We start from the raw sequence: 72,089 nt of genomic DNA, 5'->3' as shown, positions 1-72,089 counted from the left end.
CGTTTCCCAATTTCATTTATCAAATATAAAATTCAAATTCAAATGGCCGAAAAATACACGGACCCTGACACTACTGATTCCACTGAACATACTCCATGCCATTCTTTGCTATGAGTTTGAGTTAATTTGTAGTAAATAAATACATTATTTATACACTTTTAAACCAGCCATGTGTCTGGACTGAGCTCTGCTGACTGAGGTGTTCTGCTGCCCTCCAATGGCCAGCTGACACCGTGCAGTACAGTCCTAAAAAAAATTTATGTGTAAAGATCACTAAAAAAGTTACATATTACGAATACAATGAATAAAATATAAAAATAAAAGTAACATTTCTTATGTTCAGTTATACCTCTTCTCAGGGCTTGACAGCTCCATCACTCCAGTTTGTGTAAGAGAGTTCTCATTCTGTTTGGCCCATAGGTTTATGTGACTGTCTGTTAGCATAGCTCTGACTCAGCACTGCATATTACATAATGTGAAATCTGCAATGTTACTGCATTTGTTGAAACTCAATGTGTGTAGAGTCATTTTTAAGTAAAAAAAAAGAAAAAGAAAAAACCTGAAACAAAATAAATATCATACCATAACATTTACATTTCTCAACATGACAGTTTTTTGTTTGTTTTGTCTTCATGTGTCTACTATAACATTAATAGCAGTGGATGTTGTTGTCCACACACTGCATTGAGCAGATGGAAGGTAAACCCCAACTGTCTTCAGTGGGTGGTATGTGGGTGGTGGGTACTTCTGTTTGTTAGTCAAAAGCTGTTTTTTTAAATGATTAATGACAATGACAAAATGATGAAAATATGTCTTATTCTTATTTGTATTATCGTTTATTGATTGACTGTTGATTATGTTCACACAAGCCTGCGCGCGCGCACACACACACACACACACACACACACACACACACACACACACACACACACACACACACACACACACACACACATGCAATGCCGTTCCGCCCTATACGAGAACGAGAGTTGCTAGGGGCCCTCGCAGACTGCCGTCCAAACTTATAGATGTGTTTGTTTCTGCTGAATTGAACTGATTGGGCGGCGACGAGCGAGCGTCATCATCGTCACGTTTGTTTTGGGAGCCAGGCAGGAATGTTGATTATGCATGCACTTCATGGTATCACAACACCTCCAAGGCCTTAAAAACAAGGCTCTAAACATCCCAAAACAAACTAGTAAGGCTACTTCTTGGCCTCAATCACAAAACCCATCTAACCCCTGCTCATTTTGCTAGGATTGGATGGCTTAGGGTTGAGGACAGAGTACAGCAACTTGCTATGGGCCTGGTCTTCAAGATACACCACAACATACAACATTGGGATCCCCCTGTATTTGTCAAAATACTTCCAAAATGTTAATGAAGTCCATGATCATAACACCAGAGGCAGCTCCACAAATCATGTTCAACCCAGATTTGGCTCAACAAAGGGAATGAACTCGTTCTCATGCTATTCATCAAAAATGTGGAATGCCCTACCAAAAGGAGTAAAGGAGTGTAAAACCCTACTCACTTTCAAAACTGCCCTAAAGATACACCTTCAGGAGGCTGCAATTCGAAAATGGCCCCTGTCCAAGTCTTAACCTACCCCAAGTCCTAACCTACCCCCCTACCCCCCCCCCCCCCCTTTTTCTTTTTCTTCTCTTGTACATATTTTTCACTCTTCACACCAGTAACCTGTAAGCTGATTGTATGACATTCTGTATAGTAGTGTGTATATCTGTCTGTCTCTTATATGTCATCATGATTTGTGTGCATGGGAATCTCATCTTAAACAAGCTCAGTGCTTAATGAGTCTTCCAGTTTAGTAGACCTTGTATTGTGAATATGTACTTCCATGTACTGATGTTCTCATGTCTTACTAAATAAAGTACATCAATCAATCAGTCACTTGTTGTAGGTGTCAGGGAACATTAATTAGCATCATTAAAGCAGCGATCATCGTCCTATCTATGATGACGATCTCAACGGAGGTACAGTAGGCTACTGTGGTGTCTGAACCAACTCACCAGTGACAGTGGTGTGGTGTGGTGTAAATTAACTTAATGAAGGACTTGCCTTCCCCGATGAAAATGGTGATGTGCTCCATTGTTTGCTCCTCTCCACAAGCACACAGTGGGCTGTAGGGCTGCTGCCCCATTTGTGAAGGCTGGCCAAGCAGGGACCATATCCAGAACTGAATCTCCTTGGGAGGTTGGTGGACCTGTCACCTGTGGACCTTGACCTTGGAGGACTATGGATCAGCGTTAACGTGGCGTCCTCCGTCAGTACCGACCCGCCCGGGGAAGCTAATGATCCTTCTAGCAGACTTACCTTCTAAGAGATGATGCCTGAGAGCCAAGTTTGACGTTTTTATTGTATTGTATTGATAATATGTTTTAAAAATATAATATATGATTAAAAAGTGTATAATTGTTTACACAGTATATATTTTTTAAATGTAAAAAAGAAAATAAAGTATTTTTTTCTTTAGGTTTTAACAATAGTATGTAGCCGGGGTGAGAAACTTAGGGGTTAAGAAAACTTTTAATTTGATGAGGACATCAAATCCTTTAGAAGGGGGAGAGTGTAGCCCAGGAGATAAAAAGTCACTAACTTCTTTAAGGGTTAAAATAAATCCAGGATTTAGAAATGAGTCCAGGAAACTGAAAGTAATTTAGTTCCAAAAATAAGTGGTTAACCTGGGGCCTGTTCCTCAAAAGGTTAATTAGAGCTAAAGCCTGGCTTTACCACCTATACTGGCTTAATTTAGCCAGGATTAGAGCTGACTCGGTCAAAAGGTGAATTATCTTGAAGATTAGTTTAGCCAGTTCACCCTGGCTAAGTTTAGCCTTATCCGATTCCTCAAAAGAGAATTGAAGCAAGCCTAGCTTAGTTACCATGGCAATTTAGCTGTGAAGTTAGCCTGGTCAGGAGCAGGCTAACAGCCAAGCTTACTTAAGCCAGTGCCTTGTTCTTCAAGTTTTTCCACAGTTAATTCAAAACATGTGTTTGTATATGGACTCATTTTAATGACCCTGCATTCAAATAAAATGAAATCAATACAATAAGATATAATCAAATTAATTATATGACTGAAATAGTTCATCTTGTTGTTAGATGTTTGATAATATATTACTGAAGTTCTTGAGATTAAAAAAAAATGGCTGACAACTTTGCAAGGGTGTTTTCAATGAAGTTAGAGTATATAAAAGCCTGTGGGAATCATTATTCTCGAGCTACATGATGGCATGCCCCTTTGTGTTTGCAGTGGAGGACGTAGAGGCGCAGATCTTGCGTAGGGCACTGAGAAGTGAAAAGGTGTTTAGAGACAGGTCTGACCCCTTTGCCTTCAATGATGCTTGGTTATATGAGCGATACAGATTTTCGGGGGCAGGTATACGCTACATCTGTAGACTGCTTGGCCCCCGAATTTCTACCCAGACCGAAAGGAGCCACGCCTTGACGGTCCCACAAATGGTCTGTATCGCAATGAGATACTTTGCGTGTGGCACGTTCCTGTACACAGTTGGCGATGCTGAGAATCTCAGCAAAGCCGCTGTGTGCAGGACGATTCGCAAAGTAAGCCTTGCCCTAAAGTCATTAGCACCAGTTTTCATTTCTTTCCCTGGGCACAGAGGACTGAACTATATCAAGGAGGATTTCTATCAAATTGCCGGTAACATGAATTTAAGTTATATTATATTATTAGATATAATAATAATTATGTGTAACTTTTGAACAGTAAATTAGACTATTAATTTCAATTATGTTTGCAGGCTTCCCTAATGTCCTAGGTTGTGTGGACTGCTCCCACATTAAAATAAAAAGACCCTCGGGTGACCATGAAGCCGACTTCCTCAATAGGAAGTGGTTCCACGGCATTAACGTGCAAGTAAGAATGACTAATCTTTAATGTAAAATATAGGTATTAACTCTTTGACTGCGGACGACGCGATAACGCGTCAAGTGCTACTTTGTCCAGTTGGCCGTCGACGCGTTCGACGCGCTTGACGCGCGTTCATTGTTAAATCTCTGATTGCGCTATGCTGCTTAATATTCTATGTTATTCTCGAGTTCCACTTACTTCACGGACATCTGCATCCGGTTTCATGGCCTGGATTCCGTTTCCGGTTTTTGATTTTTTTCCCCAGTCCTTTTCGTCCAAAATAGGTAAATAAACGGGTTTTCACACGGTATAACGGACAAACGGACAGGTTCTCTTCTATAATCTATGGTCTGGGTGACGATCAGTCATCGCCGTCGTGTATCACATCGTAATTTTCGCCGATCAAAACAATCTGGGACGACGTCACATCCGTTTTCATGTTTTTCCTTGTCTAATCTATCAAGAAGGGTGAGAGAGACCCAACGACATGATCAAGCTGTCATGTGCTGCTCTCTAGTGGCGGATTTGTGCTGGGTCTTTAAATTATGTGTCCTTAAATTATTTTCATGAGAAAAATTCAAAATATAAAAATAAAAAAACACGAAAATTGCTGGCACTGGGGGAGTACTTTATGAAAATACTCTGGCAGTCAAAGAGTTAATTCACCTACATAGACTACATTAAATTAACACATCTTATTTTACTGTTTTAGATGATCTGTGATGCGGACCTCTACTTGTCCAACGTCGTGGCATTATGGCCAGGATCAGCGCATGACGCAAGGATCTTTAGATCCTGCGGTATTGCACAGAGACTGGAACAAGGTATAGTCTCTCACCAATTTGTTCATCATTATTTGTATAACATTATCTTAATGTTGTTTTATGCTTTTGCTTTATTGTTAAATTGGTTGTAATTGTATTCTTGCTCTGTAAAGCACTTTCAGCTGCATTTCATGTCATGAAAGGTGCTATCCAAAGAAAGTTTATTATTATTATCATGATAGTTTCCAACGTTTTACCCTGCTATTTATGCAGCCCTAACTATTGCGTTTTTGTTGTCAGGTGAATTCCCAGGCCTGATCCTGGGAGACAAGGGGTACCCCTGTGAGCCCTACCTCCTCACCCCATACCCAGACCCACAGACCCCAACAGAGCGTCATTATAATTACGCGCATGCCCGGACAAGGGCCAGGATTGAAATGGCGTTTGGCCATTTAAAGGCCCGGTTCCATTGCCTCCAGCGCATGAGAGTGACCCCGGACAGGGCATGCGACATAATAGTCGCATGCTCTGTCCTCCACAATATTGCAGTGATAAGGAAAGAGAGGGCTCCCACAGTGGTGGTGGACAGGGAGTGGGACGACATCCCACAACTATATACCGATAACCCTGAAGGCACGGCCGTAAGGGAGCGCTATGCCACAAATTATTTTGTTAAATTGTAATTGTAATTGTTTTTTCCCCGTTAAAAAAACCTGCCTGGTGTGCAGTAAAGCATGCAGTAAAGCATCATTTATGTTACTCTTTGTGTGTGTGTCGATTTTATTTGCCATTGAAGCACACCATTTAGGTTTCATTTTTGTATAATCCTTCACAACTAACGAAATTAACGCTGACCACTAACTAAATTAAAATTCACTCAAACTCTAATAAACTACTCTAATAACTATAATAAGCTCTAAATTACAACACAAATACACCTGCCAAATACATTGTAGAAAAGGACAAATACATTCAAATAAATAGCTTTAAGAAGAAACCACATTCAGAAGTAGGCTAATATTAAACTGACCTGAAAATGAAGAACCAAATAAAACCACGGGAAAAATGTACAACTATAATTGGTCGCATTACGATTTCAGTGGAAGAATAACTATGTAGCCTACTGTACATTAATGAGAGAGGCATGTGTTTTTTTTTGAACATTCAATTATTTATTGACAGGCCAGGGTTCCTAAATCATAATTCTCAGCTCATGGAAAGTATTTGTAGGCCTATAAAAAATAAATGAAACACGGCCGCAATAAATAGATCCAGGGAGGTCATTAGGAAGAAAATCAATGAACAAAAACTATATATTAAATAATTCCCAGGACCCTTGATAACTCAAAAAATCTCCAAATGTAAAAACAACAAAAAAACACCAGCTATTTCTTCACCGTCAGGAGTGGGACGGGCCGGCTATTTATCAGCTGGAAGCTTGGGAGAGAGAGGGGAAAATATGATTACTACATTGTGCTATAAGTCATGCTTACATTGTGCATTAAAATGATGACCATACTTGTTCTTTCAGTATGCGGACTTCTAATCCCAGCTTCACCATCTTCATTCTTTTAATCTCTAAATCAAATGGCAGGGTTTTTTTCTCCCTCTCCAAAATAATCCTCTCCTTCTCCAGCAGGATTTTTTCCTTTTCTAGGACGATCTTCTCTTTTGCAATCTGAATTGTCTTTAATTCTAAATCCACCTCTGCCAACTCAATTTGGCGCCGCAAATGAGTGGCATAGAGGTTTTTCACCACCTCTGCAGTCTGTTAAACACATATCAATTAGCACAGCAGCAGGAATTGTGCATTGGGGTGAATGTCCTTAAGTTAATACTCACTGCATTGCCAGGCTGGCTCGCAGACTCCTGGCTCTGTCCAGCAGTTTCTGCATCTGTTTGGTCCTGTTAGGAAATTATATTTTCTTTGACACACATCACTGACTTCATAGCCAATATGGACTAAATAAGTATAGGCCTATTTTTGTTTGACACGCGATTGACATGATACCTCCTCCTCCTCCTCCGCCATATCTGCCTCTGCCTCCTCTTCGTAAAAGCTCTGCATCTGCACATTCAATAGATCAGTGGAATTTAGAGTGTATTGACCTAGTGCTGACAGGTGTCATTAAATTATAATACTCACTGGATCCTCATCCTCCACAAGAAGAATGGTGCCACCTGACACTGCAAGACAATGTCAGACCTTTAATAATTAATCAGACAGTCCAATAACACCATGAATGGTTGATTGTGTTCTATGTGCAGTATAGGCTATTGAACAAATTAAATTAATGTAGACCGACCCGTAATGAAGGGGGCAGACATTTGGCTGGACACCGACTCCGTCGATGTCCCCCCCGGGATCCCCTCCACAACAGGCCTTCCCTTGTTCAATGCCAGGGCTAAATCTTCGGCTGGTGTGTAGTCCTCAGTGGGAGGACCACCACCAGTGCCACAGACATAGTTCTTTTTTTTAATAGCTAAAACCAGCAAGCAAATAAAACATGTCAGCAGGCACATACGTAATTTATCCACCTTCATTTGTATATTGTATTCAATGTATTAACGCACTTACCACTCTGCAAGAGGTTCTTATATTTTATTTTAATTTGGCCCCATGTCCTCACTGTGCCAGTCCTGTTTGAGCTTCATGGACATTAATAAGTTAAGATAATTAATTATACAATTATACAATGCATTGGGGGCCTGTAGATCTGCAATTTTTTGGCCGAAGTTCTCCTCAGAATGGGGATGCTATGGGTTCAAGTGGTTAAGGTAAAAAAAAAAAACATATCACACACAGATTTGGCGGCCCCGCTGTAGTAACTCTTAGGACCCCTTAGGGGTCCCGGAGCCCCTGTTGAAGACCCCTGAACTAGAATAGGCCTACCTTACAACCATATTAAGCTGAACAGTACAGTATATAGATAGATAGATAGATGGATTCCTAGATAGATGGATTCCATGTAATGTCAACAATGCATGGCAACTGAATTATATATTTAGGGACTTGAAATTGTATTTTATTTTGACGACTTACGCATTTAATTTGTCGGCAATACTTTGCCATGCTTTCTCCCTGCTTTTGTTAACGGCGGCCGTGTTTCCTTTTCTGTTGATAATATGTCTCACTTCCTCATAGGCTTGCATGAGCTGCTGTTGTTCGGCCACAGAGAAAAACGCTGCACGAGTTGTTTTGTTCCCCGCTGCCATGATTGGTCAAGTTCAAGGAATCTGCGCTCGAGTTCATGGTCTTTTATAGAAATACGTCGTCGGCGAATCGCCGCCCATTTAGCCTGGCTTCATTATCCTGGCTGGACACAGCCTGGCTTGACAAGGTCTAGCTCGACAAAGTTGCTCCTTTTCAGCCTGGCTTGGCGTCTGAGGAACGGAACAAACGAGGCTTTTCGGACCCGACTTTGTCAAGCCTTGATTTGGCTTAAGGCCAGGCTTTGTTAATTCACCTTTTGAGGAACAGGCCCCTGGTTGACTCCTTATCAAGCTTTAAATATGAATAGATAATGCTTAATTCACGTTTTACATTCAATATGAAAACCAAATACTACCTTAACTGATAAAAGACGTCGGCTGGGACTGTTCCGGACCGGGAGTCCAGCTCTGTTTCCGTTTGAAACGCCTTCATTCCAAGTACTGTATCCACGAACTGTTTCTACAGAGTCTACAAAGAACTGTGAGTAGTAGAGTAGGCTACAGTTCTTTGTATCTGTTTGGAGTCACTGAGGACCGGAATCACCGCATCGCGGGAGCGACGCACAGGCTTGCAACCAGGGGTGAGCTGAAGGGGGTGCTAGGGGGGGTCGGCGACCCCTTAGTTCTTCTGACACTATGGGGGCTGGGGGCTCGCGCGAGCTCCACATGCACGCGCGAGCACACACCGTCAGCCGCCCGCGAGCCGTCAATCATTAACCCAGCAATGGCCTCAACCTGGCTGCTTTGCATAACATTGCGTTCTCACTTACGTCCTCAGTTACACTGTATTAACAGCCACACATAGATACCATCGTTTAGCAAAGGACGCAAGAACGAGAGCTGTACCAGAAACTCACATGGTTATCCCTGACCGTTGTTGGAAGTTCTTGTGACTGTTCATATGATTGTTAAAACCACTGTTGAAAGCAATGTAAGTGACGTTGTCATCTTGTGTCTTTAAAAAAAGATAAAGTCATTGAAGTAAAGATGAAGTAAAGTTGTCTGATTATTTTAAGTACTTATGTGTGGGGGAGTCTATGTAAAGGTCCTAAGGAAAATAAAATAATTGATTAATTGAAACAAAAATAAAAACAACAAATTAAAAATGCAACAAAATAATAAGAAATATAAAGACATTAATAATAATATAATGTTGAATACAGTATTTCAACTAGCACTGAGCTGAGTGGCTATGTGCACATGCCCGCGCGCGTGCACGTGCGGGCGCGCGCATGCACGTGCGCGCGTGCACGTGCACGTGACGTCATAAAATATAGCCCCCATAGTTTAAAAATCCACAGCTCACCACTGCTTGCAACGTAGTGAGTGTGTGTGTGTGTGTGTGTGTGTGTGTGTGTGTGTGTGTGTGTGTGTGCCCACAGTGTTTATGGTTGACGTTATTGTCAAGTTCATGGTTATGGATTAAGGTCATGGTTGAATTAATAATTAGGGAGAGAGATGGGGAACCAGTTGTTTTTTTTTAACTACTGAGGGAAATGTATCTTTTGTTTCAATTTAAATTTAATACTATTCAACAGGTATAATTCATTGATTTGCTCCAGTGTTTTTATTTTGGGTAAAAGACAATTGGTTTGTTGTCATTTTTGAGTATTGTGCTCACAGCTAATTTATTTATTCTTAAACAGTTTTTTAAGCCTTGTGGTTATTTTTTAGTAGGTCCAATATTTGTTAGTGTGTCATTTATTCATTTGTTAATTTCATTTATCGTTTATTATTTCATTTCAAGTTAAAAAGGGATTTCTTCTGTATATATATAATTAAAAAAAACAGAAAACATGAACCTTCAGTAAAATTGATTCCCTGAAATTTAAAAAACGTTGTCTGGGTCAATTATTTAAAATCTTAAAGTATTCACCTAGATTATTCAAACTCAAACACCCCACATAGACTGTTGGGGTGCTACAAGTATAACCTGCTGTCATTCAATAGAAAGGCCTGTTATTGTCAACCTATATGCAACAGTCCACAGACCCTCATTTGATACCAGTGGCGTACCCACCACGACGTCGCCTATATCTGGGTGCGTTCGGAAATATAGCACTGAGCGCACTGGCCAATACAAACTAATAGGCGAGTGCGCTGGTGATGCGCATTTCCGAACGCACCCAGTGTTTGTTGCAAATGTATACCTTTATTTTCATGGGGTGCCAGGGGTGCCAGGTGTGGGGGTCTGGGCCATCACCTGTACTCACCTGGCATAAAAGGGAGTCTGAGAGCAGCTTGAGCCATTAAACTACAACATGAAGAGACAATCGCTGAATAATTGATTGATTATACTTGCATATTGTTTTTATTAACCTTTTTTCAGTTTTTTAGTCAGTGTAGTGTTGTTGTTAACTTGTTTCTCCCGCGATTTCCCCCCCCTAAATGTAATTTCTGGGAACGCCACTGTTTGATACTTTTGTTTTTAATCTCTGGGACGCTGAGCGACACTTTAAAATCTTCTGTACAGTATTTACAGTATTTAACTCTCTTACGGGTCCATTTGGTTCCATTTGTACACTATCAGAGTTACAGACCCCTAAGCATCCATTTGGACCCCTGGGGTCCCCGGACCCCACGTAGAGAACCAGTGGTCTTGGCTACAGTAGGTGGTTTTCTTTTCCCCTCCTGATAGTTTTACTTAGACAATACTAGGATTTCTTACACATACACACACTGTGGGATTAATAAAGAAATGAAATAAATGTACAGTCAATGTTCCACCATATTGAGGAACAGAGGTACTGTTAACAACACACAGCAGTAGTTTCTCAGCGTCTCTGAGACATATGGGAGTGAGTGTTTTTAGGTCGTGGTTATAACACCTCTAACTCATAACCGTCACACCCATGACTGTTGTCCTGCTAGTTCCTTTTTATCACTTTAAACAGTCAACATTCTTAGGTCACTGCTGTGTGTGTGTGTGTGTGTGTGTGTGTGTGTGTGTGTGTGTGTGTGTGTGTGTGTGTGTGTGTGTGTGTGTGTGTGTGTGTGTGTGTGTGTGTGTGTGTGTGTGTAGGTGGGTGTGTGGGTGGGTGGGGGTGGATGTAATGCAAGCACTTTGGATAAAGGTGCTGTATAAATCCACCACTTATTTGACCATTTTGAATATGGGAGCCTAACCCTGGGCCATATAAAGTCTATGCATTACAAAGACCATATATATGTGTATACAATAAACACACACACATGTATGTTAGAGCCTATAAGAGACAAGTATATTGTAAGTGTCCACAGGAAACTCTGCTGGAACTGGTAAACCAACAAGCAAAGAAGGGCACACATCAATATAGCTGAGGTGCTGCACAGTGCAGAAGACTTTCAAAAAGAAAGACGCCACACTGCTCGTTTCAGGAAGAAGACCTGGCTGCAGTCAGTAAGGGCCTTACAGCCGTTTTCAGTGAGTCTGGAAAGACGCCTGATAGTAGAGAGCTGTTTACAATTTTTAGGATATCTCCAATCACACTGTGTAAAACCTCTTTGAGAAAAGGGGTGTGTATAGCGTCCAGTGAGCAGGAGGATGATGTCATTTGTGATATGGTTTTGCGGAGTTCCTCTTCATTAATTGCACAGAATGATATTAGGCTTCCCCTGGAGTGATCTAGACTTTTACACCAGGCACCATTTGCCGCATTTGCAGTGCTAGCAGCAGTATTCATAATACCAGCTTGAATGTTAAAAATGTTATCAAAAAAGGATGCAAACTCATCACACTTAGCTTTAGAAGCAGGGAGCGACTCCTTGTAGGCCTGGGGGGGGGGGTTAAAAGACGTTCAATGGTAGAGAATAAGACTCTGGCACTTAGTTACTTTCCACCACTGCACCACATGATTACAAGCTTAGGCATTGGCATTGGGTGAAAAAATGGGTTACAAAATCGTGGGATAAAAATAAGGATTTTGTGAGTAAACAATGTTGCACATTAAGCAAATCATTTGGGGACCCCCCCTGGGGATCGACCCCACACTTCGAGAACCACTTGTATATTGTACTGCGTTAGTTCCATTGATCTCTAAACAGTTACACAAATCAATTGATTGGTCATTAAGATAAACATGCTCTGAAAATGCTCGTGGCCCACCCATCTGACCTCTTAACACGTCAGCCGAAAAGGCTGCCCTGTTAAGTGGTCAGATGTGTGGACCGTAAAGACAACCTTTTTCATTTGAAGTACCCCCAGTTTGATAAACAATTAGACATAGACCATAGACCCCCATTTGATACTTTTATTTTATTTATATATTTTTTAAATCTCTGGGACGCTACACTTTAAAATCCTCTGTTAACTCTGAGAGTGTACAAATGGTTCCATTTGCACACTCTCAAGAGTTACCAACCCGTAAAGAGTCCATTTACGGGTCCAACAAGTAAAATGTCATAATCATGACAGCCCGTGAGTGGGTGAATGTAACACACATTGTAAAGCACTTTGGATAAAGGTGCTATAGAACCACTCATTTTGAATATGGCAAAAAAAAATACGGTAAGGCGTACAGAGACATTAAAGTCTATTCTAAACTGACCGTTTCCACAGGAAATGCAGAATGACATGATGAGGAACTGGCAAAACAACAAGCTAAAAAGGGTGCACATCAATATAGCTGAGGTAATGATCACAGTGCAGATGACGTTTAGGAAAGAAGGAGGCCAAACTGCTTGCTTCAGGAAGAAGACCTGTATCCGGTCCAAACGTTGGTTTTGCACCATTAAAAACTAATGCTGCTTTCCATTCAGCCTCACTGACACACACTGAGACAGACAGACAGACAGACAGACAGACAGACAGACAGACAGACAGACAGACAGACAGACAGACAGACAGACAGACAGACAGACAGACAGACAGACAGACAGGAATGTCTGGGATCAAATGGATTCAGTTGTTCTTCATTCTGCTGCTTGGAGTCGACAAAACTCACCTACTAGACCCTGTTGACCTCTACAGAAGATCTGGAGATACTGTCAATCTGAGATGTGACAACATGTTACCTGATGATCCTGGCTGTAAATCAACTACGTGGCTTCATGAAGATAACAAATATTCACTGTCTGCTGTTGTTTTGGTTAAGAATGGTTTGAATCAAATGGGTAAACTAAACTCATCAATGAAATTGGAGTCTAACTGCTCCCTGACTGTTAAAGACATCACAGCTGAAGATGCTGGTCGTTATACCTGTCGACGATCTGGGAAGGAAGAACATCAGATTTATCTGTCTGTACTGAGCATCACCAGAGGAAACATTGGGACAGAACAGACATTAACATGCTCTCTGTTTGAACATCATATAAGCTGTGCTACGCTGAGCTGGCTGAAGGAGGATAGTAGGCCAGTTAAACCCAACAGTTTTACCCTGTTAAAAGACGTTGTTCGGTCTATATTTTGCCATACCACTCTGACCGTCAACATGCACAACCTGATGAAGGTCAGATGTCAGGTGACTGTCAAAGGCGAAGTGCAGACATTCATTGACTTCCCAGGAGACTTGAAGACGACACAAACAACCAACCCTCCCACTGGAACACCACCTCGTTCTACCACTGCCTCGTCCATCCAACCACCTGTTGATTCACTGTCCACTGTCTCTACCACCCAACAACCACCACTGTCCACTGTCTCTACCACCCAACAACCACCTGTTGATTCACTGTCCACTGTCTCTACCACCCAACAACCACCTGTTGATTCACTGTCCACTGTCTCTACCATCCAACAACCACCTGTTGATTCACTGTCCACTGTCTCTACCATCCAACAACCACCTGTTGATTCACCGTCCACTGTCTCTACCACCCAACAACCACCTGTTGATTCACCGTCCACTGTCTCTACCACCCAACAACCACCTGTTGATTCACCGTCCACTGTCTCTACCATCCAACAACCACCTGTTGATTCACCGTCCACTGTCTCTACCACCCAACAACCACCTGTTGATTCACCGTCCACTGTCTCTACCATCCAACAACCACCTGTTGATTCACCGTCCACTGTCTCTACCACCCAACAACCACCACTGTCCACTGTCTCTACCACCCAACAACCACCTGTTGATTCACTGTCCACTGTCTCTACCATCCAACAGCCACCAGGTAGGAGAAGAGTTGTGTGTTGGACACTAAAACTGACCCATATTACATTACAACTGACCCTGCATTATAACTGACTCAACATGCAACTGACACACATTACAGTTGTGTGGTGTTAGCTGTAATGTAATATGGGGTCAGTTTTAGCCAATGTTGATTTTGTCGAAAAATGTCTGTCGACTACCCTTTTTCACTCTCGAAAACGAAATAAAACTAAGCTATGATGACTAAAACTATGACTAAATATATTGACAATTTCATCAACAAATAAAAAGTAGGCTAAAATGTTTGGGAGGGACTAGTGGAGAAGAGATCCAGTAGAACTAAAAGACAAGTCATCATGGGTGCGAGTGGGTGTCACAGACCAAAAATAGCAGATCTACAAGCTCACAACGTGTCTCGCTGTGGCGCGTTGTGAGCTTGTAGATCTGCTATAGTGAAAATCAGCAATTTTTTTAAATTTTATTTTAGTCGACTAAATCAACTGTAGATTTAGTCGACTAAAACCTTATGATATTTAGTCAACTAAAACTAGACTAAAAGGAAAACATTTCGGGTGACTAAAATATGACTAAAACTAAACTGATTTTTATTCAAAAGACTATGACTAAAACAAAATAAAAAATGTCTTGTTAAAAAAATTATCATATATGGGCATAATGGTTGGATCTGTGGTTGCGGACAACCAGATCTCCATATATGCCTATATATGGGCATATCGGGTTTGTTTATGGTTATGTTTGTGTCAGAGTGACGTGGCCGTGGTCCGCCGGCCGGCCCGCCACCCAGCTGGCCCTCGCAGTAGCCAATATATATGTATTAACATCAGTTTAGTGTCAAAGTGTAAAAGTGACCCTCCTCTCCTCTCCACAGCACCAGACCAGAACACCGTGGTGATTGTTCTGACGGTTCTGGTGGTTGTGGTTGTAGTCATGGCAACAACAGCACTGGTGATCTACTTCGTTGTCAAGAGGAAGAACACGCCCACCGATGAAATTCCCCTGACCACAGCCAATCAGAGCACAGCGACAGCGAGCCGCCCGGTCCGTCAACCAATCAGATCAACACCGATGACAGTCTGACCTACGCGTCTGTCGTCCACACCAATCAGACAAAAGCTGCTGTGGGACGAGCCAAGACACATATGATGATGATGGTGATGGTGATGAAGATAAGGTGACATACGCTACCGTTGAATCTCGTTCTTCAAGCGACCTCTACGCCAAGGTCAACAAAACCACCAATAAATGACATGTTTGTCATTTAATCTCCAATGATTGATGATGACGAATCGATTCTATTCTGGTCTGTATAGATCTAGTGTCTGTAGAACCCATGTGTATAATGCATTATAAACTCAGGTCTACTTAATGCATTATAATCTGCTCATAACACAGTGTAATTATAGTTATGAAGCACTTGTAAATATTCATAATGCTTTAGCAATAATCATAACACAGAATAAAGCATTTTAATGACCTATATCAGGGTTTATAAAGTGGGGTGCATCATGCACCCTTTGCGGTGCTCGAGCTGTTTCTATGGAGTGTGTGAGAGAAATATAATAATGTCATGGTTGTGATAATTACGTCATTACACTGTAATGCTTTCAAGTGAGATATTTAAAATGTAAATTTACATTTCTTATTTAGAAAAAAGTGAAAAGTTATTTTGCTACTGAACTTGAGAAGAGCAACAAAAAAAGGTCCCACACATTAACCGAAACGTTGTATATGCATTTAACATTTTTTTGCACTTTTTTTTGCACTTTATTTAAAATAAGAAAATAAATTGCTCTTCAGCTGTAATTTAAATAATTGTAATAAAAAAAAATTGCAAAAATTACGACATAATTTCCCTCATCTTCTCTAATGATGGGTCTCTGCCAATAAGCCTGTGTGTGTCACAACAGGACTAACTTTTTTTCTGTATTTATACCTTTTGATCTTGGTATTGTTGATGATTTATTGTATTGTATGTGTGGTACTATCTTGATGATGAATTGAATACATAGGACCACAACGGAAACAAGCCATCAAGGAATGTTGTGTTATCCTTTTAGCATTGCTTGTGTCATTGTACTTGCTGTACTGTTTGCAACTTTTAATAAAGTGATCAATCAATCAATCAATCAATCAATCAATCCATCCTTGCCTTCACCCATCCTCTTTGCTCTTTAAAAGTGACAGTTTGTGCATACGGTAACTTTGTTGCAGTTCATTGAAACATTGTTGCAGTGTAGTTTCAGTTTCATTTAAATGTGAAGTACATTGTCCTGCTCTATGGAATATCGAATATTATTATGCATGATTCATCTTGATGACTTTAATGTGGATATAGGCTATTTGTTTTTTCTTAAGGAGTGGGTGCATCAACCAAGTCAGTGTGTAAAAGGGGGGTCACTGCCTAAAACATTGTTTCCCGAAGTAAACAGTGGCTCGGGACCCATTTGTGGGTTGCAGACCTATTTTTAATGGTCGTGAGTAAATATGCCTTTTTTCCCATGCCTTTTTTTCCCAAACTAATGATCCTTCTAGCACACTTTATTGTCAGAGACGCCGGAGAGCCAAGTCAAAGAATCCTAGTCAGTCTCCAGGCCGAAAGCAAATATTTTATTGATGATATATTTAGAAAACATAATAAATATATTTACAACTTGCTGTCTTTAAGGCTAGGCCAATTATTGTCAACCATTCTCATTTGAAGGACCCTATAGTTTGATAAGCAACAGGCCACAGACCCTCATTTGATACATTTTTTCTTTTTATCTCTGGGATGCTGAGCTACACTTTAAAATCCTCTGTATTTATTTAACTCCCTTACGCGTCCATTTAGTTCCATAGTAGTAGTAAATCTTTATTTCGGTCCATTAAAAAAAAGAGCAAATATACATACATGCATTTGAGTCCACTAATGCTAGTGGCACTGAAAAGGTGTATGCTGAAGCCAAGGCTTATTTTGCCTACCCTTTTTGAAACAACTTAGGTTTTGAAAAAAATAAATTGTAGTAACACATTTTCAAACATTGGTTTAACTAAGCTAAATACATCGGACAAATTGGTAGAATTAAAAAATAAATCTAAGCAAACATTGGTTTAACAAAACAAAGACAAATCTAAGCAACAGACTTAGCTTACATACACTATTCGAAGGTAACAAAATTGTAGCAAAAGTTTCAAAACAAAAATGAAATATCAGTTTCAAACACTGATGCATTGGATAATTCAAAAGGATCCAAGCGAGAGACTGTCCAAGAACAGAGACAGTAAACAAGTCAGGTTTCACTTGATAGAATTTGTTTCTATGGTTCACCACTATGTGGCTTTTTGACCACAGAATACGAGTCCATATCTACACACAGATGCACCCTCGATGCTTCACCATACCATACTCTGTGGCTAATTGGTCACAGAATATGGTTTTAGCCCCACACACAGATTTTCATACACATACATAGACATACACACCAAAGCACATACACTCATATCATGGCTACACACTTATACACATACATACAGTACATACACTCACACGAGCACGTAGCTATGTCAAAAGAGAAGCACATAATACATACACATTACTTATATTCAGTACATATACATACAATTCATATGTCCAAAGCTGGTGCCAAGTTCAGGTTATACAAATGAATGCACCCATTATATGCATTAATCCCTGTATTAAGTCAACTTTGTCTACTGTACATTGATATTTTTCATTTTTACTAACTGTTGGAATACTATCATAATCATTTTTTATATTTGTTTAATAACTTGTTTGAACATATTTTTTAATGTAGTGACTGTTTTGCACATTTTTAGTTCTTTGTCTATTTGTTATTCCTTAAGTTAACCCCTTTTACAGATGTATACCTGCCTTTTGTGTGGTCCTTGCACTTCTTGTTTTTAATATACACGCCCCCCTGAGTGCATACTGGGACTCCCTAGCTTTGAACAGCTCCTGCATGCAGGGTGGAAGTATATTATTATGTGCCTTGTGCATGATTACAGCTGTATTTAGATCCACTAGATCTTCTAATTTTAGAGTTTTTGTACTGATGAAGAGTGGGTTGGTGGGTGCAAGGTTGTCACTTTGAGTTACAATTCTTATTGCTTTCTTTTGTAGCATGTAGATTGGTTTGGTGATTGTTTTGCATGTGTTCCCCCATACCTCCACACAGTAGGTTAGGTACCTTTTCTAATGATACTATTTAATATTTTTAATATAATATTTAATATTTACTCTTTGCTGTTGAAGTTTTTTTGTGATAATAATCCTTTTTTGTTCTGTGTTTTTCTAAGAGGACAGTTTTTATCATATAATTCAAGCAGTTTTGAAAGGAATGCGTCATAAGATTTGTTTGGGTCATCAGTATCATAGACCTCCTTCCAGGTCTGTCTAAGGTCCACCTTGAGGGCAGTAACGGCTTCAGGTGTTCTGTGTCGGATTAACATGTAGTCGTTGTTTCTACTTTTATGTTCCATCTTAAGGTGATGGTGGAAAATGGTAAAGACTGGGAGATGGTCACTGGTGTCATTAACAGTCCAGCTGTTTCTTGGCTTTCCAATGTATTTATAAAAATATTATCAATTAACGTGGCTGTGTCTGTTGTTATTCTTTTTTTTTTCTATTACATTTTTTATCCCGCGATTTTTGTAACCCATATTTTTCACCCGGTGCCAATTTCCTAAGTGATCCTGGGCGCTACACCAGCCCTACACCAGTCCCCCACAGTAGGGAGGCCAGGGCCGAGCTCATGCTTCCTTCAGGCATGAGAGCCAACTGACCTTCTTGTCACCTGACAGGGGGGAGTTTCCCTGGTTGGACGTAGCGCGTTGAAGGAACACGTTATTCCAACCAGTTCCCTTCCCCTCCATCAGGCGCCCCGGCTGTCATGGGGGAGGCGGTATAGCGACCAGGATTACTACATGTTTTTGTGAGGGTATTAACTACCCGCAGGGCTTGAGTCTACAGAGGTGCAAGTGACTGGAGACAGTCTCCAGCCATGTCTCCAGTCGGTCTCCAGGCGTCGGGGGGGGCCCCCTTGTCTCCAGTCGCCCCCCTCATAGACCTCCATTCACTCTCCAGTCTCCAGAGGCCCCCACCTTCCTGAAAATATCTCTCGTTTGCCTGTCCCCGCCCCCTTCACTGCTCTCTGAGTTTCTCAACGGCAGCCATCTTTGTTTGCATTTAGATGGACAGGAACACTCTATGCTTTTTAATTCATTATAGACCCCCACAACCAAACAATGATGGTCTCTTGGTGCTGGTTGGGACCCAATAACATTTCGATTTTATGTTTTATATGTTTTTGATGAAGTTAAGGCCTGGATTTGGACTTCTCTCTCCCAGCCTGCAGCAGCAGAGTTGCCAGACTCTGCGAGAGAATCGAGCAACCTGGTCTATGAAAACAAAGCCCAAAAGAAGCGACTGTATGGGCCACAGGAGCCCCCACGGATGGTCTCTTTGTGCTGGTTGGAACCCAATGACGTTTATATTTGATGTTTTATATGCTTTTGATGACATCCAGGCGTGGATTTTTACATCTATGTCACAGACTCCTGTCACAGCCAGCGTTGCCAGGTTCTGTGAGAGAAACAAGTGACTGGGTGTGAGCCCTTTTAAACCTACTGTATACATAGTCAATTTGAAAATAGCAGATCTACAAGCTCACAACGTGTCACATCGTGACGGATTGTGAGCCAAGATAAATCTTGGGGGACATAATAAAGCAGACCTGGCTGCAAACATTGGTGAGAGCATATGTCAGACAGCAGCAGCATCAGAAGACAGGTAAGGTGCCTTGTAAACAGATGTTTAATGGCTCTAATTGTGCTAATGGAACATAATCATTGATCATTATACCCCTTAGTCCCTAAGGAAGACCCGATTTTATATTGAATATGATTTTAAATGTGGGCTGAGAGCTGCTTAAAGCTAACAAGCATGCTAGACACATATCATTATTCATAGAACATCACTGATCAACATTAAAGCCTCGATTTTATATTTCATATTATTTAAAATATTTTTAGCTTTGTTTATTATATAGCAGTTTGAGGGAAAGAGCTCTAGCTCCGTTTTTGTACTGTTATTTAACATGACAGTTTAATGTTTTGTGGTCATGGGTCAAGGTGTGTTGGTCAAGACATGTTTACCTCCATCTGGGGTGTGTGGGTTTTGTAAACTGCTCAGTGTAACATGCATGATATTATACAACCCACATGCTAAATGAGGAGAAATCAAATTAGTGATTGACTGTTTCAGACAATGTAATGTATTGTAGATGTTGATTCTAATCACTGTATCTGATCTGTTTATTTATGTCAATTTTTTTCTGGGGACCCCAGTACAGTTCATCAGTAGGCCTACAGTTATTTTAATAATATGATAGGGCAGTGGTTTTCATAGAGAGGGTGTACAAATGGAACCAAATGGACCCATGAGGGTCCATATGGTTCCATTTATACACTCTTAAGAGTTAGGATTGTATAGTATAGATTGCGGTCCCAGAGGTAGATAGGGGTCTCTGTGATAGCGCATACTATGCGTTCATATTATTTGAGATATTTAATTATGTGTAGGCCTTTATGTATAGTCTACATGATTGTGGATGTTGTGTGTTCATTATGCTCCCAACTAGTGTAATAGAGTTGAGGCTTTGGACAGAGAGACTCAAAGCTGTTTATGTGAATAAAATGTTCATCCAATATGTGTGTGCTATTACAGTAGTTCTCAAACGTTTTCATGTGAAGGACCCCCAAATGAATATGCATTTGACTATAGGGTTTATTGATGATTTTGATGTTATATTAACACATTTTCCTGGAGACCCCCTGGAACCCCCTTAACTCATTCACTGCCAGAACTTTTTTTTTTTTGCGTTTGCCCACTGCCAGAGATTTTTAGTACTCAGGAGCCGAGATAGTACTCAGGAGCCGAGATACAAAATGTTTAAGTTTTAAGTTAACAAGGAAGTGGATGGGAGTCTAGATCTTCAAAAAATCATATCTCCTTGGTCTTTGGGTTAAAAAAAAAATATATATATATATATTTATTTATTTTTGGAATTAAAAGTCGTTTTAGTCTTGGCAGACAGGGCTTAAAGGACAACTTTGTTTTTTTACAACCACGGTTTATATTTTAGCTTGTAATTAAAGTAAAAAAAAGATGAGTGTTTTTTTCTTTTCATTTACTGCTTTCTATAGTTTTAGCAATTTTCGCGATATTTTTTACAGTGGGCGGGGGCATTCTGTCCGGTGGCTAAATATGCCTTTTTTACACAATAAAAAAGGTCCTGTGGTCTTGGATGGCCAGATGTGAGTTATTGGGGGCTAGAAGAGCTACTGTAAATAATAATAAAGAAAACACCGGGTTATTGTGTAAAAAAATACATATTTAGCCACCGGACAGAATGCCCCCGCCCACTTTAAAAAAGATCCCGAAAATTGCTAAAACTATAGAAAGCAGTAAAAAAATAAGTTTAACACTCATCTTTTATTTACTTTAATTACAAGCTAAAACATAAACCTTGGTTGTAAAAAAACAAAGTTGTCCTTTAAAGGACAGAAGTCGTTTTAGTCGTTCTAGGCAGGGAATGAGTTAAGGACCCCTGGGGGTCCCCTGACCACAGGTCTTTTTAATATTTTCTGTATCACATGCAAGTAGGGACATGGTGGTGTCACAAAGCAAACAAGCACTGGTAGTTAGTACTTCTAGCTTATGTTGGTTTCAGGGTGCAAGTCCCTGCAGTGCTGTACCCTGCTGACTGTCTCACCTTTGTCCTGTATGTTTACATGAAATGTTATCACTCAATTAGTTGTCACGCTGTCCAGTTAACACATTTGGTTCCATTTGTACACTCTCAGAGTTAGGATTTTATAGTATAGATTGTGGTCCCAGAGATAAAAATCAAATGGGGGTCCGTGGTCTAATGCATATCAAACTGGGGGTCCTTGAAATTAAAAGGCTTGAGAACCACTGTGACAGGGGATACTGTGTGTTCATATTTGAGACAGTTATTTATGCAAATATTCCACATTCACTTTTCACTTCATGAATGTTTTTAAATAGCCGATCTACAAGCTTGTAGATTGGCTATTTTCAAATAGCTGATGTATATAGGGTATATAGTAGCTTGCTGATTTGATGCTATAGATATTAACACATTTTTCTGGGGACCCCAGTACAGTTCATCAGTACAGTTATTTAACCTGACAGTGTGGTGCTAAAGCTGCAGTCGAAATCCAGCTCTTAGAGAACATGTGATATCCCCTGGTGTGTGTTCATATTATTTTAGATATGAAATGATGTGCAGGCCTATTGGCTTTGGACTGACAGAGACAGGCAGAAAGCTGTTCAATACATGTTCATCCTGTGTGCTGTTGCAGTAGTTCTCAAACCTTTTCATGTCAAGGACTCAAAATGAATATATTTTTGGCCATTTTAAGATTTTTTGAAAATAGCCAATCTACAAGCTTGTAGATCGGCTATTTTCAACCAGGTGATGAAAGGTTTAAAGTGGCTAAAATGTGTAACATGGATTATAGGCCAAATGCTACAGAAGAGGAAATGGTGAGAAATCAAATGAGTGATTGACTGTTTTAGACAATATGCATTGCAGATATGTTGATTCTAACCAAATTACTGTATCTGAGATATTTATTTATGTCTAGGCTCCTATGCTCTTGTTTAGTGTACATGATAGGGCAGTGGTTCTCAAACAGAGGGTGTACAAATGGAACCAAATGGACCCTCACAGGTCCATTTGGTTCCATTTATTAGAGTAAATGTATACAATTTAAAATTATTTTAAAGTATAGATTGCTGTCCCAGAGGTAGAAAATGCTCAAATAGGGGTCCTTGAAATGAAAAGGTTTGAGAACCACTGTGATAGGGGATACTATGCGTTCATATTGTTGTCTCTGCCAGGCCGAAAGGCATGGCGAGAGAGTATGTTTTGCACCCTGTCTGACCAGCTAATCTCCAGGACCGTTGGCATGATCGCAGCGAAACTATGTGTAGCAGTATGGGCGTGGGTTCCCACGCTGCCATCCTCCGCCCACTCATCAGTGGGCTGATTGACAACAGTATTAAGGCAACGCACCCTCAAACTCAGTTAGCTGTCTGTCTGTCTCCACACCGGTCCACTACATGTTCAGGCTGGCCTGTTGGGCTCTCCTGTCGGTTACTGCATCGCGCACCAGCGCAGGTATGTCTCTCCGTCTTGCTGTTTATGCAACTGTCTTGTACTGTGTGGCGCATGGTCGTGAACTTGACCATGACCGTTTGTGTCATTTGTAGCCTCGGTGTGTTTATCCACCTCATCGGCGTTTTACGCCCAGTCCGGTGTTGGCTTCACGCTGCACAACGGGTACGTTGGTGGTCCTTCCTCTCCACATTATAACCAATTAATTCTATGTCTTAGCGGCACTATAATAATCATGGCCTTTATATTACTACAGTTATTCCTACCGGTGTCCGCCGCTGCAAGCGGGCCATCAGGGCTTCCGCCTTTGCTGCATAGCGGTACGTCCCTGTGTGTCTCTCTGCTCCTGTCTTAGTGAACATTAGTATTATAAATTGGTAGAGTGACACGGCCACTTATCGTTTCAGGCACTGTGATACCACCTGCTGCTCTGCTGCTTTTTGATTCATCCACGCCTGTATTACAACCCCTCCTATTGACGCTCCTCGCTGAGGTTCTCCTCTCCCCGTTTCTAAACGGCGTGGACCAACTGGCTCAGCTGAGCGTACACCCTCATACGGGTTTAGACTAGAGTATTACTTCCCGACGCAAATGTCCCCACTCAGGCTCTCAGCCAGCCTTATTGTTTATTTGTTTATTATTTAGCGTTATTGCCTTTTCTGTTTATTTGCTTATTCTGCGTATTTGTTTATTATTACTTATTTGGTTATCTGCTTTTGTTTATTTGCTTATTATTACTTAGTTTGTTATTTGTTTATTACTTTTGTTTATTTGTTTATTTTGTTTATTTAGTGCTTTATGATTATTGTTTCTTTTGGGTGAGACTAGGCCTACAGACGGCATTCCATTATAATATAATAATATACATAGGATATAGTAAATATATATATATATATATATATATATATATATATATATTATACATAGCTCCCCTAATCCAAGTCCAATGTTAAACTATAATTGTCCGACACCACTAAAACCTACTCTCCGTCTTGCAGGCCTTTTGCTGGGGACCTCTTGGTGTGTGGAAGCAGGTGGCGGCCGCCCAGTCGGGTTGTGGTAACCCCCCCCCCCCCTTTGCTGTGCTTTGAGTGTGAAACCGTGTGCTGTGCCGGGGTGCCCTTCCTCTGGGTCGGTCGGCCTGCTCCTCCTCCCCCTTCCCCCCCCAGCATCGCCCTACCGGCACCTAGGTTTTATTATTGATTGCATTGTTACTTTGTTTTAGCTATTAATTGTTTTGCCCTTTTTATTATTGATGCATTTACACTGTTCTTAATTATAATAAAGCTTTTTGTATATTTGCCTATAGCACTGTTTCTGCCTTTTAATTATTTGATCTTAAAACGAACTTGTGTGAGGAGCAATCTTTGTTCAGGCGATTGGTTTACACTGTAATCATTTCCTGGGGTGCAATTCCCCAGGTGGCGTAGTTGGCTATAATACATATTTACCCATACCGCCCTGCTACATATGCACACACACTCCCTTGATGCCAATTCAGAACCTCTGCCCCAAATCTTTCACATGGGCCTGTTATAGCGCCACCAGGAGACCGCTTTTTGCAAAACCCATTTTTGACAGTACTCCTACAGATTCTGTCCAAACGTCACGTAAATCGGTACACAATGGCCCTCATTTATCAACGGAGCGTATAAACCGGCTTATATTTTTCCATATATTCGGCCGTACACCAACGTCGAAGTCACATTTATCAACGAATCCTACACAGCCAATCCTAGCGTACATTGGGTCGGAGCCTTGATAAATGTCACGGCTGAAACCGAGCACCATTTAAATAAGACGCCCTTAAATATTCTCGAAACGCCCTGATTTTACGACATGGAGAACCAGAATACGACCAAATAAAGAATGGGAAGCCAAAAGAGTTTCGCCGGCTCGCCTCGCTGCCTGTCAAGTCACACACGCACATGCACACGCACACGCCTCTCTCTGTCTCACACACACATACACACACACGCCCAACTGTGTCTTTCATGTAATCCGTAACGGTAGTATCTTTGTCACGTAGGCTTGTAGCCTACATGAATTACATAATGATACCAATCACATCGCCTTGAATGGGGTTTGTATATTAATTTATTTAACCCATACCGAGCAGTGCACAAGCAGTCATGTAGGATATTCCCCGTGAGAATCGGACGGGCGGCAGTGATCCCGTGCTGCCACGTTAATAAGAGATTCGATCGTCGGGTTGATATCCATAACCCAACCAGGTTGTGTAGCCTACATAACTCTCTATGACATAACTCCATAACATAGGACAAGCTACAGTAAGTTTGTAGACCTCACTGTCCATGAAAAGATGGTCGGGGCTCCCGAAAATGTTCTTGCAGAAGCGCTCGTATATTTTGAAAATAGCAGATCTACAAGCTCACAACGCATCGGGATGGGACCTGTTGTGAGCTTGTAGATCTGCTATTTTCAAATAGCCAATGCAGCCAGATCTGCAAGCTTAACCGAATGACTGTTAAAGCAGTTTGTTTAAATTACTTTATAAAATGTTATATTTTCACAGGGATTATTTGTTAGTGTAGATATACATTTAGGAGTGGATTATGTGTCCAGATGCCTGTCAGACAGTCAGACAATGCTTCTCCGCAGGTCTAGAATGGAATAAACGGGCGCAGCCAACGGCAACAACTGCTATCGACCAGACGTGAGATCTCAGCGTACGGTAGGATGAAGCCATCGTCAGGTTATATTGATAAATGCCGAAAGTTGCGGTGATCTCGCCGTACGCCCATTATTTGGTCTGCGCCACGTTGATAAACGAGGGCCAGTATCTCTATAGTCATTAAACAAAACGGGTCTTTCAGATTTAACTTTTTCTCTATCATCAGTGTTTCCTTAATTCATGTTTTTTTGTTTACACATGATTTTTTTCTATTGATATATTGCATTCATGTTCATGGGTATTTTCAGACATTTAACCACCTGTGAGGGGTTGTGAGCTTGTAGATCGGCTATTTTCAAATAGATGATGTATATAGGGTTTATAGTGGCTAGCTGATTTTTATACTATATCAGATCTGAGAATCACTGTGCTATTGTATAGTGTGATTACAGGACAATCAGTAAACACTTAAGGAAAGCTGTGTTGGTAAAGCCAGGTTAATCATATCTTTTCATACATTTTCATGCAAGTAAGGGCATGGTGTGAGCATGGCAAAAAAGCACTGGTAGTAGGTACTCCTGGTTTCTGCTGGGAACAGGGTTCGAGTCCCTGCAGCGCTGTGCTTACTGTTTCACCTTTGTCCTGTTGTATGTTTACATACAAAGTTAGCACTCAATTCATAGATTCATAATACCTGAATGCACTTTTAATTATAGTACATCAAGCAGATAGCCCTGTGATTACATCTTTATAGCACATGGTTGCATTACAGTGCAACCACAATGTGATTAAGTTCTTATTCACTATGCAGTTTTTGTACTCCTATGTTATGGTGTATTAGTCAGCACAGTGGATTAATATTTCTATCGATCTGGGATGTTAAGGTTGTGCAAAACTGTGGTCAATGAATTGCCTCTTCAGCTAGATTAAACGGCAGTCACTTATAACTGTTGAGACTCCTAGAACATTAAGACGTGTTGACATGGATAGCTTTGTGTCTAATAACATCTCTGTGTTAATGAATGGGGTATGAGCATTATGTCATACAGTGTAGATTGTAGATCGGACCATGTCGTACAGTACATGGTCTACATACCATGTACTGTAGACCATGTCGGTCTACAGTACAACAAACTATTAAGATGTTTGTAATTACAACATGTACTGCTTGGTGTAATGTTTAAAGCAAAGTAGGCCTTGCACAAGCCCGGGATCGAACCCAGGACCTTTTGACCATGTCATGTGTAAATGACATGCAAATGGTCCAAACAGGGACACACCCTAATGCTAATCTGATCCCTCCCACATTGACTGGAGAAACCTCAGCCAATCGCTGGCCTCACAGAATGCACTACGGTACGGCTCATCCCCCAGGGCAGGGGCAGAGACCCAGATCGTGCAAAATAATAATCATACTGTAGGGTTAGGTCCTGGATATCATGTAGGCAGCAACAATTTCTAGGAGATTTCCTGTGGAATCTAGAGTCACTCTGGCTAGACTGATTATACATGGAGAGCTTCCTATCTTTTTAAAGGATGTCTGTATACTCTGGTCAGGGACGTACACAATGTTTTTACTTGAACACTTATGTCCAATGTGTGCCTTTATACATGTTGGACTCTAGAGAAAGGGATCATTTACTCACACTGGGGCCACCCAGTGGAACTGCCTAGACACAGCAGTCATCAAACTGACTTAAACTTAAGAGCTTTTTAACTTCTAACAAGTGGTGGTTATTGGAAAAGCTTCCTGTTTGATGTAGGTAATTTTGTTTTTAATTGTAATCATTTTAGTAAGGGTTGTTTTGTTTTGCTTTAATGTATTTGGTTTGTGTTGTGTTGTGTTGTGTTGTGTACTGTTATGATGTTGTGTACTGTTATGAACATGTTTAATGTTGAGGACCACAATGGAAATAAATCATAGACCTTATTGTGTATTATCCTCAAAAAATGTATTAACCAGTAGGCTATGCTTTGCCGTTAACCACTTAAACCCCAATGGTGCGTTCACACGGGCAGATGAAAAGATACAAAGATACAAAAATACACTGCATAATAGTCACTGGATTCTTATATTATCAGAAAGCTCCCACATGGTTTAACTCATAGAGAGTAACATCACAACATGTGGTGTACAAGTTTTTTCTTTCCTTTTTCTTTTGGATTTTTTAAATGTATTTATGAAATTCTTTGGAAAACATTTTGAATTCTTTGTGAAATTTCATATTTATTTATTTTTGAAAATGTTTTGAAATAAACAAATTGTAGGAAAGGGAAAATTTTACTTTATTTACTCGCAACCATAAAAAAAAAGGTCTGTGACCCATTGTTTACTTTGGGAAACAGTGTTTTAGGCAGTGCACCTCCTTCTACACACCGACTTGGTTGATGCACCCCCAATCCTTAAAACAAAAATAAAATAGCCTTTTTATATCGACATTCAAGGCATCAAGATGAATCATGCATAATGATAGTCAATATTCAATATTCCAGAGAGCAGCACAATGTGCTTCACATTTTGATGAAACTACACTGAAACACATTCTCAATGAACTGAAACAAAGTTTAAAGAGCGAAGAGGATGGGTGAAGGCATGGACTGATTGATTGATTGATTGATCTTTTGATTGAATACTTTATTAACAGTTTTTAAACAGTACAGCAAGAGCAAGTACAATCACGCAAGCAATGCTAAAAGGATGCCACAAAAAAAGCCCTTAATGGCTTTTTTCCATTGTGGTCCAATGTATTCAATTCATCATCAAAACAAACATACCAGACATACAATACAATAAATCATCATCAATACCAGGATCAATAAAAGGTATAAAGAAATGATGTCATCATTTTAGCCACATTAGATATTTTTATTTTACGTTTATTACAATTATTTATATCCCAGCTGAACAGCGATTGTTTTATTTATTTTAAATAAAAAATGGAAATACAACAATATATTATCCCACTTGAAAACATCACAGTGTAATGACGTAATTATTACAGCCATTAAACCACCAAGCCTTTATTTCTCACACAATCACTCTAGAAACAGCTCGAGCACCCCAAAGAGTGCATGCACCCCACTTTGGGAATCCCTGAATAATAGGTGATTAAAAATGCTTTATATTCTGTGTTATCATTATTGTTAAAGCATTATGAATATTTACAAGTGCTTATAACTATAACTACACTGTGTTTTGAACCCATGTTATACGGACAGTAGATCTACAAACAGACCATAATAGAAGCGTTTTGTAAATCATTGGAGATTAAAGGAGATTAAAGATTAACTTTTTGTACAAATATGTCATTTATTGGTGGTTTTGTTGACCTTGGCGTAGAGGTCGTTTGAAGAACGAGATTTAACGGTAGAGTAGGTCACCTTATCTTCATCATCCCCATCACCATCATCATCATGTGTCTTGGCTCCTCCCACTGCAGCCCTCGTCTGATTGGTGTGGACGACAGACGCGTAGGTCAGACTGTCATCGGGGTCCATCTGGTTGGTTGACAGACCGGGGCGGCTCGCTGTTGTTGTGCTCTGATTGGTTGAGGTCAGGGGAACGTCATGGGTGGGCGTGTTCTTCCTCTTGACAACGAAGCAGATCACCAGTGCTGTTGCCATGACTACAACCACAACCACAACAATCACCACCAGGGTGACATAACTCTTCGGTGCTGTGGAGAGGAGATGATGGTCAGTTCTTACACTTTGATCTGGTGATGTTTTTATACATTAAATTAACCCGACTTTTATTTGTAGAATCATCGTGTTAAAACTGACCCTGTATTACATTACAACTGACACCAAACAACTGTAATTTGGTCAGTTATTATACTTTTGTTTACCACCGTTTCTCCCCAATTTAGTTGTTATGCCAATTAATTCCTCCCCACACACATTTGTGTGTGTTGTCACTGATGTTGTATCCTATTGGCTCACCTGCCAGTGAGGAGCCCCCGTAGAGCCTCCGTCCTATACTCCTCCTGTCCCAAGCCCGTAGGTCGGAGTAAACATATTGACAAATATCACTCTCCCTGCCCGGCTCCCCTTCCCCAAAAATTGGCATATTGTGTTCCTATAGACGCTCGACAAAGCCGGACGCACCACTGTGGATTCGAACCCCAGGTGGTGAGCAGCTACTTTACCACTGCGTCACATGAGCACCTTATGTGTAGTCAGTTATAATGCAGGATCAGTTGTAATGGAATGTAACTGGAACAGTTGTGCTGCCTACCTGGTGTTTGTTGGATGGTAGAGACAGTGGACAGTGAATCAACAGGTGGTTGGATGGACGAGGCGGTCGTAGAACGAGGTGGTGTTCCAGTGGGAGGGTTGGTTGTTTGTGTCGTCTTCAAGTCTCCTGGGAAGTCAATGAATGTCTTCACTTCGTTTCTATAAGTCACCTGACATCTGACCTTCATCAGGTTGTTGTTAATGGTCAGAGTGGTAGAACATCCAGACTTAACGTTGTCTTCTATCAGGATACCATCCTCCTTCAGCCAGCTCAGCTTATTATAGCTTACATCATGTTCAAACAGAGAGCATATTAATGTCTGTTTTGTCCCATTTTTTCCTGTGGTGATGCTCAGTACAGACAGATACAATCGTTGATCGTGTCTTCTATGATTCACAAATCGTCGACAGGTATAACGTCCAGCATCTTCAGCTGTGATGTATTTTACAGTAAGAGAGCAGTTAGACTCCAAACTCATTCTGTTTGCTTTAGATGGGGATAGTTTACTCATTTGAATGAAACCATGCTCAGCCACAACACCAGGAGAGGCTGAATCCTTTTCTTCATAAAGCCACGTAGTTGATTTACAGCCAGGATCATCGGGTAACATGTAGTCAAATGATCTCAGATTGACAATATCACCAGATCTTCTGTACAGGTCAACAGAGTCCAGCAGGTGAGTTTTGTCGACTCCAAGCAGCAAAATGAAAAACAACTGAATCCATTTGATCCCTGGCATTCTGATCTGAACCTTTTCTCTGTCTGTCTGTCTGTCTGTCTGTCTGGACCCGATACAGATCTTCTTCCTGAAAAGAGCAGTGTTGTGTCTTTTTTTCTTAAACGTCTTCTGCACCGTGGTCAGCACCTCAGCTATATTGGTGCGCGCCCTTTTTGCTTAGTGGTTTGTCATTTCCTCATGTCACTATGCAGAGAGTTTCCTGTGGAAACGTTCTGTTTACGTATACAATACCTTTTCATGCTTAGGACCCCCAATTAGATATACTAGATGTGAGGGCCGCTTCGCGGCCCTCACATCTAGGCCCGATCCGAGGTTGGTCCAGACAGCACTGGCGTAGTCACTCGGCACACACGTCATGCGAAGTCTGGCCCCTCTGGCCTCTCCTCTCCTCTCCTCTCCTCTCCTCTCCTCTCCCCCCCCCCATCTGAATATGTTTTGTGACTGGGACCCCCAGAGGTGAAGATTTGTATTAAAAATAATCTAAATTATTAGTAAATGTCCAAACAGTGTGTGTCAATAAGTGGTGGATTTATACAGCACCTTTATCCAAAGTGCTTTACAACGTGCATTACATTCACCCATTCATTCACACACACGCACGCACGCACGCACGCACCCACGCACGCACACACGCACAGCAGAGGACACACACACACATAGCAAAGGACACACACACACACACACACACACACACACACACACACACACACACACAGCAGAGGACACCATGCAAGGCACCAGTGACCTAAGAATGTTGACTGTTTAATATGATAAAAAGGAACTAGCAGGATAACAGTCATGGCTGTGACGGTTATGAGTTAGAGGTGTTATAACCACGACCTAAAAACACTTTAAACCTCTCACTCCCATATGTCTCAGAGACGCTGAGAAACTACTGCTGTGTGTTGTTAACAATACCTCTGTTCCTCAATATGGTGGAACACTGACTGTACATTTATTTCATTTCTTTGTAGACCTTATTAATCCCACAGTGTGTGTATGTGTAAGAAATCCTGTTAGTATAGATCAATTATTTGTTTACCAACGTTGAGACTGGATGCACAGGTGATTGTTTCATGCAATCAATTCTCAGCCTGTTGTTTCGGGGTGCGCTAGTTTCAGCGCACCCCAACCCCCTCTTGTGTGTTGGCTAGTGCTGCGCGCCCTAGCGAGACCTGGCAGAATGGGTTTGACGCTTGCGCAGTATGACGCTTGCAACCAGCGTGACGTCGTCTGTTAAGGGGTCTATTGTCTAAGTAAAACTTACAGTATCAGGAGGGGAAAACAAAACCACCTACTGTAGCCAAGACCACTGGTTCTCAACATGTGGTCCGGGGACCCCAGGGGTCCAAATGGATGCTTAGGGGTCTGTAACTCTGATAGTGTACAAATGGAACCAAATGGACCCATAAGAGAGTTAAATACTGTAAATACTGTACAGAAGATTTTAAAGTGTCGCTCAGCGTCCCAGAGATTTAAAAAAAAAGGTATCAAATGAGGGTCTGTGGATTATTTAAGATTTTAAATAATTGACCCAGACAACGTTTTTTAAATTTAAGGGAATCAACTTTACTGAAGGTTTATGTTTTTTGTCTTTTTAGTTTTTTTATACAGAAGAAATCCCTTTTTAACTTGAAATGAAATAATAAACAATAAATGAAATTAACAAATTAATAAATGACACACTAACAAATATTGGACCTACTAAAAAATAAACACAAGCCTTAAAAAACCTGTTTAAGAATAAATGAATTAGCTGTGAGCACAATACTCAAAATGACAACAAACCAATTGTCTTTTACCCAAAATAAAAACACTGGAGCAAATCAATGAATTATACCTAGTATTGAAATTGAAACAAAGATACATTTCCCTCAGTAGTTTTCAAAAAACCCTGGTTCCCTATCTCTCTCCCTAATTATTAATTCAACCCTTATTTAAATATAGCTTCAAACTTAAGTTAAACCATGACCTTAATCCATAACCATGAACTTGACAATAACGTCAACCATAAACACACACACACACACACACACACACACACACACACACACACACACACACACACACACACACACACACACACACACACACACACACACACACACACACACACACACACACACACACACACACACACACACACACACATTTAAATTCTTTATTTATGTCCACATAAATACAAGGTCTAAAGGACACAAATACTAGTAGTGCAATTTCACACTGTGGGTTACTACGGCATACGTGCCGACAAAGGCAATCACAGTTACAGTTATACACATACATAGGACCAAACAGGCAGTATACAGCTTAAGGGTACAGATACCAGCGCCGTCTCCAAATAGCGCAACTGCCAATAGCTGACACTGAGCAATATTTTGCTAGCTGTTTGGCTCTTCTCTTTGAGAGACCAGCCATCTGAAGGCCTCTAACAACGAGCTTATGAACATGGCCCAGGCTGCCAAATATGAAAACTAGAAGTTTACAGTTGTAGCCCAGTTGCGACATGGTCTGCTCTAGCAGTTGATATTTCACCACCTTAGTTATAAAGGCTTCTTCTAGGCTGTGGTCAAACGTACAGCCAACCTCTAAAATGAGAACCTCTCTGCTATTTTCATCAACAACAACAATATCGGGGGTGTTTGCTGCTATATCAGAGAACATTGAGACATCACTACACAGATTGAACATACTCGGCTTCACAGTGGAGTGCTTATACAGCATTGATGCAGGTGACCTGAATGTGGAAATGATACTGTCTGCAATCACAATCAGATCCACGATTCTATCATGTCTACAAATGTAAAGCCCTCTGTACGCATGACAACCATTGAGGATGTGGGCCATGGTTTCAGTAATCTGTGCGTGGTCGTGATGTATACAGTGTGGGCTATGGCTGTCAGGGAGCCAGATGGAAAGATGAAGCTTAGATGGTAAAACCTGGAGCCTAGCTTTTAAGGTGAAGGTGATGATGGCCTCATCAAGAGCTACACCTTTAAACACTGTATGAGACACAGAGTGGTCAGCGGCCAGGAGACAGGCAAGCTTTCCTTGCAGTCTAAGTTCAGTCCAGTGCTTCCGTTGACATTGTTGCTGCGCTGACATGAGGTGACCACGGGCGTTGGTGAGTGACAGTTCATACCCTGATCCACAGATGTTGATAGTGGCCTTTACAGATATGTGAGGGTCAGAGATTACCTCCTCGGATGCGTTGACAGCCTCGGAGTCCGGCCCCACCCACTCCAGGGTCACATCTGACCAGCTGCAGAGGTCATTCAAGTCCAGCCAATCTGACCACACCCCAAATCCGGCGGCGCAGCTGTCTAGCTTGCCACTCGGTTTCTTCCGGTAGCCCAGGAAGCTTGGTTCCGACCCGCGTGCCAGCGGGACCTTGCGCCTCTGCAGGTCCAGAAACAGAGAGGCTCTGGCCTGCTCTCTGACGTGCTGGTCATCACTGTTCAGCATGTTGAGGAGATGGCTGAGTCTCGTGGCAATGTAAGTCCATTCAAAGTTGGGAACGCCCAGTCCGCCCTCCTGCTTGGTATGGAAGATGATGTCTCACACACACACACACACACACACACACACACACACACACACACACACACACACACACACACACACACACACACACACACACACACACACACACACACACACACACACACACACAGCAGAGGAAACCATGCAAGGCACCAAGGGGGGGTTCAGTGACCTAGGAATGTTGACTGTTTAACTTGATGAAAAGGAACTAGCAGGTTGACAGACGTGGGTGTGACGTGCATGAGTTAGAGGTGTTATAACCACGACCTAAAAACACTCCAAACCTGTCTCAGAGACGTTGAGAACTACTACTGTGTGTTGTTATCAATACCTCTGATCCTCAATATGGTGGATTACTAACTGTACATTTATTTCAATAATTTGCAGATCTTATTAATCCCACTGTGTGTGTAGACGTGTAAACAGTCCTGTTAGTATCGTCTAAGTCTATTTTGTCTGTTCATTTGAGTTCAACACGTCTAGTTAAAAGCAGACTTACAGTATCAGGAGGGGAAAACAAAACCACCTACTGTAACCAAGACCACTGGTTCTCTATGTGGGGTCCGGGGACCACCAGGGGTCCAAATGGATGCTTAGGGGTCTATATTTCTGATAGTGTACAAATGGAACCAAATGGACCCGTAAGGGAGTTAAATACTGAAAATACTGTACAGAGGATTTTAAAGTGTAGCTCAACGTCCAAGAGATTTAAAAAAGGTATCAAATGAGGGTCCATGTTGCATATCAAACTATAGGGTCCTTCAAATGAGAGAGGTTGACACTAACAGGCCTTTCTATTGAATGCAGGTTCTACTACTGCTAAAACCTAAAGAAAAAAATACTATCTTTTTACATTTAGAAAATATATACTGTGTAAACAATTATACACCTTTTAAATATATATTATATTTTCAAAACATGTCAATACAATAAAATAAAAACTTGGCTCTCAGGCATCATCTCTTTGAAGGAAAGTCTGCTAGAAGGATCGTTAGTTTGCCCGGGCGGGTCGGGTACTGACAGAGGATGTGACGTCAACGCTGATCCATAGTCCTCCAAGGTCAAGGTCCAACAGCTGTTGACTAACAAATAGAAGTACCCACCACCCACATACCACCCACTGAAGACAGTTGGGTTGACCTTCCATCTGCTCAATGCAGTGTGTGGACAACATCCACTGCTATTAATGTTATAGTAGACACATGAAGACAAAACAAACAAAAAACTGTCATGTTGAGAAATGTTATGTTATGTTATGGTATGATATTTATTTAGTTTCAGGATTTGTTTGTTTGTTAGTTTTTTTTTTTACTTCAAATGACTCACATTGAGTTGCAACAAATGCAGTAACATTGCAGATTTCACATTATGTAATATGCAGTGCTGAGTCAGAGCTATGCTATTCTGAGTTCCCAGAAGTTTTCGCCTAGCCTGGTAAACCCTCCCTCCGGAAATCTCAATTCCATTTCATTTCAGGAGTGAGTCTGGCATGATCCGCCTTTCTGCAATATTGGCTCTGTATGCCAAACGGCCGGGCCTATCAGCGTCGTCGCTCATTGTTCTGTGATTGACAGCTTACGTTGGCCAATCAGGTGGCGAGTTCGAGTGAGCCCAAAACACGAACGGCAGCCATCTTTTTCTTGTGCGGCCAATTCTCCGCTATTTTTTTACTTCAAAAAGCTCTCTAACTTCTATTTTGAGGCACGGAATTTACTTATAAGATATCGTTTGGATAGAATTTAGTTGTTTAACTTCATATATGTGGTCAATTAATCATGACAAAGCCTATTTAAAAAAAAATAATTAGAGAACCGGTAGGGGCGGGCAGTGACACCATTGTACCCGAAAAAGGCAACCCATTTTGGGTATGGCTGTCTCAAAAGTCCCTTCGCGTCACATTAAGACTGGTGAACTGCTGATTGGCTGAAGGGGAAAAATTATCATTGGCTGAAGGGGTTGTCAGTCAACGGTATTACTCCCGCCCAACTCCAGCACAGCCAATATTGCAGACAGGCGGATCAGGCCAGACTCACTCCTGAAATCAAATGGAAATGAGATTTCCGGAGGGAGGGTTTACCAGGCTAGTTTTCGCCAGCTCTCGCATACAAACGGGAGGGGCGAGGAGAGCTATGCTAACTAACAGTCACATAAACCTATGGGCCAAAAAGAATGATAACTCTCTTACACAAACTGGAGTGATGGAGCTGTCAAGCCCTGAGAAGAGGTGTAATATAACTGAAAATAAGAAATGTTATTTTTATTATTATATTTTACTTGTACTTTTGTATTTGTAATATATTACTTTTTTAGTGATCTTTACACATAACATTTTTAGGACTGTACTGCACGGTGTCAGCTGGCCATTGGAGGGCAGCAGAACACCTCAGTCAGCAGAGCTCAGTCCAGCTTGTTACTACCTGGCTCATAGGCCATAACAAAAAGGAGGAAGACACATGGCTGGTTTAAACGTGTATAAATAATGCATTTATTTACTACAAATTAACTCAAACTCATAGCAAAGAATGGCATGGAGTATGTTCAGTGGAATCAGTAGTGTCAGCGATGTGTGATCAATGTAGTGTGGTGTGTTGAATGGCGCAAACTTAAGGCTAACTACAGAAACGCTGCTGCCATCAGAGGGAGAGAGAAACTGAGTGTGGTCAACACCCAGCTTTTTATAGGGCACAATGGTAACATTGGCCAGGTGCTCCCAATGCACCTGATCGGCACCTCAAATTACTCAGTTTACAGAACCTGTGGGGAGACAAAGACAGACAGGGGAATAGGCCTGGATATTTATGAAATTATTTTGAAAAATGTTTGAATTCTTTCTTTGTGAAATTCGTAATTTATTTATTTTTGAAAATCTTTTGAAATAACAAACAAAATGTAGGAAAGGGGGAAAAAGGGATATTTACTCGCAATGGAAAAAGGTAGGATATATACATCTCCACAGTTTTTTAGACACAGTGCTAGATCCAAAAATAATCAAGTGAAAAGGGAATCACCGCATACGATAAACTGCTCTCCCATCTTTATTTATTTAACCAGAAAATAATAAACATTAATGTTTAGCCCGTGTAGGGCTTCATCCGGTCAAATCTGATGAAGCCCTACACGGGCAAAACGTTGTTCATTATTTTTTAATAAATAAATGTTTTCTTGCAACCCATAAAAATGGGTTCACGACCCACAAATGGGCCCATATACCCACTGTTTATTTTGGGAAACAATGTTTTAGGCAGTGCACCCATTCTACACACTGACTTGGTAACACACTGACCTGAAGATGAAAGAGAAAATAGCCTATTTATATCCACATTAAAGGCATCAAGATGAATCATGCATAATGATATTCAATACCAATATTCCAGAGAGCAGGACAATGAGCTCTCACGTTTTAATGAAACTGAAACTACACTGCAACAACGTTTCAATGAACTGCAACAAAGTTACGCACAAACTGTCACTTTTAAAGAGCAAAGAAGATGGGTGAAGGCAAGGATTGATAGATTGATTGAATGCTTTATTAAAAGTTGCAACCAGTACAGCAAGTACAATTATGCAAGAAATGCTAATATGTTAACACAAAAAGCCCTTAATGGCATGTTCCCATTGTGGCCCTATGTATTCAATTCATCATCAAGACAAACGTACCAGACATACAATACAATAAATCATCATCAATACCAGCATCAATAAAAGGTATATGTATACAGTAAACACGCTCTGGTAACAAGCTGAAGCTAGAATATTAATCTATGTCCTGTTGTGACACACAGGCTTATTGGCAGAGACCCATCATCAGAGAAGATGGGGAAATTATGTCATCATTTTAGCCACATTAAAGATTTGTTTTTGCATTTATTACACTTATTATTATTATAGCTGAAGAGGAATTTATTTTAATTTTAAATAAATGTAAACATATATCCCACTTGAAAGCATTACAGTGTAATGACGTAATGATTACAACCATTAAACCGACATTAATTTATTTCTCTCACACACCCCCTAGAAACAGCTCGAGCACCCCAAAGGGTGCATGCACCCCACTTTGGGAATCCCTGATATATAGGTAATTAAAAATGCTTCATTCTGTGTTATGATTATTATTAAAGCATTATGACAATTTACGTGTGCTTATAACTATAATTACACTGTGTTATGAGCAGATTATAATGCACACATGTAGACTGTCATCAGGATCAATCTGATTGGCTGATAGACAGAGGCGGCCTGCTGTTGTTGTGCTCTAATTGGTTAAGCTCAGGGGAATGTCATTGGTGGGCATGTTCTTCTTGACAACAAAGACGACCACCAATGCTGTTGTTGCCATGACTACAACCACAACCACCCCAACGATCACCCTGACGATGGCGACACCACTCTCGTTCTGGTCTGGTGCTGTGGAGAGGAGAGGACGGTCCGTTGTTACACTTTGACACTAGTCTCACATAGTCAGACTACTATTCAACAATCTACGAATGCTATGACCTGAAGCATTTGAACATTTTCGGACTCAACAGTCTGGCCACGCGAGACTACTTTGACACTAAACTGAGCTGATGATATTTTTATACATTAAATGTTAAATTATATTTGTATACATTAAATTAACCCGACTTTTCTTTGTAGAAGCACTTGGGGTGTGGTGCTGTGGAGAGGAGAGGAGGCTCACTTACTTTGACACTAAACTGAGCTGATGATATTTTTATACCTATTAAATTAACCAGACTTTTCTTTGTAGAAGTGTTAAAACTACATTACGACTGACAAAACACAACTGTAATGTGGTTCAGTTGTGTGTGGAGTCAGTTATAATGCAGTGTCAGTAGTAATGAAATCTGGGGATCCATTCGGTAAAAAAAAGGAAAAGAATACATACATATATTTTAATGTAATGTGGTTCAGTTGTAAATGTATGTCATGTGGGTCAGTTGTGTTGTCCAACACTGACTCCTCTCCTACCTGGTGTTTGTTGGATGGACGAGGCAGTGGTAGAACGAGGTGGTGTTCCAGTGGGAGGGTTGGTTGTTTGTGTCGTCTTCAAGTCTCCTGGGAAGTCAATGAATGTCTGCACTTTGTCGTTTACAGTCAACTGACATCTGACCTTCATCAGGTTGTTGTTGATGGTCAGAGTGGCAGAACATCCAGAGCTGTCTTTTATCAGGGTACCATCCTTGTCCAGCCAGCTCAGACTAACACAGCTATCATCATATTGAAACAGAGAGCATGTTAATGTCTGTTTTGTCCCTCTGTTTCCTCTGGTGTTGCTCAGTACAGACAGATCAAACTTGTGCTCTTTCCTCCCAGATGGTTGACAGGTATAACGACCAGCATCTTCAGCTGTGATGTCTTTAACAGTCAGGGAGCAGTTAGACTCCAATTTCATTCTGTCTGCTTTCGATTTCGGGTTTAGTTTATTAATGTGAATCAAACCATTCTTAGCCACAACACCAGGCGTTGAATCTCCTTTTTTTTCATAAATCCACGTAGTTGTTTTACAGCCAGGATCATCAGGTAACGTGTTCTTACATCTCAGATTGACAGTATCTCCAGATCTTCTGTAGAGGTCAACAGAGTACTGTAGGTGAGTTTTGTCGACTCCAAGCAGCAGAATGAAAAACAACTGAATCCATTTGATCCCAGACATTCTGATCTGTCTGTCTGTCTGTCTGTCTGTCTGTCTGTCTGTCTGTCTGTCTGTCTGTCTGTCTGTCTGTCTGTCTGTCTGTCTGTCTGTCTGTCTGTCTGTCTGTCTGTCTGTCTGTCTGTCTGTCTGCCTGCCTGCCTGCCTGCCTGTCTGCCTGCCTGCCTGCATGCCTCAGTGTGTCAGTGAGGCTGACTGGAGAGCAGCACTAGTATTGTGGTTGAAGTTCCTTCCTCATTCATTAACGTCATGTCATTCTGCGGAGGTAGAGTTTCCTGTGTAAACGGTCAGTTTAGATGTAGAATAGACTTTAATGTGTCAGTATTTATGGACTCTAAGCCTGAACAGCACATCTATGTGTGTGTTTCTTGATTATAGGCTCTTTATGGTCTTTGTGATTTACAGTATATATACTTCATAAGGCCCAACCTTCCATATTCAATATGGTATGTATAGGCCATAGATCCTTTATCTAAAGTGCCTTACAATGTGGATTACATTCACCCAGTCATTTACACGTATTCACAAAGAGGAAACCATACAAGACACCAACCTGCTCATCAGGAGCAGTTAGAGGTTCAGTGTCTTGCTCAAGGACAGCTGGGAATCAAACCTTCCATTTCCCAAGCGGCCGCTCTACCTTCTGAGACTCTAACACTCTCTTACTATGTTTACACAATTTCATTATTTCATTTCATTTCACCTTCTTCTAAAGTAATTTAGAAGGAGAAATTAGTCAGGGTGTACAGTAGCACATTTTAAATCTAGACCCTGCAGTCAAAAGTGTACGTACTTCATATATTGGTTAAAATACTTATAATAATGATCAATAGATCTAAGACCTAATAATGTTGACCGTTTAACGTGATAAAAAAGAACTAACAGTTGGGTATGGGTGTGACGAGCATGAGATAGAGGTGTTAACCACGACCTAAAAACACTTCAGAGCCACATGTCTCAGAGACGCTGAGAACTACTTCTGTGTGACACTGACTGTACATTTACTTCTTTGTAGACGTTATTAATCCATTAATGAGGCCGATTCTACAAATGCCTTCAAAATCAGTAGTTCTCAAACTTTATTCGTGCCAAGGACCCTCAAAAATGGTAAAAAATAGCAGATGGCACGAAGTGACGCGCTGTGAGCTTGTATATCTGCAATTTTTGAATGGCCAACACTAAAATCTAAAATGACACAGATGCTTTCCCAGATTTGATAGCTTAATCCCACAGTGTGTGTGTGTGTGTGTGTGTGTGTGTGTGTGTGTGTGTGTGTGTGTGTGTGTGTGTGTGTGTGTGTGTGTGTGTGTGTGTGTGTGTGTGTGTGTGTGTGTGTGTGTGTGTGTGTGTGTGTGTGTGTGTGTGTGTGAGTGTCCTCTTAGGATTTGTCAATGACCACGTGGTGCCACCAGTACCACACATCTTCAGTTGTACCATGACCTCATCGGGTCCTAAACAGTCCTGTTAGTATCGTCGATTTTGTCTGTTATTTGGAGTTCAACACGTCTAGTTAAAAGCAGACTTACAGTATGAGGAGGGAAAACAAAACCACCTACTCTAGCCAAGACCACTGGTTCTCTACGGGGGTCCGGGGACCACCAGGGGTCCAAATGGACGCTTAGGGGTCTGTAATAGCCTGGTTCCAGACGAATCTGCCTTTGCAAAATTGCATCGCACTTTAGCCCTCGGCAGATTAGGTCTGGCCCCCCTCAATAGAGATTTCATTTCTCTCCCTCCGAAGTCCTGAGGGACCAATCAGGGCCCAGTATCCAAATGTGGGCGGGCTTATCACCTTATTTGGAGCAATGACGTACAAGGAAGCACTGCTCTGATTGGTTCGTACAAGGAAGCACTGCTCTGATTGGTTTAGGTCTAACCAATAGAGTCCGTTTGGATCTTTTTGTAACCGCCCCTTGGAAAAAAATCTATCATTGATAGGGACCAGACTAATATCCACGCAGTGTGTCGTGTGATATTGTCTGGCCACGCGAGGCTAGGTCTGTAACTCTGAGAGTGTACAAATGTAACCAAATGGACCCGTAAGGGAGTTGAATAAATACAGAGGATTTTAAAGTGTAACTCAGCGTCCCAGAGATTTAAAAAAAAAGGTATCAAATGAGGGTCCGTGGCCTGTTGCATATCAAACTATAGGGTCCTTCAAATGAGAGAGGTTGACAATTCCTGTGTCTCAATTCAGAGGGTGCATCCTACAAAGGATGGTGCCTAGGTAGGGTGTTTTTAAATCTTTAAATGTTTTGGCACCATTGAATCAGAGCTTCTACCTCCCAATAACTCTATAAGGGTCTTGATGTCTACTGACCAGTCACTTCTTAAGATCCCACCAACAAAACTGAGGACTCGGGGAGATAGATAATTAACCGATGTGGAGCCCAAACCGTGGAACGATCTTCCACCCCATGTTAGAGCGTCTCAAACCCTGTCTGTGTTTAAATTACGTTTGAAAACTCACTTTGTACTCCTTGGCGTTCGAAAATTCAGACTGAGAGTTGCTGGTTCCACTAGGCATTGTGTCTATATGTTGTCCTGTTTATTGTGTATTGTTTTGCTCTAGTATTATTTTGTTACTGAGTGACGTGTACAGCACTTTGGTTCAACACTTGCTTTAAATGTGCTCTATAAATAAAGTGGATTGGATTGGATTGGTGGGTAGGGCGGCCACCAAAAAAACAGTTTTTGCCTGTCTGTCTGTCTGTCTGTCTGTCTGTCTGTCTGTCTGTCTGTCTGTCTGTCTGTCTGTCTGTCTGTCTGTCTGTCTGTCTGTCTGTCTGTCTGTCTGTCTGTCTGTCTCTCTCTCTCTCTCTTTCTCTGTCTGTCTGTCTGTCTGTCTGTCTCTCTCTCTCTGTCTGTCTGTCTGTCTGTCTGTCTGTCTGTCTGTCTGTCTGTCTGTCTGTCTGTCTGTCTGTCTGTCTGTCTGTCTGTCTGTCTGTCTGTCTGTCTGTGTCTCTCTCTCTCTCTCTTTCTCTGTCTGTCTGTCTGTCTGTCTCTCTCTCTCTCTTTCTCTGTCTGTCTGTCTGTCTGTCTGTATGTCTGTCTGTCTGTCTGTCTCAGTGTGTCAGTGAAGCTGACTGCGGAGCAGCTTTAGTTTTGTGGTTGCAGTCAGTTCCTCTTTCAGTTACATGTCAGTATGCAGAGAGTTTCCTGTGAAAACATTCAGTTTACATGTAGAATAGACTTCAATGTGTCTGTATTTATTATGTAATGCTCTAAGCAGAGGTGTGTTGTGTCTCTGTGTGTGTTTATTGTATATAGGCTCTATATGGTCTTTTTAATGTATATAGACTTCATATGGCCCAACCTTCCATATTCAAATGGTGCATTTATAGGCTATAAATCCTTTATCCAAAGTGGTTTACAATGTGCATTACATTCACCCAGTCATTCACACACAGACAGCAGAAGACACCATGCAAGACACCAACCTGCTCATCAGGAGCAGTTGGGGGTTCAGTGTCTTGCTGAAGGATAGCTGGGGATCAAACCAGTTACCTTCTATTTCCCAAGCGGCCACTCTATCTTCTAAGACTCTGACACTCTTTTATTATAAAGTAGGAATTTGAAAAAAATCCCAAAAAGGTAGCACATCCAAAATGTCGAATAAATGGAGGATGCTCTGAGGAAGGCTCACAGCCGAAATGCGTAAGCGTTCATTTATTGGTAATAAATTGATTTATTGATATATGAGTACTTTGTCCTCCATTTATTTGAAATTTTGGATGTGCTACCTTTTTGGGATTTTTTTAAATTCCTACTTTGATGTGTATAGTGGATTTTGGGCACTCCACTGAGAAAATCCATTGTTGATGCGCAACCTCTTTTTCTTATTTACTCCCTTATTATGTTTGCACAATTTCATTATTGTCTCCGCCAGGCCGAAAGGCATGGCGAGAGAGTATGTTTTGCCCCCTGTACGTCCGTCCGTCCGTGTGTCCGTCATTCTGTCTGTGTACAGCTAATCTCCGGCACCGTTGGCTTGCTTGCAGTGAAACTGTGCACACACACTCCCTGGATGCCACAGCTGAACCTCTGCCTCCTACAGATTTTGTCCAAAAATCCCACAAATCTGTACACAGTATCTCTATAGTCATTAAACAAAACCGGTCTTTCAGATTTTTCATATTCCATCCCGATTGGCTAAGATTGACATCTAAAGTTTGCAGTAGTGGCTTGTTTTGAACAAAATGACGCAAATCATGAACGCAGTATTCGATTGCGGTCAAACTTTGCACGCACATTCACACTGTGTTGAGGAGCAAATGCCACCTTTTTAACATTGGCCTGTTATAGCGCCACCAGCAGGTCTAATTTAGCAAAAAACATTTTTTGAACAAAATGCCTCAAATTATGAATGCATTGTCCGATTGCCGTGCAAGGCCTAAGAAGAAATGGCACCCTTTTCACATTGGCCTATTATAGCGCCACTAGGAGGCCACAATAACCTACCTTACCTGGCGGAGGAGCACTTTTTCTAGTTTCATTTAATTTCACCCCCTTCTAAATTAGAAGGAGAAATTAGTCAGGGGGAACAGTAGTACATTTAAACATCAAGAGAAGCTAAACCATCTAGACCCAGTCAACCAAAAGCGTATATACTTTATATATTGGTTCAAATATTTATGATAATGATCAATAGATGTAAGACCTAAGACTGTTTAACATGAAAAAGGAACTAGCAGGTTAACAGTCATGGGTGTGACGTGCATGAGATAGGGGTGTTAGCCACAACCTAAAAACACTTCAAACCTCCCACTCCCACACAGAGACGCTGAAAAACTACTGTGTTGTTAACAGTACCTATGTTGCTCAATATGGTGGAACACTGACTGTACATTTATTTCATTTCTTTGTAGACCGTATTAATCCATTAAGATATTTATAGACTCTAAGCCTGAACAGCACGTGTGTGTTTATTGTTAGGCTCTATATGGTCTTTGTAATGTACAGACTTCATATGGCCCAACCTTCCATATTGAAAATGGTAAATGTATAGGCTATAGATCCTTTATCCAAAGTGCTTTACAGTGTGCATTACATTCACCCAGTCATTCACACACAGACAGCAGAGGACCCCATGCAAGACACCAACCTGCTCATCAGGAGCAGTTAGAGGTTCAGTGTCTTGCTCAAGGACAGCTGGGGATCAAACCTTCCATTTCCCAAGCGGCCGCTCTACCTTCTGAGACTCTGACACTCTCTTACTATGTTTACACAATTTCATTATTTCATTTCATTTCACCTCCTTCTAAAGTAATTTAGAAGGAGAAATTATTCAGGGTGTACAGTAGTAAATACAAAAATCCAGAGAAGCTAAACCATCTAGACCCAGTCAACCAAAAGTGTACATAATTTTTTATATTGGTTAAAATATTTATGATAATGATCAATAGATAAGACCTACGAATGTTGACTGTTTAACTGAGGACTGCGGATGAAAATTAGCATCTTTGCTAAATCCGGTGTATTTACGTTCATGTGACGTTCATTAATATGCTCTGTCCTGTCTAAATAAACAAATAAAGTAAAGTAACGTGATAAAAAGGAACTAGCACTAGGTTGACAGTCATGTGATGAGCATGAGATAGAGGTGTTAACCACGACCTAAAAACACTTCAGACCCACATACTGAGAACTACTGCTGTATGTATGTAAAAATACCTCTGTTCCTCAGTATGGTGGAAACACTGAATCTACATTTATTTCATTTCTTTGTAAACCTTATTAATCCATTAAGACCTGAGGCCGATTCTACAAATGCCTTCTAAATCAGTACTTTTAAAACATTTTCAAAAATAGCAGATGTACAAGATCGCAGCACGGCACGAAGTGACGCCCTGTGAGCTTGTATTTGTTTATCTGCTATTTTTGAATAGCCAAGCCTAAAATCGAAAAATTACACAGATGCTTTTCTAGTTTTAATGGGTTAATCCCACAGTGTGTGTGTGTGTGTGTGTGTGTGTGTGTGTGTGTGTGTGTGTGTGTGTGTGTGTGTGTGTGTGTGTGTGTGTGTGTGTGTGTGTGTGTGTGTGTGTGTGTGTGTGTGTACAAGTGATTGTGGTTGTAGAAGTCCTCTTGGGTCAGGGTGGAATGTGTCAATGACCACGTGGTGTTTAGGGGTCTGTAACTCTGAGAGTGTGCAAATGGAACTAAATGGACCCGTAAGGGAGTTAAATGAATACAGAGGATTTTAAAGTGTAGCAGAGATGAAAACAATTTATCAAATGAGGGTCGTGTCCTGTTGCATATCAAACTATAGGGTCCTTCAAATGAGAAAGGTTGACAATTCCTGCGTGACTGTGTCTCAATTCAGAGGTTTCACCCTACAAAGTGCGGTGCCTATATAGGGTGGGTAGAGCGGCCTCTCAAAAAAAAAGTGTCGATCTGTCTGTCTGTCTGTCTGTCTGACAGTGGTGTAAAAAGTACTCAATTTTTGTACTTTGTACTAAAAGTATCAATACTGCAATGTAGAAATACTCTGTTACAAGTAAAAGTCCGGAATTCAAAATTTACTTGAGTAAAAGTACAAAAGTATTGGTATCAAAATACACTTAAAGTACAAAAGTAAAGGAACTCATTATGCAGAATGTGCCATTTCACAAGTTTTCAAATGTATAAAAATCTTTTGAAAATAGCCGATCTACAAGCTCACAATGCGTCGCATCGCGAAGCATTGTGAGCTTGTAGATCGGCTATTTTCAAATGGACGAAATGTATATGGGACTGAAGTGGGTATTGCATGTTTTGTAATAATAATGAAAATCGACAAAGTAACTAGTAACTAACGTTTTCAAATAATTGCAGTGGAGTAAAAGTACAATATTTGCCTCTGAGATATACTGGAGAACAGCATTAGTTTTTAATGGAGCAAAACCAATGTTTTGACGAGAGATCACCACCTCAGCTATATTGATGTGTGCCCTTTTCAGCTTGTTGGTTTGTCACTTCCTCCTTTATTAACATGTAATTCTGCAGAGTTTCCTGTGGACACGAACATTAGACTTAAAAAAATAACATTCCGGGGGAAACGCATACGACGGAATTTCCGCCCCTATAGACACTCTCTGCTTTAGGTCGTGACCAGGCTTGTGTACCACAACCTCATCGGGTCGAAAACAGTCCTGTTAGTATCTCTAACAGAATCTCTAAATACTAAGTCTATTTTGTCTGTTCTTTTGAGTTCAACATGTCTTGTTTGAAAGCAGGAGGGGGAAACAAAACCACCTTTACTATAGCCAAGTAGACCACTGGTTCTCATCGTGGGGTCGAGGGACCACCTGGGGTCCAAATGGACACTCGCAGAGTTACGGTGTACGGTGTACAAATGGACACACTGATCATAAACCATATGAGATTGGCTATGATTTCGATCCGGAGAATATTTTTTATAATAACATAAATAACAACTGCCAGTACTAAACTGATGATCAATTTAGAAATGTCGAAATGGATGGTTCATTTTCAATCATACACTTTAACAGTAGAAGTCTGAATAGAAACTTCTGTAAAATTAAGAAATATCTGGCCCAATTCAATAAATTCCATGTCATCGCGGTCTCTGAAACCTGGCTGAATGATGAGAATGAATGCAATGTGGATTTAGAGGGGTACGAACTGTTCACCTCTAATAGGAAAAACAAAACAAGAGGAGGAGTCGCCTTGTATGTGGATACAGTCCTAAGATGTAGCGTGGTACAAAGTACCAAGATTCCTTCTTTTTCAAACCTGTATTGACTGATGATGTGCAAAACAAACTCCTCGCCCTACAGCCAAACAAGGCCACGGGCCTTGACAACATCCCCACCAGATTCCTCAGAGACGCAGCGGTCTCCATTGCTCCCATAGTAGCCCACATTACAAACTTATCCATCAGTCAGTGTCACGTCCCACAAGAATTCAAGTTGGCAAGAGTAATCCCTCTATTTAAAAAAGGAAGCAAACTAGATCCTGGCAACTATAGGCCTGTTTCCATCCTTTGTTCCATCTCAAAGGTTATAGAGCGATCAATCCAAGAACAAATCAACAGCTACCTCAGCGAGCGTAAACTGTTGTTTGAATTCCAATCAGGCTTCAGAACATCCCACTCCACTGACACATGCCTACTATATTTGACCGACTACATCAAACGTGAGGTAGACTCGGGCAAATACTGTGGCATGGTCATGCTGGACCTCCAAAAGGCGTTTGACACTGTAAACCACGCAATTCTACTTGATAAGCTGAGGGCGATTGGTTTTGATTGCACATCACTAAATTGGATGAGATCTTACTTGGAGGGTAGAGAACAAGTGGTTGACATCAACGGAACCATGTCCTCATCCCTCCCGGTGAGCTGCGGGGTTCCTCAAGGCAGCATTCTAGGGCCGTTACTGTTCCTTCTATACATTAACGACATGAATGCTGCCTGTAACTGCAAACTGTTCCTGTTCGCTGATGACTCGGCACTCCTGATCTCGGGTGAGGACAAGTTGCAAGTTGAGGAAGCTCTCAGCTCTGAACTCTCAAAAATCCGTACCTGGCTTACCGATAACAAACTGTCTCTACACCTTGGGAAAACTGAATCCATCCTATTTGGGATCAAACATTCCCTCAGTAAAATGAAGGTAAATGACTTCAAGGTCAAAGTCGATGACACAATCATCACTAGCAAAGAAGAGATTACCTATTTGGGATGTATTCTGGACAAATACCTGTCAGGTGAAAGCATGGCAACAAAGGTGGTCAAAGGAGTAAACCAGAGAACCAGATTTATGGGCAGAGTTTCCTCTTTTGTCAACCCTCAGGCCCTCAGGACCCTCTCAGGGGCCCTGATTCAGCCCCTTTTTGACTATGCTAGCTCCTCTTGGTACTCCAACACCTCAGTGTCACTGCAGACTAAGCTTCAAACCTCCCAAAACAAACTGATCCGACTACTTCTCGGACTGGGGCCCATGACCCACCTCTCTCCCACTCACTTTGCCAGCCTAGGCTGGCTCAGGGTGGAAGACAGGGTTAAACAACAAAAAATGGGTCTGGTCTTCAAAATTGTAAATGCAGATTTGCCCGATATGCCCCCTATACCCGCATATCTGTATAAATACCTCGAAAAAGTTAGTGACACCCACAGCCACGAAACTAGAGGGAGTGTAAACAACAATCTGGTACCACCCACCCATAAAACAAACATGGGCAAATTCTCCTTCTATAGCACAGCCACCAAGGAATGGAATAGTCTAACCCCATCCCTCAAAAAATGCAGTTCGCTGGGCTCATTCAAAACAGCCCTAAAAACCCATCTTTCTGGAGGCCGAAAGAGGAGCTAGTACCAGTTTCCCTGTAGACAGACGACCCCCCCCCCTCCTCTTTTTGTACATATTTTGTATTTCCTCATGCTTTTTTTGTATATAATTTTTATTTTTCCATGCTTCCCCCCCCTTTTTTTTGTACATATATTTTTTAAATGCTTTTTTTTGTACATAGTGGTACTTTTTCTGTATTATCTGTATTTTCATGTTGATTTTTGAACTGTTTGGTTGCTACTATATATGTCTATGAAATTAACTCAAGGACCCCAACGGAAACAAGTCCGCAAGGACTTTTTTGGCCGGACCTTTTAGACAAAAGCATTATAAATGTAACTGTGTTGTTTTACATTCTTTTGCCTAATAAGAATTTCAATCAATCAATCAATCAATCAATCAATCAAAAACCATAGATAACATAGATAATGTTATGGAATGCCTTACAGTTGAAATCGTTTTGGACAAATGTAAAAATATGGTCATAAGTTGTGTATATAGAACACCTGGAACATGCCTAGACACTTTTAACAACAAACTAGACAATATGTTTGGCAGCCTTAATAATAGCAACGTGCACATACTTAGCATGTGGCAACTTTAATGTGGACCTGCTTAATCCACATGGAAAGAGAAAAATAACAGATTTCGTTGATTCAATGTTCAGCAACAGTCTATTCGCTGTCATCACTAAACCTACCAGAATAACAACAGACAAATTGATGATATAGACGAGGAGGCACGGTGGCGCAGTCGGTAGCGCTGTCGCCTCACAGCTAGAAGGTCCTGGGTTCGATTCCCGCCGGGGACGCTGTGGGCGCTGGGGGCGTGTCTTCTCCTCCGCGTCATCAGCGCCCATACCCTAGGTGGGGTTGGCGAAAGGGCCTACTCTGTGTGGAGTTTGCATGTTCTCCCCGTGTCTCCTAGCGGGTGGGGATGAGCCGTACCGTAGTGCATTCTGTGAGGCCAGCGATTGGCTGAGGTTTCTCCAGTCAATGTGGGAGGGATCAGATTAGCATTAGGGTGTGTCCCTGTTTGGACCATTTGCATGTCATTTACACATGACATGGTCAAAAGGTCCTGGGTTCGATCCCGGGCTTGTGCAAGGCCTACTTTGCTTTAAACATTACACCAAGCAGTACATGTTGTAATTACAAACATCTTAATAGTTTGTTGTACTGTAGACCGACATGGTCTACAGTACATGGTATGTAGACCATGTACTGTACGACATGGTCCGATCTACAATCTACACTGTATGACATAATGCTCATACCCCATTCATTAACACAGAGATGTTATTAGACACAAAGCTATCCATGTCAACACGTCTTAATGTTCTAGGAGTCTCAACAGTTATAAGTGACTGCCGTTTAATCTAGCTGAAGAGGCAATTCATTGACCACAGTTTTGCACAACCTTAACATCCCAGATCGATAGAAATATTAATCCACTGTGCTGACTAATACACCATAACATAGGAGTACAAAAACTGCATAGTGAATAAGAACTTAATCACATTGTGGTTGCACTGTAATGCAACCATGTGCTATAAAGATGTAATCACAGGGCTATCTGCTTGATGTACTATAATTAAAAGTGCATTCAGGTATTATGAATCTATGAATTGAGTGCTAACTTTGTATGTAAACATACAACAGGACAAAGGTGAAACAGTAAGCACAGCGCTGCAGGGACTCGAACCCTGTTCCCAGCAGAAACCAGGAGTACCTACTACCAGTGCTTTTTTGCCATGCTCACACCATGCCCTTACTTGCATGAAAATGTATGAAAAGATATGATTAACCTGGCTTTACCAACACAGCTTTCCTTAAGTGTTTACTGATTGTCCTGTAATCACACTATACAATAGCACAGTGATTCTCAGATCTGATATAGTATAAAAATCAGCTAGCCACTATAAACCCTATATACATCATCTATTTGAAAATAGCCGATCTACAAGCTCACAACCCCTCACAGGTGGTTAAATGTCTGAAAATACCCATGAACATGAATGCAATATATCAATAGAAAAAAATCATGTGTAAACAAAAAAACATGAATTAAGGAAACACTGATGATAGAGAAAAAGTTAAATCTGAAAGACCCGTTTTGTTTAATGACTATAGAGATACTGGCCCTCGTTTATCAACGTGGCGCAGACCAAATAATGGGCGTACGGCGAGATCACCGCAACTTTCGGCATTTATCAATATAACCTGACGATGGCTTCATCCTACCGTACGCTGAGATCTCACGTCTGGTCGATAGCAGTTGTTGCCGTTGGCTGCGCCCGTTTATTCCATTCTAGACCTGCGGAGAAGCATTGTCTGACTGTCTGACAGGCATCTGGACACATAATCCACTCCTAAATGTATATCTACACTAACAAATAATCCCTGTGAAAATATAACATTTTATAAAGTAATTTAAACAAACTGCTTTAACAGTCATTCGGTTAAGCTTGCAGATCTGGCTGCATTGGCTATTTGAAAATAGCAGATCTACAAGCTCACAACAGGTCCCATCCCGATGCGTTGTGAGCTTGTAGATCTGCTATTTTCAAAATATACGAGCGCTTCTGCAAGAACATTTTCGGGAGCCCCGACCATCTTTTCATGGACAGTGAGGTCTACAAACTTACTGTAGCTTGTCCTATGTTATGGAGTTATGTCATAGAGAGTTATGTAGGCTACACAACCTGGTTGGGTTATGGATATCAACCCGACGATCGAATCTCTTATTAACGTGGCAGCACGGGATCACTGCCGCCCGTCCGATTCTCACGGGGAATATCCTACATGACTGCTTGTGCACTGCTCGGTATGGGTTAAATAAATTAATATACAAACCCCATTCAAGGCGATGTGATTGGTATCATTATGTAATTCATGTAGGCTACAAGCCTACGTGACAAAGATACTACCGTTACGGATTACATGAAAGACACAGTTGGGCGTGTGTGTGTATGTGTGTGTGAGACAGAGAGAGGCGTGTGCGTGTGCATGTGCGTGTGTGACTTGACAGGCAGCGAGGCGAGCCGGCGAAACTCTTTTGGCTTCCCATTCTTTATTTGGTCGTATTCTGGTTCTCCATGTCGTAAAATCAGGGCGTTTCGAGAATATTTAAGGGCGTCTTATTTAAATGGTGCTCGGTTTCAGCCGTGACATTTATCAAGGCTCCGACCCAATGTACGCTAGGATTGGCTGTGTAGGATTCGTTGATAAATGTGACTTCGACGTTGGTGTACGGCCGAATATATGGAAAAATATAAGCCGGTTTATACGCTCCGTTGATAAATGAGGGCCATTGTGTACCGATTTACGTGACGTTTGGACAGAATCTGTAGGAGTACTGTCAAAAATGGGTTTTGCAAAAAGCGGTCTCCTGGTGGCGCTATAACAGGCCCATGTGAAAGATTTGGGGCAGAGGTTCTGAATTGGCATCAAGGGAGTGTGTGTGCATATGTAGCAGGGCGGTATGGGTAAATATGTATTATAGCCAACTACGCCACCTGGGGAATTGCACCCCAGGAAATGATTACAGTGTAAACCAATCGCCTGAACAAAGATTGCTCCTCACACAAGTTCGTTTTAAGATCAAATAATTAAAAGGCAGAAACAGTGCTATAGGCAAATATACAAAAAGCTTTATTATAATTAAGAACAGTGTAAATGCATCAATAATAAAAAGGGCAAAACAATTAATAGCTAAAACAAAGTAACAATGCAATCAATAATAAAACCTAGGTGCCGGTAGGGCGATGCTGGGGGGGGAAGGGGGAGGAGGAGCAGGCCGACCGACCCAGAGGAAGGGCACCCCGGCACAGCACACGGTTTCACACTCAAAGCACAGCAAAGGGGGGGGGGGGGTTACCACAACCCGACTGGGCGGCCGCCACCTGCTTCCACACACCAAGAGGTCCCCAGCAAAAGGCCTGCAAGACGGAGAGTAGGTTTTAGTGGTGTCGGACAATTATAGTTTAACATTGGACTTGGATTAGGGGAGCTATGTATAATATATATATATATATATATATATATATATATATATATTTACTATATCCTATGTATATTATTATATTATAATGGAATGCCGTCTGTAGGCCTAGTCTCACCCAAAAGAAACAATAATCATAAAGCACTAAATAAACAAAATAAACAAATAAACAAAAGTAATAAACAAATAACAAACTAAGTAATAATAAGCAAATAAACAAAAGCAGATAACCAAATAAGTAATAATAAACAAATACGCAGAATAAGCAAATAAACAGAAAAGGCAATAACGCTAAATAATAAACAAATAAACAATAAGGCTGGCTGAGAGCCTGAGTGGGGACATTTGCGTCGGGAAGTAATACTCTAGTCTAAACCCGTATGAGGGTGTACGCTCAGCTGAGCCAGTTGGTCCACGCCGTTTAGAAACGGGGAGAGGAGAACCTCAGCGAGGAGCGTCAATAGGAGGGGTTGTAATACAGGCGTGGATGAATCAAAAAGCAGCAGAGCAGCAGGTGGTATCACAGTGCCTGAAACGATAAGTGGCCGTGTCACTCTACCAATTTATAATACTAATGTTCACTAAGACAGGAGCAGAGAGACACACAGGGACGTACCGCTATGCAGCAAAGGCGGAAGCCCTGATGGCCCGCTTGCAGCGGCGGACACCGGTAGGAATAACTGTAGTAATATAAAGGCCATGATTATTATAGTGCCGCTAAGACATAGAATTAATTGGTTATAATGTGGAGAGGAAGGACCACCAACGTACCCGTTGTGCAGCGTGAAGCCAACACCGGACTGGGCGTAAAACGCCGATGAGGTGGATAAACACACCGAGGCTACAAATGACACAAACGGTCATGGTCAAGTTCACGACCATGCGCCACACAGTACAAGACAGTTGCATAAACAGCAAGACGGAGAGACATACCTGCGCTGGTGCGCGATGCAGTAACCGACAGGAGAGCCCAACAGGCCAGCCTGAACATGTAGTGGACCGGTGTGGAGACAGACAGACAGCTAACTGAGTTTGAGGGTGCGTTGCCTTAATACTGTTGTCAATCAGCCCACTGATGAGTGGGCGGAGGATGGCAGCGTGGGAACCCACGCCCATACTGCTACACATAGTTTCGCTGCGATCATGCCAACGGTCCTGGAGATTAGCTGGTCAGACAGGGTGCAAAACATACTCTCTCGCCATGCCTTTCGGCCTGGCAGAGACAACAATATGAACGCATAGTATCCCCTATCACAGTGGTTCTCAAACCTTTTCATTTCAAGGACCCCTATTTGAGCATTTTCTACCTCTGGGACAGCAATCTATACTTTAAAATAATTTTAAATTGTATACATTTACTCTAATAAATGGAACCAAATGGACCTGTGAGGGTCCATTTGGTTCCATTTGTACACCCTCTGTTTGAGAACCACTGCCCTATCATGTACACTAAACAAGAGCATAGGAGCCTAGACATAAATAAATATCTCAGATACAGTAATTTGGTTAGAATCAACATATCTGCAATGCATATTGTCTAAAACAGTCAATCACTCATTTGATTTCTCACCATTTCCTCTTCTGTAGCATTTGGCCTATAATCCATGTTACACATTTTAGCCACTTTAAACCTTTCATCACCTGGTTGAAAATAGCCGATCTACAAGCTTGTAGATTGGCTATTTTCAAAAAATCTTAAAATGGCCAAAAATATATTCATTTTGAGTCCTTGACATGAAAAGGTTTGAGAACTACTGCAACAGCACACAGGATGAACATGTATTGAACAGCTTTCTGCCTGTCTCTGTCAGTCCAAAGCCAATAGGCCTGCACATCATTTCATATCTAAAATAATATGAACACACACCAGGGGATATCACATGTTCTCTAAGAGCTGGATTTCGACTGCAGCTTTAGCACCACACTGTCAGGTTAAATAACTGTACTGATGAACTGTACTGGGGTCCCCAGAAAAATGTGTTAATATCTATAGCATCAAATCAGCAAGCTACTATATACCCTATATACATCAGCTATTTGAAAATAGCCAATCTACAAGCTTGTAGATCGGCTATTTAAAAACATTCATGAAGTGAAAAGTGAATGTGGAATATTTGCATAAATAACTGTCTCAAATATGAACACACAGTATCCCCTGTCACAGTGGTTCTCAAGCCTTTTAATTTCAAGGACCCCCAGTTTGATATGCATTAGACCACGGACCCCCATTTGATTTTTATCTCTGGGACCACAATCTATACTATAAAATCCTAACTCTGAGAGTGTACAAATGGAACCAAATGTGTTAACTGGACAGCGTGACAACTAATTGAGTGATAACATTTCATGTAAACATACAGGACAAAGGTGAGACAGTCAGCAGGGTACAGCACTGCAGGGACTTGCACCCTGAAACCAACATAAGCTAGAAGTACTAACTACCAGTGCTTGTTTGCTTTGTGACACCACCATGTCCCTACTTGCATGTGATACAGAAAATATTAAAAAGACCTGTGGTCAGGGGACCCCCAGGGGTCCTTAACTCATTCCCTGCCTAGAACGACTAAAACGACTTCTGTCCTTTAAAGGACAACTTTGTTTTTTTACAACCAAGGTTTATGTTTTAGCTTGTAATTAAAGTAAATAAAAGATGAGTGTTAAACTTATTTTTTTACTGCTTTCTATAGTTTTAGCAATTTTCGGGATCTTTTTTAAAGTGGGCGGGGGCATTCTGTCCGGTGGCTAAATATGTATTTTTTTACACAATAACCCGGTGTTTTCTTTATTATTATTTACAGTAGCTCTTCTAGCCCCCAATAACTCACATCTGGCCATCCAAGACCACAGGACCTTTTTTATTGTGTAAAAAAGGCATATTTAGCCACCGGACAGAATGCCCCCGCCCACTGTAAAAAATATCGCGAAAATTGCTAAAACTATAGAAAGCAGTAAATGAAAAGAAAAAAACACTCATCTTTTTTTTACTTTAATTACAAGCTAAAATATAAACCGTGGTTGTAAAAAAACAAAGTTGTCCTTTAAGCCCTGTCTGCCAAGACTAAAACGACTTTTAATTCCAAAAATAAATAAATATATATATATATATTTTTTTTTTAACCCAAAGACCAAGGAGATATGATTTTTTGAAGATCTAGACTCCCATCCACTTCCTTGTTAACTTAAAACTTAAACATTTTGTATCTCGGCTCCTGAGTACTATCTCGGCTCCTGAGTACTAAAAATCTCTGGCAGTGGGCAAACGCAAAAAAAAAAAAGTTCTGGCAGTGAATGAGTTAAGGGGGTTCCAGGGGGTCTCCAGGAAAATGTGTTAATATAACATCAAAATCATCAATAAACCCTATAGTCAAATGCATATTCATTTGGGGGTCCTTCACATGAAAACGTTTGAGAACTACTGTAATAGCACACACATATTGGATGAACATTTTATTCACATAAACAGCTTTGAGTCTCTCTGTCCAAAGCCTCAACTCTATTACACTAGTTGGGAGCATAATGAACACACAACATCCACAATCATGTAGACTATACATAAAGGCCTACACATAATTAAATATCTCAAATAATATGAACGCATAGTATGCGCTATCACAGAGACCCCTATCTACCTCTGGGACCGCAATCTATACTATACAATCCTAACTCTTAAGAGTGTATAAATGGAACCATATGGACCCTCATGGGTCCATTTGGTTCCATTTGTACACCCTCTCTATGAAAACCACTGCCCTATCATATTATTAAAATAACTGTAGGCCTACTGATGAACTGTACTGGGGTCCCCAGAAAAAAATTGACATAAATAAACAGATCAGATACAGTGATTAGAATCAACATCTACAATACATTACATTGTCTGAAACAGTCAATCACTAATTTGATTTCTCCTCATTTAGCATGTGGGTTGTATAATATCATGCATGTTACACTGAGCAGTTTACAAAACCCACACACCCCAGATGGAGGTAAACATGTCTTGACCAACACACCTTGACCCATGACCACAAAACATTAAACTGTCATGTTAAATAACAGTACAAAAACGGAGCTAGAGCTCTTTCCCTCAAACTGCTATATAATAAACAAAGCTAAAAATATTTTAAATAATATGAAATATAAAATCGAGGCTTTAATGTTGATCAGTGATGTTCTATGAATAATGATATGTGTCTAGCATGCTTGTTAGCTTTAAGCAGCTCTCAGCCCACATTTAAAATCATATTCAATATAAAATCGGGTCTTCCTTAGGGACTAAGGGGTATAATGATCAATGATTATGTTCCATTAGCACAATTAGAGCCATTAAACATCTGTTTACAAGGCACCTTACCTGTCTTCTGATGCTGCTGCTGTCTGACATATGCTCTCACCAATGTTTGCAGCCAGGTCTGCTTTATTATGTCCCCCAAGATTTATCTTGGCTCACAATCCGTCACGATGTGACACGTTGTGAGCTTGTAGATCTGCTATTTTCAAATTGACTATGTATACAGTAGGTTTAAAAGGGCTCACACCCAGTCACTTGTTTCTCTCACAGAACCTGGCAACGCTGGCTGTGACAGGAGTCTGTGACATAGATGTAAAAATCCACGCCTGGATGTCATCAAAAGCATATAAAACATCAAATATAAACGTCATTGGGTTCCAACCAGCACAAAGAGACCATCCGTGGGGGCTCCTGTGGCCCATACAGTCGCTTCTTTTGGGCTTTGTTTTCATAGACCAGGTTGCTCGATTCTCTCGCAGAGTCTGGCAACTCTGCTGCTGCAGGCTGGGAGAGAGAAGTCCAAATCCAGGCCTTAACTTCATCAAAAACATATAAAACATAAAATCGAAATGTTATTGGGTCCCAACCAGCACCAAGAGACCATCATTGTTTGGTTGTGGGGGTCTATAATGAATTAAAAAGCATAGAGTGTTCCTGTCCATCTAAATGCAAACAAAGATGGCTGCCGTTGAGAAACTCAGAGAGCAGTGAAGGGGGCGGGGACAGGCAAACGAGAGATATTTTCAGGAAGGTGGGGGCCTCTGGAGACTGGAGAGTGAATGGAGGTCTATGAGGGGGGCGACTGGAGACAAGGGGGCCCCCCCCGACGCCTGGAGACCGACTGGAGACATGGCTGGAGACTGTCTCCAGTCACTTGCACCTCTGTAGACTCAAGCCCTGCCCTGGGGGATGAGCCGTACCGTAGTGCATTCTGTGAGGCCAGCGATTGGCTGAGGTTTCTCCAGTCAATGTGGGAGGGATCAGATTAGCATTAGGGTGTGTCCCTGTTTGGACCATTTGCATGTCATTTACACATGACATGGTCAAAAGGTCCTGGGTTCGATCCCGGGCTTGTGCAAGGCCTACTTTGCTTTAAACATTACACCAAGCAGTACATGTTGTAATTACAAACATCTTAATAGTTTGTTGTACTGTAGACCGACATGGTCTACAGTACATGGTATGTAGACCATGTACTGTACGACATGGTCCGATCTACAATCTACACTGTATGACATAATGCTCATACCCCATTCATTAACACAGAGATGTTATTAGACACAAAGCTATCCATGTCAACACGTCTTAATGTTCTAGGAGTCTCAACAGTTATAAGTGACTGCCGTTTAATCTAGCTGAAGAGGCAATTCATTGACCACAGTTTTGCACAACCTTAACATCCCAGATCGATAGAAATATTAATCCACTGTGCTGACTAATACACCATAACATAGGAGTACAAAAACTGCATAGTGAATAAGAACTTAATCACATTGTGGTTGCACTGTAATGCAACCATGTGCTATAAAGATGTAATCACAGGGCTATCTGCTTGATGTACTATAATTAAAAGTGCATTCAGGTATTATGAATCTATGAATTGAGTGCTAACTTTGTATGTAAACATACAACAGGACAAAGGTGAAACAGTAAGCACAGCGCTGCAGGGACTCGAACCCTGTTCCCAGCAGAAACCAGGAGTACCTACTACCAGTGCTTTTTTGCCATGCTCACACCATGCCCTTACTTGCATGAAAATGTATGAAAAGATATGATTAACCTGGCTTTACCAACACAGCTTTCCTTAAGTGTTTACTGATTGTCCTGTAATCACACTATACAATAGCACAGTGATTCTCAGATCTGATATAGTATAAAAATCAGCTAGCCACTATAAACCCTATATACATCATCTATTTGAAAATAGCCGATCTACAAGCTCACAACCCCTCACAGGTGGTTAAATGTCTGAAAATACCCATGAACATGAATGCAATATATCAATAGAAAAAAATCATGTGTAAACAAAAAAACATGAATTAAGGAAACACTGATGATAGAGAAAAAGTTAAATCTGAAAGACCCGTTTTGTTTAATGACTATAGAGATACTGGCCCTCGTTTATCAACGTGGCGCAGACCAAATAATGGGCGTACGGCGAGATCACCGCAACTTTCGGCATTTATCAATATAACCTGACGATGGCTTCATCCTACCGTACGCTGAGATCTCACGTCTGGTCGATAGCAGTTGTTGCCGTTGGCTGCGCCCGTTTATTCCATTCTAGACCTGCGGAGAAGCATTGTCTGACTGTCTGACAGGCATCTGGACACATAATCCACTCCTAAATGTATATCTACACTAACAAATAATCCCTGTGAAAATATAACATTTTATAAAGTAATTTAAACAAACTGCTTTAACAGTCATTCGGTTAAGCTTGCAGATCTGGCTGCATTGGCTATTTGAAAATAGCAGATCTACAAGCTCACAACAGGTCCCATCCCGATGCGTTGTGAGCTTGTAGATCTGCTATTTTCAAAATATACGAGCGCTTCTGCAAGAACATTTTCGGGAGCCCCGACCATCTTTTCATGGACAGTGAGGTCTACAAACTTACTGTAGCTTGTCCTATGTTATGGAGTTATGTCATAGAGAGTTATGTAGGCTACACAACCTGGTTGGGTTATGGATATCAACCCGACGATCGAATCTCTTATTAACGTGGCAGCACGGGATCACTGCCGCCCGTCCGATTCTCACGGGGAATATCCTACATGACTGCTTGTGCACTGCTCGGTATGGGTTAAATAAATTAATATACAAACCCCATTCAAGGCGATGTGATTGGTATCATTATGTAATTCATGTAGGCTACAAGCCTACGTGACAAAGATACTACCGTTACGGATTACATGAAAGACACAGTTGGGCGTGTGTGTGTATGTGTGTGTGAGACAGAGAGAGGCGTGTGCGTGTGCATGTGCGTGTGTGACTTGACAGGCAGCGAGGCGAGCCGGCGAAACTCTTTTGGCTTCCCATTCTTTATTTGGTCGTATTCTGGTTCTCCATGTCGTAAAATCAGGGCGTTTCGAGAATATTTAAGGGCGTCTTATTTAAATGGTGCTCGGTTTCAGCCGTGACATTTATCAAGGCTCCGACCCAATGTACGCTAGGATTGGCTGTGTAGGATTCGTTGATAAATGTGACTTCGACGTTGGTGTACGGCCGAATATATGGAAAAATATAAGCCGGTTTATACGCTCCGTTGATAAATGAGGGCCATTGTGTACCGATTTACGTGACGTTTGGACAGAATCTGTAGGAGTACTGTCAAAAATGGGTTTTGCAAAAAGCGGTCTCCTGGTGGCGCTATAACAGGCCCATGTGAAAGATTTGGGGCAGAGGTTCTGAATTGGCATCAAGGGAGTGTGTGTGCATATGTAGCAGGGCGGTATGGGTAAATATGTATTATAGCCAACTACGCCACCTGGGGAATTGCACCCCAGGAAATGATTACAGTGTAAACCAATCGCCTGAACAAAGATTGCTCCTCACACAAGTTCGTTTTAAGATCAAATAATTAAAAGGCAGAAACAGTGCTATAGGCAAATATACAAAAAGCTTTATTATAATTAAGAACAGTGTAAATGCATCAATAATAAAAAGGGCAAAACAATTAATAGCTAAAACAAAGTAACAATGCAATCAATAATAAAACCTAGGTGCCGGTAGGGCGATGCTGGGGGGGGAAGGGGGAGGAGGAGCAGGCCGACCGACCCAGAGGAAGGGCACCCCGGCACAGCACACGGTTTCACACTCAAAGCACAGCAAAGGGGGGGGGGGGGTTACCACAACCCGACTGGGCGGCCGCCACCTGCTTCCACACACCAAGAGGTCCCCAGCAAAAGGCCTGCAAGACGGAGAGTAGGTTTTAGTGGTGTCGGACAATTATAGTTTAACATTGGACTTGGATTAGGGGAGCTATGTATAATATATATATATATATATATATATATATATATATATATTTACTATATCCTATGTATATTATTATATTATAATGGAATGCCGTCTGTAGGCCTAGTCTCACCCAAAAGAAACAATAATCATAAAGCACTAAATAAACAAAATAAACAAATAAACAAAAGTAATAAACAAATAACAAACTAAGTAATAATAAGCAAATAAACAAAAGCAGATAACCAAATAAGTAATAATAAACAAATACGCAGAATAAGCAAATAAACAGAAAAGGCAATAACGCTAAATAATAAACAAATAAACAATAAGGCTGGCTGAGAGCCTGAGTGGGGACATTTGCGTCGGGAAGTAATACTCTAGTCTAAACCCGTATGAGGGTGTACGCTCAGCTGAGCCAGTTGGTCCACGCCGTTTAGAAACGGGGAGAGGAGAACCTCAGCGAGGAGCGTCAATAGGAGGGGTTGTAATACAGGCGTGGATGAATCAAAAAGCAGCAGAGCAGCAGGTGGTATCACAGTGCCTGAAACGATAAGTGGCCGTGTCACTCTACCAATTTATAATACTAATGTTCACTAAGACAGGAGCAGAGAGACACACAGGGACGTACCGCTATGCAGCAAAGGCGGAAGCCCTGATGGCCCGCTTGCAGCGGCGGACACCGGTAGGAATAACTGTAGTAATATAAAGGCCATGATTATTATAGTGCCGCTAAGACATAGAATTAATTGGTTATAATGTGGAGAGGAAGGACCACCAACGTACCCGTTGTGCAGCGTGAAGCCAACACCGGACTGGGCGTAAAACGCCGATGAGGTGGATAAACACACCGAGGCTACAAATGACACAAACGGTCATGGTCAAGTTCACGACCATGCGCCACACAGTACAAGACAGTTGCATAAACAGCAAGACGGAGAGACATACCTGCGCTGGTGCGCGATGCAGTAACCGACAGGAGAGCCCAACAGGCCAGCCTGAACATGTAGTGGACCGGTGTGGAGACAGACAGACAGCTAACTGAGTTTGAGGGTGCGTTGCCTTAATACTGTTGTCAATCAGCCCACTGATGAGTGGGCGGAGGATGGCAGCGTGGGAACCCACGCCCATACTGCTACACATAGTTTCGCTGCGATCATGCCAACGGTCCTGGAGATTAGCTGGTCAGACAGGGTGCAAAACATACTCTCTCGCCATGCCTTTCGGCCTGGCAGAGACAACAATATGAACGCATAGTATCCCCTATCACAGTGGTTCTCAAACCTTTTCATTTCAAGGACCCCTATTTGAGCATTTTCTACCTCTGGGACAGCAATCTATACTTTAAAATAATTTTAAATTGTATACATTTACTCTAATAAATGGAACCAAATGGACCTGTGAGGGTCCATTTGGTTCCATTTGTACACCCTCTGTTTGAGAACCACTGCCCTATCATGTACACTAAACAAGAGCATAGGAGCCTAGACATAAATAAATATCTCAGATACAGTAATTTGGTTAGAATCAACATATCTGCAATGCATATTGTCTAAAACAGTCAATCACTCATTTGATTTCTCACCATTTCCTCTTCTGTAGCATTTGGCCTATAATCCATGTTACACATTTTAGCCACTTTAAACCTTTCATCACCTGGTTGAAAATAGCCGATCTACAAGCTTGTAGATTGGCTATTTTCAAAAAATCTTAAAATGGCCAAAAATATATTCATTTTGAGTCCTTGACATGAAAAGGTTTGAGAACTACTGCAACAGCACACAGGATGAACATGTATTGAACAGCTTTCTGCCTGTCTCTGTCAGTCCAAAGCCAATAGGCCTGCACATCATTTCATATCTAAAATAATATGAACACACACCAGGGGATATCACATGTTCTCTAAGAGCTGGATTTCGACTGCAGCTTTAGCACCACACTGTCAGGTTAAATAACTGTACTGATGAACTGTACTGGGGTCCCCAGAAAAATGTGTTAATATCTATAGCATCAAATCAGCAAGCTACTATATACCCTATATACATCAGCTATTTGAAAATAGCCAATCTACAAGCTTGTAGATCGGCTATTTAAAAACATTCATGAAGTGAAAAGTGAATGTGGAATATTTGCATAAATAACTGTCTCAAATATGAACACACAGTATCCCCTGTCACAGTGGTTCTCAAGCCTTTTAATTTCAAGGACCCCCAGTTTGATATGCATTAGACCACGGACCCCCATTTGATTTTTATCTCTGGGACCACAATCTATACTATAAAATCCTAACTCTGAGAGTGTACAAATGGAACCAAATGTGTTAACTGGACAGCGTGACAACTAATTGAGTGATAACATTTCATGTAAACATACAGGACAAAGGTGAGACAGTCAGCAGGGTACAGCACTGCAGGGACTTGCACCCTGAAACCAACATAAGCTAGAAGTACTAACTACCAGTGCTTGTTTGCTTTGTGACACCACCATGTCCCTACTTGCATGTGATACAGAAAATATTAAAAAGACCTGTGGTCAGGGGACCCCCAGGGGTCCTTAACTCATTCCCTGCCTAGAACGACTAAAACGACTTCTGTCCTTTAAAGGACAACTTTGTTTTTTTACAACCAAGGTTTATGTTTTAGCTTGTAATTAAAGTAAATAAAAGATGAGTGTTAAACTTATTTTTTTACTGCTTTCTATAGTTTTAGCAATTTTCGGGATCTTTTTTAAAGTGGGCGGGGGCATTCTGTCCGGTGGCTAAATATGTATTTTTTTACACAATAACCCGGTGTTTTCTTTATTATTATTTACAGTAGCTCTTCTAGCCCCCAATAACTCACATCTGGCCATCCAAGACCACAGGACCTTTTTTATTGTGTAAAAAAGGCATATTTAGCCACCGGACAGAATGCCCCCGCCCACTGTAAAAAATATCGCGAAAATTGCTAAAACTATAGAAAGCAGTAAATGAAAAGAAAAAAACACTCATCTTTTTTTTACTTTAATTACAAGCTAAAATATAAACCGTGGTTGTAAAAAAACAAAGTTGTCCTTTAAGCCCTGTCTGCCAAGACTAAAACGACTTTTAATTCCAAAAATAAATAAATATATATATATATATTTTTTTTTTAACCCAAAGACCAAGGAGATATGATTTTTTGAAGATCTAGACTCCCATCCACTTCCTTGTTAACTTAAAACTTAAACATTTTGTATCTCGGCTCCTGAGTACTATCTCGGCTCCTGAGTACTAAAAATCTCTGGCAGTGGGCAAACGCAAAAAAAAAAAAGTTCTGGCAGTGAATGAGTTAAGGGGGTTCCAGGGGGTCTCCAGGAAAATGTGTTAATATAACATCAAAATCATCAATAAACCCTATAGTCAAATGCATATTCATTTGGGGGTCCTTCACATGAAAACGTTTGAGAACTACTGTAATAGCACACACATATTGGATGAACATTTTATTCACATAAACAGCTTTGAGTCTCTCTGTCCAAAGCCTCAACTCTATTACACTAGTTGGGAGCATAATGAACACACAACATCCACAATCATGTAGACTATACATAAAGGCCTACACATAATTAAATATCTCAAATAATATGAACGCATAGTATGCGCTATCACAGAGACCCCTATCTACCTCTGGGACCGCAATCTATACTATACAATCCTAACTCTTAAGAGTGTATAAATGGAACCATATGGACCCTCATGGGTCCATTTGGTTCCATTTGTACACCCTCTCTATGAAAACCACTGCCCTATCATATTATTAAAATAACTGTAGGCCTACTGATGAACTGTACTGGGGTCCCCAGAAAAAAATTGACATAAATAAACAGATCAGATACAGTGATTAGAATCAACATCTACAATACATTACATTGTCTGAAACAGTCAATCACTAATTTGATTTCTCCTCATTTAGCATGTGGGTTGTATAATATCATGCATGTTACACTGAGCAGTTTACAAAACCCACACACCCCAGATGGAGGTAAACATGTCTTGACCAACACACCTTGACCCATGACCACAAAACATTAAACTGTCATGTTAAATAACAGTACAAAAACGGAGCTAGAGCTCTTTCCCTCAAACTGCTATATAATAAACAAAGCTAAAAATATTTTAAATAATATGAAATATAAAATCGAGGCTTTAATGTTGATCAGTGATGTTCTATGAATAATGATATGTGTCTAGCATGCTTGTTAGCTTTAAGCAGCTCTCAGCCCACATTTAAAATCATATTCAATATAAAATCGGGTCTTCCTTAGGGACTAAGGGGTATAATGATCAATGATTATGTTCCATTAGCACAATTAGAGCCATTAAACATCTGTTTACAAGGCACCTTACCTGTCTTCTGATGCTGCTGCTGTCTGACATATGCTCTCACCAATGTTTGCAGCCAGGTCTGCTTTATTATGTCCCCCAAGATTTATCTTGGCTCACAATCCGTCACGATGTGACACGTTGTGAGCTTGTAGATCTGCTATTTTCAAATTGACTATGTATACAGTAGGTTTAAAAGGGCTCACACCCAGTCACTTGTTTCTCTCACAGAACCTGGCAACGCTGGCTGTGACAGGAGTCTGTGACATAGATGTAAAAATCCACGCCTGGATGTCATCAAAAGCATATAAAACATCAAATATAAACGTCATTGGGTTCCAACCAGCACAAAGAGACCATCCGTGGGGGCTCCTGTGGCCCATACAGTCGCTTCTTTTGGGCTTTGTTTTCATAGACCAGGTTGCTCGATTCTCTCGCAGAGTCTGGCAACTCTGCTGCTGCAGGCTGGGAGAGAGAAGTCCAAATCCAGGCCTTAACTTCATCAAAAACATATAAAACATAAAATCGAAATGTTATTGGGTCCCAACCAGCACCAAGAGACCATCATTGTTTGGTTGTGGGGGTCTATAATGAATTAAAAAGCATAGAGTGTTCCTGTCCATCTAAATGCAAACAAAGATGGCTGCCGTTGAGAAACTCAGAGAGCAGTGAAGGGGGCGGGGACAGGCAAACGAGAGATATTTTCAGGAAGGTGGGGGCCTCTGGAGACTGGAGAGTGAATGGAGGTCTATGAGGGGGGCGACTGGAGACAAGGGGGCCCCCCCCGACGCCTGGAGACCGACTGGAGACATGGCTGGAGACTGTCTCCAGTCACTTGCACCTCTGTAGACTCAAGCCCTGCCCTGTGTGCCCTGCCCTTGTATGTAACCCCGGTCCTGTCTTTTGTGCACCTGTATTGCCCTGTTGTGACTTTGCCATGATTTTTAATGTTGTGCTTGTGAACTTGTGAGTCTGATGTACTGTAATGTCTTGAGCAAAGTCGTGGTTAATTGTCCGCCTTGGTTTCCTGTGTTCACTTTGAGTTGAGTTCCTGCGTTTGGGTCCAAAAACACTCGGGTCCCTGACATTATTAGTCTGTTCTGTGCTGAGAGTATAGCTTGGTCGAGCTCTCATACCAAGCGAAGTCAAAATCACATAAAAATGAATGAAATTGTCAAAATTATTAAAAGTCTAACACCACCAGTTCCCCCACAGAGCACCTGCTGAGTGAGCCATAGGGCATATAGCAGTGGTGGCCATTTTGTGGTGCCACAGAAAGAAACCCAATAAATTTTTCCCATAGAGATTTAAAAGAATATTTATATAAATTATGTTAAGCCTGGAACCAAGCCATCTATGCTCCTGATGAATCATGAAACAAAAATATTTGAATATTTAAGTATTATCTAATATATTTAATTAATACCCTTTTTTTGCGGTTTTCAATAATTGTTTTACACAGAATCAAATGTTTTATGGTCATGATTCACGAGGAGCCTGGATGGCTTGGTTCCAGCCTTAAAATAATCAATATAAATATTTTCAGAAATCTCTATGGGGGAAATTAATGGGTTTTCTATCTGTGACTCTAGGGTTTTATGGTCATGATTCACGGAAATGAATGGGTTTTCTATCTGTGGCACCAAAAATGGCCGCCCACAGCTATGCCCTGTTTGATCCATGTAGTGCTTCCTTCTTTTGTTTTGAACTGCTGTCTGTTCTAGTCTGACTCAAACACTGACACACTCGTGCAGAAGGTTATGTAAGTCAATGGTTTATCATACCGATAAATAAGAACTTAAAGTACACTGCAGTGGCTCTCAATCTTTTCAGACTGTGACCCCCCAAAATAATCGTATTTGAACTGGGGAGTCTGGGGACCCCCAAAATAATCACATTTGAACTGGGGACCCCCCACCCTGACAAGTGCTTGGAATTGTAGTTGAAGCATTACATTGTGTTTGGTTCCACAGATAAATATTGTGAAAATAGCCAAACTACAAGCACTACAAGTTGTGAGCTGGTAGATAATAACAAATGTTGCATCTTTCTTAGATATTTGACAATTTAGCCAATGTTTGACAATTTTTATAGCATAGTTTGTTGATTACTTTTGATGCAATAATGGTCTCATTTTTCTATTTTTACTTTTTCCATTTTATGGTATTGCAAAGGTCTTAAAAGTCCTTAAATTGTCACTTTAGAAATGTGCAGATGGTTTGTTTAGTGTTGAGTGAGAAAACAATATTGCACAATAAGCAAATCATCTGGGGACCCCCCCTAAATCATCTGGGGACCCCCTGGGGGTCCAGACCCACAGTCTGAGAACCACTATATGTATACTGTACTGCGTTAGTTCCATTGATTTAAGCGGGTAGCTACACACATTGATTGATTGGTCATTAAAATAAACATGCTCTGAAAATGCACATGGTCAACCCATCTGACCACTTAACACGCCTGGCCGATTGGCTGCCGTGTTAAGTGGTCAGATGGTACTCAGTACTCAGTACAATGAGACACGTTGTGAACTTGTAGATCGGCTATTTTCAAATGGCCAAAATGAATATAGGGCTGAAGTGGTTACTGTACATTTTTTTTATAATAACCCAAATCTACAAAGTAACTAAGAACTAAAGTTTTCAAATAAATGTAGTGGAGTAAAAGTACAATATCTGGATCCGAGATGTAGTGGAGTAGAAGTAAAAGTATTGGAAAATGGAAAAACTCAAGTAAACTACAAATACCTCAAAATTGTACTTAAGTACTGTACAGTGCTTAAGTAAATGTACTTCACCACTGCTTAATCGCAATTATTTGAGATAATCACAATTATTCTACATAATCATCATAATCGTTTTCCAAGTTGAGAAACATTTTGAAAATGTTGAGTATTAAATATGGTGTATTTTGGCCATAATACAATAGTTATTTTTGAATTATTGGTATCGGTCATTGTCAGTCATTTCTTTTTAATTTAAGTTATTTTTCATATCTGCCCTGTGCATTTTTTTTGTTTAAAAAGCCTAAAAAACACACAATTCACACAATCATTAATCGCAATTATTTGTATGACAATTAATTGGCAAGTAAAATTTCATAATCATGACAGCCCGTGAATGGGTGAATGTAACACACATTGTAAAGCACTTTGGATGAAGGTGCTATAGAAATCAACAACTTATTTTACCATTTTGAATATGGCAAAAAATACGGTAAGGTGTACAGCAACATTAAAGTCTATTCTACATGTAAACTGAACGTTTCCACAGGAAATGACATGATGAGGAACTGTCAAAACAACAAGATAAAAAGGGTGCACATCAATGCGGCTGAGGTAATGACCACGGTGCAGATGACGTTTAGGAAAGAAGGAGGCCAAACTGCTTGTTTCAGGAAGAAGACCTGTATCCGGTCCAAACGTTGGTTTTGCACCATTAAAAACGAATGCTGCTTTCCAGTCAGTCTCACTGACACACACTGAGACAGAAAGATAGACAGACAGAAAGACAGACATACAGACAGATCAGAATGTCTGGGATCAAATGGATTCAGTTGTTCTTCATTCTGCTGCTTGGAGTCGACAAAACTCACCTACTAGACCCTGTTGACCTCTACAGAAGATCTGGAGATACTGTCAATCTGAGATGTGACAACATGTTACCTGATGATCCTGGCTGTAAATCAACTACGTGGCTTCATGAAGATAAAAAATATTCACTGTCTCCTGTTGTTTTGGTTAAGAATGGTTTGAATCAAATGAGTAAACTAAACCGATCGGTGAAATTGGAGTCTAACTGCTCCCTGACTGTTAAAGACATCACAGCTGAAGATGCTGGTCGTTATACCTGTCGACGATCGGGGAAGGAAGAACATCAGATTTATCTGTCTGTACTGAGCATCACCAGAGGAAACATTGGGAAAGACCAGACATTAACATGCTCTCTGTTTGAATATGATGATAGCTGTGCTACGCTGAGCTGGCTGAAGGAGTATAGTAGGCCAGTTAAACCCAACAGTTTTACCCTGTTAAAAGACTATATTTCATCTATATTTTGCTCTACCACTCTGACTGTCAACATGCGCAACCTGGTGAAGGTCAGATGTCAGGTGACTGTCAAAGGCAAAATGAAGACATTCATTGACTTCCCAGGAGACTTAAAGACGACACAAACAACCAACCCTCCCACTGGAACACCACCTCGTTCTACGACTGCCTCGTTCATCCAACCACCTGTTGATTCACTGTCCACTGTCTCTACCATCCAACCACCTGTTGATTCACTGTCCACTGTCTCTACCATCCAACAACCACCAGGTAGGAGAAGAGTTGTGTGCTGGACACCACAACTGATCCACATGACATTACAACTGACCCTGCATTAACTCATGACTCAACATGCAACTGACGCACATTACAGTTGTGTGGTGTTAGTTGTAATGTAATATGGGGTCAGTTTTAGACAATGTTGATTTCGTAGACTAAAACTATGACAAAAAAATTCTGTCGACTACCCTTTGTCACTGACGAAAACTAAATTAAAACGAAATTAAAACTAAGCTATGATGACTAACTAAAATGTTTTGCAGGGACTAGTGGAGAAGAGATCCATTAGAACTAAAAGACAAGTCATCATGGGTGGGCGTGGGTGTCACAGCTGCGACGCGTTGTGAACTTGTAGATCTGCTATTTTCGTCATGCAGCCGAGTGAAAATCAGCAATTTCCCCCCCAAAAAATCTTAGTCGACTAAATCAACTGTAGATTTAGTCAGTTAAAACCTCATGATATTTAGTCAACTAAAACTAGACTAAAAGTAAAACATTTCGGGTGACTAAAATATGACTAAAACTAAACAGAGCCGAGTTTGAAGTCGGCCGATCCCATATATGCACATAATCAAATATGGGCATAGTGGTCAGATCTGTGGTTGTGGACAACCAGATCTCCATATATGCCTATATATGGGCATATCGGGTTTGTTTATGTCTGTTTCAGAGTGACGTGGCCGTGGTCCACCGGCCGGCCCACCACCCAGCCGGCCCTCGCAGTAGCCAATTTAAATGTAAAAACATCAGTTTAGTGTCAAAGTGTAAAAGTGACCCTCCTCTCCTCTCCACAGCACCAGACCGGAACACTGTGGTGATTGTTGTGATGCTAGTGGTGGTTGTAGTCATGGCAACAGCATTGGTGATCTTGTTCGTTGTCAAGAGGAAGAACACGCCCACCGATGAAGTTCCTCTGACCTCAACCAATCAGAGCACAACAACAGCGAGCCGCCCCAGTCTGTCAACCAATCAGATGGACCCTGATGACAGTCTGACCTACGCGTCTGTCGTACACACCAATCAGACGAGGGCTGCAGTGGGAGGAGCCGAGACACATGATGATGATGATGATGATGAAGATGATGCTGATGATGATGAAGATAAGGTGACCTACGCTACCGTTGAATCTCGTTCTTCAAACGACATCTACGCCAAGGTCAACAAAACCACCAATAAATGACATGTTTGTCATTTAATCTCCACTGATTTACGAAACGCTTCTATTATGGTCTGTATATAGATCTAGTGTCTGTATAACATGGGTTCAAACCCATGTTTATAATGCATTATAAACTCAGGCCTACTTAATGCATTATAATCTGCTCATAACACAGTCTAATTATAGTTATTAAGCACTTGTAAATATTCATAATGCTTTAGCAATAATCATAACACAGAATAAAGCATTTTAATGACCTACATCAGCGATTCCTAAAGTGGGGTGCATCATGCACCCTTTGCAGTGCTCGAGCTGTTTCTATGGAGTGTAAGAGAAATATAATAATGGTGGTTCATGGTTGTGATAATTACGTCATTACACTGTAATGCTTTCAAGTGGAATATTTAAAATGTAAATTTACATTTCTTATTTAAAATAAAGTGAAATAGACTGGTGCGTTGGAGTAATGAACTTGAGCAAAGAAACGTTATGCATTAAACAATTTTCTTTGCTCTTTTTTTTTTTGCTCTTTATTTAAAATAAGAAAATAATTTGCTCTTCAGCTGTAATTTAAATAATTCTAATAAATAAATGTGGCTAAAATTATAACATCATTTCCCCCATCTTCTCTGATGATGGGTCTCTGCCAATCAGCCTCTGTGTGTCACAACAGGAATAAATAAAGCAATTAGTCTTTTAGCTTGTTTTCTGTATTTATACCTTTTATTGATCCTGGTATTGATGATGATT

General features: G+C 41.0%; 2 protein-coding genes across 2 annotated transcripts; one reads left to right on the top strand and one right to left on the bottom strand.

Annotated features, from left to right (window-relative positions):
* Positions 1 to 38,115: 38,115 nt before the first annotated feature.
* On the bottom strand, positions 38,116 to 40,097 carry LOC308094072 (uncharacterized protein). The gene is made up of 2 exons (XM_080440523.1): positions 39,290 to 40,097; positions 38,116 to 38,725 (listed from the first exon to the last, which is right to left on the bottom strand). Exons 1-2 carry the CDS (start codon positions 39,972 to 39,974, stop codon positions 38,574 to 38,576), a joined length of 837 nt encoding a protein of 278 aa, XP_080296649.1. The 5' UTR covers positions 39,975 to 40,097; the 3' UTR covers positions 38,116 to 38,573.
* Positions 40,098 to 69,933: 29,836 nt separating this feature from the next.
* On the top strand, positions 69,934 to 71,731 carry LOC308092757 (uncharacterized protein; the record flags this gene model as incomplete). Its single annotated transcript, XM_080438859.1, has 2 exons — positions 69,934 to 70,171; positions 70,975 to 71,731. 2 exons carry the CDS (start codon positions 69,934 to 69,936, stop codon positions 71,358 to 71,360), a joined length of 624 nt encoding a protein of 207 aa, XP_080294985.1. The 3' UTR covers positions 71,361 to 71,731.
* Positions 71,732 to 72,089: the final 358 nt, after the last annotated feature.

Source organism: Gymnoscopelus braueri, assembly GCF_963280865.1.
Source record: "Gymnoscopelus braueri genome assembly, chromosome: 10".
In the NCBI taxonomy this organism is placed as follows: Eukaryota; Metazoa; Chordata; class Actinopteri; order Myctophiformes; family Myctophidae; genus Gymnoscopelus; species Gymnoscopelus braueri.
Note: the sequence above shows the minus strand (reverse complement) of the source record. Positions and strands in the feature narration are given on the sequence as shown.

What these genes read in the sequence shown, in the direction of transcription:
- LOC308094072 (XM_080440523.1), bottom strand. Translation starts at nt 39,974, where the DNA reads ATGTCTGGGATCAAATGGATTCAGTTGTTTTTCATTCTGCTGCTTGGA. An exon ending in GTCCATCCAACAAACACCAG is followed by an intron (nt 38,726 to 39,289) that starts GTAGGAGAGGAG and finishes TCCTCTCCACAG; the next exon opens with CACCAGACCAGAACGAGAGT.